This window comes from Nerophis ophidion, linkage group LG08 (assembly GCF_033978795.1).
Source record: "Nerophis ophidion isolate RoL-2023_Sa linkage group LG08, RoL_Noph_v1.0, whole genome shotgun sequence".
Taxonomy (NCBI): Eukaryota; Metazoa; Chordata; class Actinopteri; order Syngnathiformes; family Syngnathidae; genus Nerophis; species Nerophis ophidion.
The window spans coordinates 62,111,582-62,183,670 of record NC_084618.1 but is presented as its reverse complement, the minus strand read 5'-3'; the positions used below and the strand labels follow the sequence as shown (position 1 = coordinate 62,183,670).

General features: G+C 40.4%; 2 protein-coding genes across 3 annotated transcripts in view; one reads left to right on the top strand and one right to left on the bottom strand.

Annotated features, from left to right (window-relative positions):
- Positions 1-6,602, bottom strand: part of LOC133558130 (retinol dehydrogenase 13-like) — an 18,915-nt gene extending 12,313 nt beyond the window's left edge. The window contains exons 1-2 of one of the 2 annotated variants that reach the window (XM_061909273.1): positions 6,417-6,602; positions 2,833-2,951 (exon numbers count right to left, since the gene is read on the bottom strand). In XM_061909273.1, coding sequence (XP_061765257.1) covers positions 2,833-2,951; positions 6,417-6,481 — 184 coding nt within the window. In that variant the 5' untranslated portion in view covers positions 6,482-6,602. Of the gene's footprint in view, positions 1-2,832; positions 2,952-6,412 lie in introns of both variants that reach the window. The other variant, XM_061909274.1, reaches the window with a different exon arrangement.
- Positions 6,603-15,374: 8,772 nt separating this feature from the next.
- Positions 15,375-59,207, top strand: sbk1 (SH3 domain binding kinase 1). Its single transcript, XM_061909272.1, has 4 exons — positions 15,375-15,967; positions 45,478-45,722; positions 46,551-46,753; positions 50,288-59,207. The coding sequence occupies exons 1-4, from the start codon at positions 15,930-15,932 to the stop codon at positions 51,110-51,112; spliced, it is 1,311 nt and encodes a 436-aa protein (XP_061765256.1). The 5' UTR covers positions 15,375-15,929; the 3' UTR covers positions 51,113-59,207.
- Positions 59,208-72,089: the final 12,882 nt, after the last annotated feature.

Here is a 72,089-nt window from a genome sequence, read left to right as displayed (position 1 = left end):
CTAAGCAGAGAAGCACAGACTTCCCTACCCCCAGCTACTTCATCCACCTCTTCCCAGGGGATCCCGAGGTATTCCCAGGCCAGCTGAGAGACATAGTCTCTCCACCGTGTCCTGGGTCTTTCCCGTGGTCTCCTACTGGTCGACTGTGCCCTAAAAACCTTCCTAGGGAAGCGTTCGGGGCGCATCCTGACCAGATGCCCGAACCACCTCATCTAGCTCCTCTTGATGTGGAGGAGCAACGGCTTTACTCTGAGTTCCTCCCGAACGACAGAACTACTATCTCTAAAGAAGAGCGCCGCCAACCGACGCAGGAAACTGGAGCTGAAAATCCTGGTCAAATGAAGCTAGCAGGATTACATCATCCACAAAAAGCAGCGACCTAATCCTACAGCCACCAAACCGGATCCCCTCAATGCCCTGACTGCGGCGAAACATTTTGTCCATACAAGTTGTAAACAGAATCGGTGACAAGGGGCAGCCCTGGCGGAGTCCAATCCTCACTGCAAACGAATCCGACTTACTGCCGGCAATGTAGACCAAGCTTAGACACTGATCATACATGGAGCGTACCACTGCAAATAGGCAGTCCGATACCCCATACTCTTTGAGCACTCTATGCAGAACTTCCTGAGGGAAACGGTCAAATGCCAAAGTCCACAAACACAAGTAGACTGGTTGGGCAAACTCCCATGCACCCTCAAGGATCCTGCCGAGAGTATAAAGTTGGTCCAAAGTTCCACAACCAGGAAGAAAACCACAAAGCTCCTCCTGAATCTGAGGTTCGACTATCCGACGTAGCATACTCTTCAGCACACCTAAATAAACCTTACTGGGAAGCCTGAGGAGTGTGACTTCACAATAATTGGAACACACCCTCCACTTCCCCTTTTTAGATAGAGCAACCACCACCCCAGTCTGTCAATTCAGAGGCACAGTTCCTGATGTCCACGCAACGTTGCAGTCTTGTCAACCATAACAGCCCCACAGCTTCTGGCACCAAAGGAACTTCAGGCGGCTCTCATCCACCCCCAGGGTCCAGCCACTAAGGAGCTTCTTAACTACCACAGTAACCTCAGCCCTAGAAATAGAAGAACCCAATGTGGAGTCTGCAGGCAATGCTTCCTCATTGTAAAATGTGTAAGTGGGATTGAGGAGGTCTTCAAAGTTTTCCTTCCACCGACCCACAACATCCCCAGTCGACATCAGCAGAACACCAGCCCCATTATACACGGTGTTGACAGTGCACTGTTTCCCTCTCCTGAGGCGGCGGATGATTGTCCAGAATCGCTTCGAAGCCGCCCGAAAGTCGTTTTCCATAGCTTCTCAGAACTCCCCCAATGTCAAGAGTTTTTGCATCTGCAACTGCCAAAGCCGCACACCGCTTGGCCTGCTGGTACTTGTGTGATGCCTCTGAAGTCCCATGACCCAAAAGGACCTGATGGACTCTTTCTTCAGCTGCAAGATCCCTCACGTTGGAGTCCACCAGCGGGTTTTGGGATTATGGCCACGGCTCCTTTACCACCTTGCGGCCACAGCTCCAATCGGCTTCCTTGACAACAGAGGCACGGAACATGGTCCACTCGGACACAATATCCAGCGCCTCCCTCGTAACATCATCAAAATTCTTCCGGATGTATGACTTGAAACTCTCTCTGATGGGAGACTCTGCCAGAGGTTCCCTGCAGACCTTCACTATACGTTTGGTACTGCCAGGTCTGTCCGGCATCCTCCCCCACCATCGTAGCCGACACACCACCAGGTGGTGATCGGTTGAAAGCTCCACCCCTGCCTTCACCAGAATGTCCAAAACATGAGACCGCAAATCGAATGATACATTCACAAAGTCGATCATCGAACTGCGGCCTAGGGTGTCCTGGTGCCAAGTGCACATATGGACACCCTTATGGTTGAACATTGTGTTTGTTATGGACAATCGGAGAAAAGCTACCTTTTCGTCTCCCGGGTCAAACTCCAATGTGCAGGCTCTGTGCCGCGGGGCAACAAGCATTGCCACTCAAAAACTGTAAGCCATGATGATCAAAATGATAACAACTAAAGGTTTGACATATCTCACTTTGCATGTAATAAGTTAGTATCCCAGATTAACTTCACGTTTTAAGTTATTTTCTGACATGAATGGACTATTACACCATATTCTAACTTTATGAGTTTCCCCTGTTTAATACAATGACTGAGAGAAAATCTGGTTGCAGGAAAACATGCAACTTTTCTCTGAGTACAATTGAACATTCACCTACAGAAAATGCAAACCTCTGACCACAAACTTAGTCGATGTTCGGAGACATTTGCCTGAACTTGAACAAGTATTACCCACCTCAGAGCCAGTCAGGATCTGTTTCTCATCATGCTCATCTAAATGAGAAGGCATTCATTTAAATTTAACAAATAATAGCGCTAACATGATAGGAGTTTTTAGTACCATTTGTATTCAGATGACATACTAGCATTACTGCTGCTGGAATGAGATTGGAGCAGTTCAAAAATGCCACTTTCATTTGTAATTATTGCATGCTGTGTGTTCAAATGTTTCAGCATATTGCTCTTATGTCCTCCTCTTGATGAAGTATGAGCATTTTAATTAATACAAGTAGCGCTATTGTAGTCTTTTCTTGTAAAACGTGTTTGTTCTGTATGGGCACCGCCATTTATGATCTAACGTCATCCCCACACGGAAGAATCTTGGAATCAAGGAATTGAAACACTGAAAACTGGTTCTGACTAAGAACCGGTATTCAATTCCCATCCCTACACATTCTTACCAAATTAATAGTAATTGTGCTATCTTTTACATTGACATCATTTTTTACCCACCTCTCTTGGCCAATTCCCGTGCCGTCTCTTTGCCAATGCCTGTGTTGGCTCCAGTTATCACCACCGTCTTCCCGTTTAACTTAGCTTTGCTATGACAGCGGCCCCCTGTCACATGGTTCCTGAGCAAAGGATCAAACCCGAGGACTTAGGGGGGAGTCATGTACTAAAACAATGTCAGTCATTACACAACAAACAGCAGATACTATATTTTGTCAACCTATATAACACTGATTTTGAATGCAAAATGGGTTACCATTTGGTAAATGTGTTCTTGTCGGGCAAGGGTGTCCAAAGTTTTTCTACCGAGGGTTACTGAAAGGTCAATAGTTGCACGAGCCAGAACCAATCCAAATTTAAGTAGATTGTCTAACAGGTTTGCAAGTCAGAGTTTGATGATGTATGTTGGATTTTGCTTAGTTTTTACGGAAGATGCCTTTACTGACATAAGCCTTTCATTTTTCCAGGCTTGGGGCCGGCACATCTCCAAAGGCTGGGTGTTAGGGCCCTGACCGGGAATCAAACCTGCACCATGAACTATTAAACAACCAGTGCAATTCAACATTATATAAATGTTTATTTTTTTTTTTTTTAATTGCCGGCATCTCAATTTTATGGTAGAAGTAACAAAGCTTTGTATAATTAGTATTATCGATAACGTTTCAAAACATTAGGATTCAATTTAATGTGGATACACACACATAGAAAATACAGGGTAACAAAGGTGATCTAACATCAAATACAGAAGTGCAGTAATTTGTGTTTATGTATGTATGTACGGAATAAATAATTTGAGTATTTAGAGATAAACGAAGTACATGTAATGATAGCGCCTACCCAGCAGGCACAAGACATTAATTTTACATACATGTCCTTTAAAACTGACTTTGAAACAATGTTGCAAAACAGTTGTATTTGTAAACTGAGACAACGATGGAGCACGGTGGAACACAATACACACAATTGTGCGCCTCACAATACAAAGGTCCTGGGTTCGATCCTGGGCTCTGGATCTTTCTGTGTGGAGTTTGTATGTTCTCCCTGTGACTGCGTGGGTTCCCTCCGGGTACTCCGGCTTCCTCCCACCTCCAAAGACATGCACCTGGGGATAGGTTGATTGGCAACACTAAATTGGCCCTGGTGTGTGAATGTTTGAGTGAATAAATGTTGTCTGTCTGTGTTGGCCCTGCGATGAGGTGGCGACTTGTCCAAGGTGTACACCGCCTTCCACCCGAATGCAGCGACCCCGAATGGGACAAGTGGTAGAAAATGGATAGATGGACGGACAACGTTGGTTGAGAAATGATCAAATTCAATGGTCAAATCAATGTAACAACCTGACATTGACTAAACGTGGTCAAAAACCATGTTGTTTTAATGTTGTAGCTGTGTTGAAAAATATTGGTTGGAAAATGACCAAAATTCAAAGGTCAAATCAACTTCAGAACCCAACATTGTTTAAAAGTTGTCAAACAGCATGTTAGGTTTGAGTTGCTCAACGTCAGGACCTAATTCAACAAGTTCTCAACGTTGTTTTGATGTCTTGTGCCTGCTGGGATAATATATTAATATACACACGTTATTATGTTAAATCAGTGGTTCTCAAAAGGGGGTACGTGAGATTTTTTTTGAATATTCTAAAAATAGTAACAATTCAAAAATCCTTTACAAATATGATAATTGAATAATATTTCAACAAAATATGAATGTAAGTTCATAAACTGTGAAAAGAAATGCAACAATGCAATATTCAGAGTTAATTTTTGTGGACATGTTCCATAAATATTGATGTCAAAGATTTCTTTTTTTGTGAAGAAATGTTTAGAATTAAGTTCATGAATCCAGATGAATCTCTATTACAATCCCCAAAGAGGGCACTTTAAGTTGATGATAACTTCTATGTGTAGAAATCTTTATTTATAATTGAATCACTTGTTTATTTTTCAACAAGGTTTTAGTTATTTTTATATCTTTTTTTTAGCAAATAGTTCAAGAACGACCACTACAAATGAGCAATATTTTGCACTGTTATACAATTTAATAAATCAGAAACTGATGACATAGTGCTGTATTTTACTTCTTTATCTCTTTTTTTCAACCACAAGTGCTTTGCTCTGATTAGGGGGTACTTGAATTAATTTCTGTGTGGAGTTTGTATGTTCTCCCTGTGACTGCGTGGGTTCCCTCCGGGTACTCCGGCTTCATCCCACCTCCAAAGATTGGCAATACTAAATTGGCCCTGGTGTGTGAATGTGTGTGTGAGTAAATGTTGTCTGTCTATCTGTGTTGGCCCTGCGATGAGGTGGCGACTTGTCCAAGGTGTACGCCGCCTTCCACCCGAATGCAGCTGAGATAGGTTTTAGCGACCCCGAATGGGACAAGTGGTAGAAAATGGATAGATGGACGGACAACGTTGGTTGAGAAATGATCAAATTCAATGGTCAAATCAATGTAACAACCTGACATTGACTAAACGTGGTCAAAAACCATGTTGTTTTAATGTTGTAGCTGTGTTGAAAAATATTGGTTGGAAAATGACCAAAATTCAAAGGTCAAATCAACTTCAGAACCCAACATTGTTTAAAAGTTGTCAAACAGCATGTTAGGGTTTGAGTTGCTCAACGTCAGGACCTAATTCAACAAGTTCTCAACGTTGTTTTGATGTCTTGTGCCTGCTGGGATAGTATATCAATATACACACGTTATTATGTTAAATCAGTGGTTCTCAAAAGGGGGTACGTGAGATTTTTTTTTAAATATTCTAAAAATAGCAACAAGTCAAAAATCCTTTACAAATATGATAATTGAATAATATTTCAACAAGATATGAATGTAAGTTCATAAACTGTGAAAAGAAATGCAACAATGCAATACAATATTCAGTGTTGACAGCTAGATTTTTTGTGGACATGTTCCATAAATATTGATGTCAAAGATTTCTTTTTTGTGAAGAAATGTTTAGAATTAAGTTCATGAATCCAGATGGATCTCTATTACAATCCCCAAAGAGGGCACTTTAAGTTGATGATAACTTCTATGTGTAGAAATCTTTATTTATAATTGAATAACTTGTTTATTTCTGAACAAGGTTTTAGTTATTTTTATATCTTTTTTTTCGCAAATAGTTCAAGAACGACCACTACAAATGAGCAATATTTTCGCACTGTTCGACAATTTAATAAATCAGAAACTGATGACATAGTGCTGTATTTTACTTCTTTATCTCTTTTTTTCAACCACAAGTGCTTTGCTCTGATTAGGGGGTACTTGAATTAAAAACATGTTAACAAAGGGTACATCACTGAAAAAAGATTGAGAACCACTGTGTTAAATTATGCTTTTTCTTTTTTTTTTTTGCAATTGGAGCTTTTCAGTTTATTTACCACGCCGCAAATGTTGCATTATTAGGTTCAGGGTTAAATCATGTATGAAGATAATTGCGTAAAAAACGAATTATATGTTATTATAGTATAACAGGCTATACAAGGCAAACATAAACAAACATGACTGACAGTAAGCCAACATAAACAGTAGTACAGTATATTTTGTTCATAGTGCAATAGTCGTGTCGAACGTGACTTACTCACTTTATTAAGACAGCGCACCCAATAGCCGTTCCGAAGACCGAAACAGGTAAAACATACTTGTTCATAATTCATTAATTAAGCGAAATAAAGCTGCTTCGGTTGTGTTTCTGCAGTTGATTCGACAATTGTTGCAGAGCAGCGCAAGGTTACGTTCGCGCACTGATGATGTCATTACAACGCTAAGCATCATGGGAAATGTAGTCACTAGTGAGTTCCCTCTAAAACAGTGGTCCTTAAAGGCCTACTGAAACCCACTACTACCCACCACGCAGTCTGATAGTTTATATATCAATGATGAAATATTATCATTGAAACACATGCCAATACGGCCTTTTTAGTTTACTAAATTGCAATTTTAAATTTCCCGGGAGTTTCGTCTTGAAAACATCGTGTAATGATGACGTGTACGCAAGACGTCACGGGTTTTTAGGAAGTATGAGCGCTACGCACACACACAGATAAATGTCGTCTGCTTTAACGGCATAATTACACGGTATTTTGGAGAACTGTGTTGCTGAATCTTTTGCAATTTGTTAAATTAATATTGGAGAAGTCACAGTAGCAAGATGGAGTTAGGAAGCTTTAGCCTTTAGCCACACAAACACACGGTGATTCCGTGTTTAAAATTCACAGAGTTGAAACTTTCCTATGGATCACAGCGATCATGGATCCCGACCACTTGTCAACCAGCAGGTTTCGGTGAGAAAATTGTGGTTAAAAAGTCGCTTCTTACCAGAGATCAGCTGAGCTTGCGCCTCCCATACAGCTGCCGTCGACTTCCCCGAGACACTGCTCGTCAACACCCGGCTGTGGACGTACACTTTCGACTATCAGGTACTATTAATCTCACTAAAAAACTAGCAACACAATAGAAAGATAAGGAATTTCCCAGAATTATCCTAGTAAATGTCTCTAAAAACATATGAATCCGTCCCGATGCAATAGCGTTAGTTTTTTTTTTTAACTTTTTCTTTTCTTGTTTTTATCTAGTCCATCGCTATCAATATCCTCAAACACAAATCTTTCACCCTCGCTCAAATTAATGGGGAAATTGTCGTTTTCTCGGTCCGAATGGCACTTTTTGTCGGAGGCTCCCATTATAAACAATGTGAATATGTGAGGAGCCCTCAATGGGTGACGTCATCGTCTGCGACTTCCGGTAAAAGCAGGGCTTTTCTCCAGTTGCGAACTTTATCGTGGATGTTCTCTACTAAATCCTTTCAGCAAAAATATGGCAATATCGCGAAATGATCAAGTATGACACATAGAATGGACCTGCTATCCCCGTTTGAATAAGAAAATCTCATTTCAGTGGGCCTTTAACCTTGTTGGAGGTACCGAACCCCACCAGTTTCATATGAGCATTCACCGAACCCTTCTTTAGTGAAAAATATTTTTGTTTTTTTCAAATTAAAGACAAAGTTATATGTGTTTTTTACTGGTGCACACAATGAATCGTGCATGAACATCAGCTTGTTCAAAGAACAAAACCAACACAGTGCATGAACTTACAACTAATTACACACCTGCAAATCAGATGGAACATTAGAGGAAACATTGTTTGGGGGGGGTAAACATAATACGCCGATAGGGAGAAGTTTTTATTCACACGATGAGTCGAGTTTGTCTTCACCTCCGCCGAACCCCTGAGGCTGACTCACCGAACCCAGGTTAAGAACCACTGCTCTAAAAGCCTGTCAATATGATAACGCTGATGATTACTGCAAACGTTGTGCAATACACCTTAAATCCCATCCGAACTTACATTTTGACGCTGTCCTGTTGTTGTTTGACAGCCAGCAAGGACACAGGAAGTCGTTTCAGGAGAAAAGACTTGGGAACAAGAAAGAAACAAGGCCATCCTCTTGCAACTTGAGGTGGAAACTTGAGGTGACACATAAAAATAAGAAAAGTAGGCCATGTGTCTGGTGTGTGGGAAAGAGGAGATGAAAGAGTGGATAGAGCAAAAGCAGCCTTCTGCATCTGTTAATTGCAAAAAGGCGCCCCCTCCCCCACTCTCCAGTGTGCTCGACCCTTGGTGCTCTCTACTGTCAGCACGAGTGCTTGACCTCCACTGTGATTAATAACAGTTATGTTACAGTACAGAGCCATTATAAAAACATCCTGGCCTATCTATTATCTACGTTTGTTCTCTTTATCCTCTCTGCTTGACCTGAAAACCTTTTTTCTTCCAAGTGAACTGAACAAAAGAAAAAAAAGAACACACACACACAATAAAGAAAGGATGCAAATAGAAGCATTGTTAATCTAATTGCTGTTGATTTGAATGCTTTTGAAATCTCTATGTAACGTGTATAATACAGTTGTGTTTTTAGTTTGTTTGAGAAGAAAACAATTAGATACATTATTGTCTAATTGTGGGCTTCACGGTGGCAGAGGGGTTAGTGCGTCTGCCTCACAATACGAAGGTCCTGCAGTCCTGGGTTCAAATCCAGGCTCGGGATCTTTCTGTGTGGTACTCCGGCTTCCTCCCACTTCCAAAGACATGCACCTGGGGATAGGTTGATTGGCAACAATAAAACTGGCCCTAGTGTGTGAATGTGAGTGTGAATGTTGTCTGTCTATTTGTGTTGGCCCTGCAATGAGGTGGCGACTTGTCCAGGGTGTACCCCGCCTTCCGCCCGATTGTAGCTGAGATAGGCGCCAGCGCCCCCCGCTACCCCGAACGGGAATAAGCGGCAGAAAATGGATGGATGGATGGTGTATAGAAATTTATTATTGCTAAACACAAATAATATACTTTTATATATTGAATGAATGAAAACACAAAAAGTATCAGTAACACTAATATTGTATATATTTTTATTAGTATATACCATGCATTTCAGTATTTATTTATACTTCTAAAAAAATGTATATTTTTTTTAATTTTAGGAATATATTTGTAATAAATACATGTTTTCATTTTTCTAAAAACATATTTTATAAAAAAAAATTACCTGACAACCTAAATACATACAACTTCATACTCACTGCATTGCTGTATGATTATAACTGTAGTATTGCAGTTTTTATTATTTATCAAATTTTATTTTTAAGGAAACAAATATAAATCTCAAATACTAAAACAGCATCAATCTGTTTTTGAAATAAAAACGTATTTTATACATGTATATAATTCTATAGTGTATTAATATTAATTTTGTATGCCTATTATTATTTATGGGATGAACACAATAAATGTCTTTAAGAGTAAAATATATTGTTTGTCCTTGAATGTCTTGAAATGTGCCTTATATAAATGTATTTTATAAAAAAAATATAATATTAATTATTGTTATTATTTTATTACTGTATAATACATTTCTGTTTTATTAATACTGAAATGGATTGCTAACAGTGATAAAAATGCCCGTGTGCCAACTTTTTTTGCAATGTGTTACTGCCATTAAATTCTAAGTTAATGATTATTTGCAAAAAAAAATAAGTTTCTCAGTTTGAACATTAAATATCTTGTCTTCGCAGTCTATTCAATTGAATATAAGTTGAAAAGGATTTACAAATCATTGTATTCAGTTTTTATTTACGATTTACACAACGCACCAACTATGCTGGTTTTGGGTTTTTTACATATAAATATATCCATCCATCCATTTCCTACCGCTTATTCCCTTTTTGGGGTCACGGGGCGCCTATCTCAGCTACAATCGGGCGGAAGGCGGTGTACACCCTGGAAAGTCGCCACCTCATCGCAGGGCCAACACAGATAGACGGACAACATTCGCACTCACATTCACACACTAGGGCCAATTTAGTGTTGCCAATCAACCTATCCCCAGGTGCATGTCTTTGGAAGTGGGAGGAAGCCGGAGTACCCGGAGGGAACCCACGCATTCAAGGGGAGAACATGCAAACCCCACACAGAAAGATCCTCAGCCTGGAATTGAACCCAGGACTGCAGGACCTTCGTATTGTGAGGCAGACGCACTAACCCCTCTGCCACCGTGAAGCCGTAAATATATATATATATATATATATATATATATATATATATATATATATATATATATATATATATATATATATATATATATATATATATATATACAGTTATGAAAGCTCATTAATCACAAAGATTATTATCAAGGCCTAGGTCAGGCTGATTACACAAATCAATTCTAATTATATATATTGCAAAAGAAAGGACTCATAGAAACATACATTTACATACATTCACACAGTGCCAAAGTAAATACATTCTAACTAAATAAATAATAATAATAATAATAATAATGTATATGTTTCTGAAATAAACTGTCAATATATTCAAGTGTAAATAATAATATGGCTTTATCACTCAACATAATTTTTGCGCTTAAGAAACTTCTTTATGACTATCTCCATATTTATTTTGTTTTTTGATGTTGTCATTACTGCCACAAGTGGTGGAAAAGTGTATTCCAACTGAGTACCACAGCTGATAAACAGGTATTGTTTTTGCGGCTCATTAAGGGGCGCTCGCGACCAAATATGGGCAGCGGCCCTATGGTTAAGAAACACTGATGTCCAATATCGGTCTATAAAACGATGGTAATGATGATCGTAAGGATGCTTATGATGGTTTTCTCAGGCCATTCTTGTCATGTCAGCTGACAGCTGTCCTATCACATCAACATAGCAAACACTGCTGGCAGGAACAACGCTGTTGTTCCTCCTGCACAATTAGGAAGAAGATGAATTACTTGCCTAATAAGGACAGTTGGCAAAGTCACCGTGTGAAGTACTCAAGCTGTTGAATTATGCAAGAGTGGAGCAGCTTGTTCCTTTTCAGCTTAAATCCAAAGTACACAGTATCCATGTACATATCAATAGTGTTGATACCAAGGGTAGTACAGCCTGACCAGATCGATATTTTGTTATATTTAAAAAAAAAATGAAAAAAATAACATTATTTAAAAACATTTTTTTAATTTTGTTTTTCATATAAATACCACATTCTGTCCAATTAGCGAATCTTCACTACATAAAAAAAAGAAGAAAAAAAAGTGGTTTCCATTGTAACTGCACCCCAGGACTGCTTCCCAAATGTCCATAAAAAGTGATACATGTCTGCTGCTTGATTGAAAACATAGCAAAATGCCACAGGTAAGAAGCACGATAAGATGAATGTGCAGTAAATGATGGAATGTCCTTGTGGTGAAGTACACACAAAACCTCATTTAAATAAGGCGGTCTGCAAAATACTATGTACATTTATATAATAAAATGATAAATGATAAAATGATAAATGGGTTGTACTTGTATAGTGATTTTCTACCTTCAAGGTACTCAAAGCGCTTTGACACTATTTCCACATTTACCCATTCACACACTGATGGAGGGAGCTGCCATGCAAGGCGCTAACCAGCACCCATCAGGAGCAAGGGTGAAGTGTCTTGCTCAGGACACAACGGACGTGACGAGGTTGGTACTAGGTGGGGATTGAACCAGGGACCCTCGAGTTGCGCACGGCCACTCTTCCACTGCGCCGCACCATCCGTATATAAATATATATATATATATATATATATATATATATATATATATATATTTATATATATATATATATATATATATATATATATATATATATATATATATATATATATATATATATATATATAAGGTGGCAGAGGTCTACCTGACAATACGGAGGTCCTGGGTTCGATCCTGCGCTCGGGATCTTTCTGTGTGGAGTTTGCATGTTCTCCCCGTGACTGCGTGGGTTCACTCCGGGTACTCTGGCTTCCTCCGGCCTCCAAAGACATGCACCTGGGGATAAGTTGATTGGCAACACTAAATTGGCCCTAGTGTGTGAGAGTGTGACTGTTGTCTGCCTATCTGTGTTGGTCCTGCGATGAGGTGGCGAGTTGTCCAGGGAGTACACCGCCTTCCGCCCGAATGCAGCTGAGATAGGCTCCATTACCCCCTGCGACCCCGAACAGGACAAGCGGTAAAACATGTAAATGGTCTGCACCAATTTTCAATTGAAAACGCAGATCACAGTAGATCACACGGAACACACCCAACGGTTTTCCTGATACCAATATGTTGGTGCCTGAACGGGTGCCAAAATGCATATTGATACTTTTTGATCATTTTCAAAATAAAGAGGACCACAAAAAAAATGTTTGGCTTCATTTTAACAAAAAAAAATATTGCACTCAAAGAAAAAATTTAGAAGATTAAAATAAAAATGGAAAGGGCTTTTCTTGTTGCACTCAAAGAATAATTGACAGTTGTATATGTTACCTAGAGCCTGGCATAATCTAGGATTAGGTTAGAATATAACAGAAAGATTTATTGGCATTATGCTTCAGGATTTATGGTTGCCACCCTTGGTTTGTGCTTCAAGAAAAATACAATCATTCGTTAAAAAAAGAAATAAAAAATATTAAAAACAATACTATGACTGAAATTACACTACACATATAATACATGTAGCAGGTAAAACACACATTGTTAAGGATAAAACACAAATTCTACGAATTGGTTACAAGCGGAAGAAGATAGATGGATGGGTGGATGGTTACAAAATTCAGTAATTTCTTTTGCATTAGTTTATGTTGCATCGGTGGTTTGAACTCCCCTAAGATTTGGCATCAAGCCAAACAGCTGTGTGTGAGTCTACATACGTGTATGTGCATGAAAGAGGAGCTGGTTAACTTTATTACCTGATGATCAGACTGCTTGTTATTTAATTGTTTAGCTGAGTCCAAAGCAAAGGTGTTAATACTTTATTCATGACCCCTTTGGCGCGGCATGATTTATAGCTGCGAGGCACTTTCCGTGTTTAAAGCGTCATCTTCAGCGATAGTTTTGAAGCCCAAATACCTTCGTTTTGCGCGTCACTCACCCACTTCATCAACCAGTAGAATTGCTTTTATGTGCCATTTTTCCTCTCCCTGCATTTTCCCCTTGGGTGGTCTGCTGAGTGTGTGTGCGCGGACACACACACACAAACTGTTTTGTTCGTCACGGCCGCACGGCTGAATGCCGATGAAAAATGGTATCAGTACTTTTCAAGGGCAGTATAGTACTGTCTTAAAATTGATTATTACCGTTGTACTTTATAGGTACCGATATGCTGTACGGTTTATTTTATTTTTTTCTTTTGTAGGTGTATGTAGAAATGTCTGGTTGCATCAGCTCTGTTTTTTTAATGTCTTTAATGTCCTTTGCGATATTTGATATTTCCCTCTTACACGCATGCTTATGTGTGCTATTGCTATGAGGTTTTACGCCCTTGGCCTCAGTCTGGACCCCCTCTCCAAGGCCCAGGTTTAGACTGAATTTTTTTTTCTCGCCACCCAAGCGTTTACCTGTTTCTCACCTATTTTGTAAGGGTCGTCGGAAGTTGGCAGACCCGTCAGCGAGCCTTTTCTGTCTCCCTGTAATGTTTGTCTGCTCTTGAATGGGATTGTGCTGAAAATCTTAATTTCCCCTCGGGGATTAATAAAGTAGTTCTGATTCTGATTCTGATTCACAACCCGAGTTTGCAAGTGCTGTTCAGTGCATGTTATTTTAATATTAATAGGATCTTGAACTTTTTTCTTCTATTTTTACAGTTTTTTTCCAACAATATGCTGCAGGCCAACAAACTTGAGCTGCAGACTGCAAATGGACCGCACTTTGAACACCCTGATTCCTATTTCGCGGAAATGTGTCATGCACAGAACCAATCAATGGTGATAAGAACAAGGGGTTGTCAAACATGGACTTGGACTTGAATTGTTTACGCAAAGGATGATTGGCACGAGCCAGGCGTGAATGTAAGTATATTTTATTTTACTATTAACACGAACAAACTACAAAAAGGCAAACATAGGGCGCGCACAATGGCGGAGAACAAATACTTGGCTACAAAAAACAAATGACTAGCAAAAAGGCTGCAAACTATAAACGTGAAACAAAAACACTTGCGCTGTGGCATGAACAACAAAACTTACGTGGCGTGGAAAAAAAAACAGCATAGCATGGCGTGAAGCAGATGGGGAATACGGAGGTATGTAGGTAGGTACATCGGTAGGTAAGGTACAAAGATGCCAGGCCGAAGAACAGAAACCAAATGGCTTAAATAACAGTGACATAATTAGTGATGGAACAGGTGCGTGACATGACAGCTGAAACTAATGAGTTGGCATGGTAATGAAAACCAACCAGGAAGTGCAAAACAGAAACTGAGTGTCCAAAAAACAAAACTTAACATGACCAAAACAAAACATGATTTTCTTGGCGTGACAGGGGTTACTGTAAAACGTATTGGTGTCTGCATTTTGGTATCCAATTTACACCAACACTTTTAGTATTGCCCATCCACTGGCCAACAGCGATATCTTAGTTGCTTTGTTGGGTCTGCTCCTGGCAATGTTCCCTCCACCACAGCAGACGATGGCATGGAACACCACAGAGGCCACCACAGTGTATATGTTTCTTTTACTTTTTAGTCATAGCTGTATGTAGAAGTGTATGGTTGCAACAGCTCTGCTCTTTTAATGTCTTCAATGTCCTTTTTGTTTTTTCATGTTTAATGTTTCCCTCTTACACAAATGTAAGAGTGATGTGTGCTATGGCTAGGAGTTGTTTTTTCCCTTGGCCTCAGTCTGGACCACCTCTCCAGGGGCCAAACCTTAGACCGATTCCCCCCCACCTTCCATTGTTTACCTGTATCTCCCCTTTTTTGTAAGGGGCGCCGGAAGTTGGCAGACCCGTCAGCGATCCTGTTCTGTCTCCATGTAATGTTTGTCTGATCTTGAATTGAATTGTGCTGAACATTTTTATTTCCCCTTGGCGATTAATAAAGTATTTCTGATTCTGATTGTGATCCCTATTATAAGAGTTGTGGTGGTGGAATGAAAAGGGGGTTGCAGGCACTAGGACCCTGGGTATGAGAGTGGTGCAGACCGTGAACAATGAAGAGGCTGAGTAGTGGTGGGACCAGCACAGGAGCAACATCTGAGCCCCAAACCACCACCCCCTCCTTCTCGGCCACATTTGAGCCTCACACCCCCCTCTCATCCCCTGGACATACACACTCAGACTCACAGCTGAGTGGGAGTGGAATTTATGCGTCTTATACAGATTCTGCAGGCTTCTCTGTGTTTGTGAATGACTGGGTCGGACTGTGTGTGAGTGTGTGTGAGTATGTTTGTGTGGGGGTATTGAAGTGGGTCGTACAGGACAACTGGAGGAGCGAAAGCCAAACCTAGCAGAGGGGAGATGATCCAAGCTTGCACACCTCAGCACCCAGCATGATGCTTTCTCTGCATCCGCCTCCAGTTCAAGCACAAAGCATCTCAAGGAACAACAGGATGGGAGGCGACTGAGGCATCTTCTGCATACCATCACTCCACTCCGCCAGCTGTCCATCATGCAAGGCTTGGGGCTTTTTCAAGGACCTGCGTGGGATTTTTAGACCTTTTTAGTTTTTTTTTTACATTGTTATATCCTTCCAGTCGATACCTGTGTGCTTCAGGTTCGAGCAGACTTCGGAGGACCAGCGGTGTGGGGAGAATGCAGGACCATGGAGGAGAGAGACAGGTCGCCGGCAGGTGAGAGCAAATCCTCAGAAAGGATCCTCATAGATTAAGTTAAGGTAGTCCTTATGTGTTTGAAGGCTAAATATTAATTGCACGTGAAAACAATCATTCATGTTGTTTTGTCCTGTTTTGCACGATACTTTGATTTGTGCTCTACAAGCGTTTCATAGTTAAATAAACAGCAAAAATGGACTCGTTACTAAATAAATATTATTATTACAAATCACTCTTTTTTACGAGTTGATTTTTACCCACATAAGAGAGTATTGCCTTACATGTTATTAAAACACTCTAATTCTGATGAGAGTCCATTAAAACTTCTTAACAATGGTTCTAAAAGCATTTAAAAAAAAGAAAATCACAGTCTTATATGGCTTGATTATATGCATTTTATTCTTACACTTTTTCATTGAAATAGTGCAAGCGCGTGTAGATAGAGAAATATGTCTGTGCCATATAAAAATAACAGGTTGTTCGCCAACATGTCACCATCTGGGAGGAAACAGCTGTTTAATCTAAAATAATAATGAGCCATGTCAATCAAAATCACAGACGGCCGGGGTGTACAATAATAATCAGCAATTTTCTCACTGCCTAATTTTTTTCACTGCCTAATTTAACGCCTAAAACAAGGGTGTCTAATTGTTTTTCCACTGAGAACAGAAAACTGACAAATCCAAGCAGGGCTCTTTAATTTTCTCCATTTTCAAAATCAGTACAATATGGTTTATACCTTTGTGTTGCAAGCTATAGCATTTCAGCTTTTTCTTGTTAAATTAAAGCTGTCTACCCTTTTTTCTCCATTTTTTTAAAGTTTTTTTTTTTGTAATAGTATTTCTACATATGTGCTGCATGCCACAAATGACCCCCAGCCCACAATTTGATCTAAGGACCTAAGGATATTTTGGGCTAATCACTCTTTCTATTTTCAATGTATTTATTTATTTAATTTTGAATGTAACACAATTTGAATTTAAAACATAATATAGGTAAAATTTGCTAGAGAAGGAATGAAATTGTAAAAATTTAAATTTCAGAGTATTTTTAATTAAATCACAAAAATCATCGTCTCATCTTAGGGACTAAAAATGATAATGATAAAAAAATATATAAATGAAAAAAATAAATAATAATATTATTAGTAATACATTTTAAGCAAATACTTTTTGAAATGCATTTTATTTTCATTTTTAGTTTGTTTTTCTTTGTTCAAAACTGAGTAGAGTGGCATAATGTCAAGTAAAGAGTAAAAATAAAAGCAATATGTAAGTATTTTGGTATGCATATTTTCAACATTTTTTTAAAGAATGACTCATCTTAAATATAATGAAGTATTACTTTTAATAAATATTTACATCTGTTCAGGGGCAACATTTTTTGACATGTCATTTATCTGACACTGTATCTTCACCGACTTCAGGGCCTAAAATAGGCAATTGTATATTACGGAAAATGTTTTTTTTTAATCATTCCTTAAAAAAAGCTAAAATTTCCCCCCCAAAATTTTTTAAATATTTTTTTATATACATTATTTATCTGACACTGTACATCTGCCCCAGTTAAACACCTATGGAACTAAAATACGCAAATTTATTTTTTCCTAAATATTTTTTATATTTACTTTTTAAAAAGTTATATTTCACAGTAATTTTGGGAAATCTAACATTTGAAAAATATTTTTTGATATCATATTTTCATCCTTTACAATCATGTAAAAAAAAAAATTGTACATCATATATCTGACACTGTATCTTGACACACCTCAAATAAGCAAATGTATTTTCTGACAAATATTTTATCATTGACTCTTTAAAATAATATTTTTTGCAGTAATGTTGGTGAGGTTAACATTTTTAAACTCCTTTTTTTTTTAAATAAATAAAATGTACTTTCTACATTATTTATCTGACACTAAATATCTGTCTGATCTTAGGGGTCTCCAAATAATCAAGTACTTCTTGAAATATATATTTTTTCATTTCCTATTCATCACTTTAATTATTTTATTATTTTATTAGAATCTCTTTTATGATCATATTTTTACAGCAGTTTTTAGAGTATGTTTAAAGGTTTTTATTGACAACTTTTAAAATGCTGTAATGCAGGGGTGTCAAACTCATTTTCACTGAGGGCCACATCGCATTATACCATGAATTGATTAACGTGGATCCCGACTTAAACAATTTGAAAAACTTTTTGGGGTGTTACCATTTAGTGGTCAAGTGTACGGAATATGTACTGTACTGTGCAATCTACTTATAGAAGTTTCAATCAAACAATGAATCAATCGCAGTAATGGCTGCTTTCAGAGGGCCACTTTTTAATATTAATTTACATTATGCATGCAGGTAATAATCTGTAATAAATCATGATTAATCAAAAGGCATTTGATTATTAGATTTTTTTTATGTATAACTTGCTTTAAAATCACAAGTAAAGGTGACAAGCAGATATTTATGTGTTTTTATCTCAAAAATAGTTTTGCAATACAGTGTATAATAATATAATTGGCATGCTCAGATAATATTCAAGTTTATAATACGCATTTTTTTCTTTCAAAATTGAAAGAACGAGTGCATTTAGTTAAAAAAAAAGAATTAAAATAAGTATTTTAATGAAACCCATTTTTTCCTGGCTTTCACGGGCCACATAGAATGATGCGGCGGGCCAGAACTGGCCCCCGGGCCTTGAGTTTGACCCCTGTGCTGTAATGTATTACATTGAGTTGGTTTGCCTTGATGTGGAGGTTGAAACGTCGCTTCCGACAGTTGCTTCATTAGCCGAGCCCTCCCCGCCCCTCCACCACCACCACCGCCACCCCCCTTGCAGACCCAATTTCCCCAGCTCTTATATGAACCCCCCAACCCCCTTACCATTGACATCAAAGCATGCGGCTCAAAAGGGGAGGGATGCTTTGCTCTCATTGGATTCCCCAACAAATTGCACACACACACACACACACGCACGCACGCACACACACACACACACACACGCACACACACACACACACACACACACACACACACACACACACACACACACACACACACACACTCACACACATCAAACCTCCATGTTGGAACTTGAAGCTGCTGGATAATCATGGTGGAGGTGCCTTGTGTTCCCCGGGCGTCTTATTGCTGTGAAATATCACCGCTTAAAAATGACATCACTACGCTGCTGATTATAATTGGTGTTTATAGTAGTCAGATGCGCTGCGGTCTAATTGCTGCTACTAATGAAACCTGATTAATTAAATTGCCGGTAATTTTTGCTTTTTAATATTCTTTTTTTTTTTTACCTCATATGGCCTCATCTGTGGTCACTAACCTTGGTTTTCCCATTTCCGCAGTGTTTATTTTTTTGAGGTATGCAGAAAAAAATGATGGATAACACATCAGGACACATCAGGGCCAGGGTATACTTTAGGCAGGTGATTTGTGTAGTTTTGTTGTCCTATTTGCTGGTGTAGACACCCAAGCTGTCAGGAGCAGTGATTTATTTTCATTCAGTCCACATAAAAAGCAGCTGACAGACAGACAAAGCTCACACTAATGCGGTTAAACACAACTGCCTTAGAACAAACCCCCTCCGTCTGACTGATTTACTCTAATGTCTGTAATTTAGAGGTGTTTTTTCATAATGTGTCATGTCAAATGTTCAATGAGAGGAAGTTAACCATCAGCAAAAGAGGCAAGCTGGGAAATCTGTTTACGCACCTCCACTCCGCCTCTGCCATTTTTCCCATTTTTATTTTCAGGAACAGCGCACACAGAGAGAGAAACGGCTGCTCTATAAAAAGGGTAAACAGTGTAAAGCTGCTGACTCTGATCCCCTGACCCACTTTAGATACACTGATGTTCTTGCTGAATATTAAAACACATTTGTTGCACATGAAAGTGTGCAGGGTCATCAGTAATGTCCCCGTTTTTAGGTTTTTAACTTCTTTTATTAAAAAAAAAAAAAAAAAAAAAAAACATCAACATTTATTTTGGTCCCATATTTTTAAACCATTATAATAAGCGGAGGTGACAAAATAGTGTATTGAAATCAAGAACTTTTAGCAAGACCCCACTGCTTTGTGTGTCTGTAGCTTTAATGCAAATGAGCTTCGTTTGTCCACACCTCTCTCTGACGTTCCCAAGAAGCACTATTTGTATCTACTTTTTACATCCATCCATCCATTTTCTACCGCTTATTCCCTTTTTGGGGTCACGGGCGCCTATCTCAGCTACAATCGGGCGGAAGGCGCTGTACACCCTGGACAAGTCGCCACCTCATCGCAGGGCCAACACAGATAGACAGACAACATTCACACTCACATTCACACACTAGGGCCAATTTCGTGTTGCCAATCAACCTATCCCCAGGTGCATGTCTTTGGAAGTGGGAGGAAGCCGGAGTACCCGGAGGGAACCCACGCAGTCACGGGGAGAACATGCAAACCCCACACAGAAAGATCCCGAGCCTGGGATTGAACCCAGGCCTGCAGGACCTTCGTATTGTGAGGCAGACGCACTAACCCCTCTGCCACCGTGAAACCTACTTTTTACATAAATACTGTAATTCTGCACTTGTCCAACATAATACGGTCGTGGTCAAAAGTTTACATACACTTGTAAAGAACATAATGTTCATAATGTTCATAATGCTGTCTTGAGGTTCCAATAATTTCTCCAACTCAAATTTTTTTGTGATAGAGTGATTGGAGCACACACTTGTTGGTCACAAAAAAACATTAATGAAGTTTGGTTCTTTTATGAATTATGCAACTATGGAAAGGGAAATCCTTAACCTTATATGGTAAAATATCTATTGTCAACTCGTTAATTATTCCTCAGTTAATTTTTTTGTTTTTGTCATTACCAGCTCCACCACAAAACTTCTTTAAGGTTTATGAACGGAGGGTCTTTGATTTTGTCTGGGACGGCAAACCAGAAAAGATTAAAAGAAAGGTTTTGTACAATGAGTATGAATATGGGGGCCTAAAACTTCTCAACCTCGAAGCTATGTGTCTCTCTTTAAAAGCATCAATTGTTCCAAAGATGTACTTAAATACTGAGTGGTACACAAGTGTCCTGTTGGACAGAAAACATGTAATGTATCAAAGAAAATTGTATCCTTTTTTACAAGTGATCCCCTCCCATTATTCTTATGTAGAGAGTCTGCTGGGAAACATGGAGGGGTTCATAAAGGAAACAATCCACTCATGGTGGTGTTTTCAATTTCATGTGCGAAAAAAAAGAGATGATATTTTGCAGCAGATAATATGGATGAACTCTAATATTTTAATAGATGGAAAGCCTTTCTTTTGGAAAAATATGTTTGAAAGAGGAATAATTTTTGTCAATGATATGATCAATGAGAATGGTAAAATTATGAAGTATGATGAATTTAGAATTATGTATGGAGATGCTTGTTCAAGCTTTTCTTTTAATCAACTAACTGGAGTAATTAGGAAAAGATGGAAACAAATAATTAATTATGGAACTACTAAATTACTAGTTTGTAAACCTCTAATAAGAAATTCTAGTTGGCAAAAAGGAACTAAAATTAATAAAAAAATATATAATTTTTATTTAATAAAGAAATCTTTGAAGGCTGTCCCATATAACACATATGGAAAATGGGAGGACTTTTTTGACTGCCCGTTGCCGTGGGATGCCATATTCAAACTAATCTACAAAACTACTATCGATGTGCAAAACCGTTATTTTCAAATAAAAATTATTTATAACTTCTTACCAACGGGGAAAATGTTAAAACTATGGAATATGACTGAGTCAGATGATTGCCGCTTTTGCTGTCAGGAATCTGAATCCACCCTGCATTTGTTTTGGTATTGTCATATTGTGTCTTCCTTTTGGGTGGAAGTTGAAAAAACGTGTTCAAGGATTGGTTTGTTTATGAAGCTTGATATAGTTTCTGTTATTTTAGGAGAGTTTATTGACAAGCATGACTTAGTCAATTTAATTATAGTACTTGGTAAAAGGTTAATTTTTAAGGCCAAAAATAGATATTCACTTAGTATTACTTTCTTTAAAACATTTATTCAGTATTTTTTAACTTTAGAAAGATACATGATTGACAACGATAATGATGCCAAAAAACATGAAAAAAGATGGGAAATCCTTAAAGGCTTATTATGAAAATGTAATAATGTTTATAGATATGCAACAACAGCAACATACTGTATATGCTATCTGTTGTTGTGTTCCCTTTTTTTTGAGTGTACAAAATGAAGGTGTGTGTTGAATCTGACTTGGACATAATATGGACTATACACAAATGCTTTTTATGAAAATGTAATTTTGTTTATAACTTATATGCAATCTGTTGTTTCCCTAATTTTTGTTGTTGTACATGGATGAGGGTGTGTGTTGCTGAGGCCCACTTTGACATTGTCTGGACTGGACCTGGTTTTAAAAACCTTTTAGACAAGTCTAATTCCATTAACAACCTGGTCTGATGAAGATAAGGTTATTTTTTATTTATTTTTTTAATAAAATAAAATGAGATTAAAAAAAAGGAAAACAATGACATTTTTTTTGGATCAAAAAGAAAGTAAAATCATATAAAAGAATTACATAAAAAATAGTAATTAATGATAGTGTTAGTGGACCGGCGACACACACAATCATGTGTGTTTCAGGGACTATGTCCCTTGCAGACTGTGTTATATATGTTGTGGGAACCAGCATTTTGGTAGCAGAAAGAAACAACCCTTTTTTGTGTGAGTGGGTGTGGCTGGGTGTGAATGGGGGAGGGAGGGGTTTTCTTTGGGGGGTTGATGCATTGATGGAAAGTGTATTTTGTGTGTTTTTGTGTTGATTTAATATAATAAAAAAAAAAAAAAAGAAAAAAAAAAAAGAACATAATGTTCATAATGTTCATAATGCTGTCTTGAGGTTCCAATAATTTCTCCAACTCAAATTTTTTTGTGATAGAGTGATTGGAGCACACACTTGTTGGTCACAAAAAAACATTCATGAAGTTTGGTTCTTTTATGAATTTATTATGGGTCTACTGAAAATATGACCAAATCTGCTGGGTCAAAAGTATACATTCAGCAATGTTAACATTAGGTTACTTGTCTTTTGGCAAGTTTCACTGCAATAAGGCGCATTTGGTAGCCATCCACAAACTTCTGGCAAGCTTCTGGTTGAATTTTTGACCACTCTTCTTGACAAAATTGGTGCAGTTCAGCAAAATTTGTTGGTTTTATGACATGGACTTGTTTCTTCAGCATTGTCCGGTATAGCTCGGTTGGTAGAGTGGCCGTGCCAGCAACTTGAGGGTTGCAGGTTCAATCCCTGCTTCTGCCATCCTAGTCACTGTTGTTGTGTCCTTGGGCAAGACACTTTACCCACCTGCTCCCAGTGCCCCCCACACTGGTTTAAAAATGTAACTTAGATATTGGTTTTCACTATATAAAGCGCTTTGAGTCACTAGAGAAAAGAGCTGTATAAATATAATTAACTGCACTTCACCTCACACACATTTAAGTCAGGACTTTGGGGAGGCCATTCCAAAACCTTAATTCTAGCCTGATTTAGCCATTTCTTTACCACTTTTTATGTGTTTTTGGGGTCATTGTCCTGTTGGGACACACAATTGCGCCCAAGACCCAACCTCCGGGTTGATGATTTTAGGTTGTCTTGAAGAATTTGGAGGTAATCCTTTTTCACTGTCCCAAGTCTGTAAAGCACCAGTTCCATTAGCAGCAAAACAGGCCAATGGGCATAATACTACCACCACCATGCTTGACGATAGGTATAGTGTTCCTGGGATTAAAGGCATCACTTTTTCTCCTCCAAACATATTGCTGGTTATTGTGGCCAAACAGTTCAATTTTTGTTTCATCTGACATCACATGGCCAAAGATAAGACCTTCTGGAGGAAAGTTCTGTGGTCAGATGAAACAAAAATTCAGCTGTTTGGCCACAATACCCAGCAATATGTTTGGAGGGGAAATCCCTCTCTCACAAAAAAATAAGAGTTGTAGAACTGATTGGAAACCGAAGACAGCCATGACATTATGTCCTTGACCACGACTGTATATGCCACATATCACAAACAGCAACATAACATTAAAGAGTTGGACAGGAGGACACACACATTAGCAGCGGCAGAATTTCTTTTTTTTACTTAAATTTCTAACTATATCAAGGACTTTTGTGAAGTTTGAAAAAAATTAATAAAAGTAAATAAAGAGGCTGTTTACAACTTGATCACATTTACATTTTTCACAGCCATCCTTGTCTCTGTTGTGTCCTGAGCAACACACTTCACCCTTGCTCCTGATGGGTCGTGGTTAGGGCCTTGCATGGCAGCACCCACCATCGGTGTGTGAATGTGTGTGTGTGAATGGGTGAATGTGGAAATAGTGTCAAAGCGCTTTGAGTAGTACCTTGAAGGTAGAAGAGCGCTACACAGGTATAACCCATTTCCCATATAACCCAGGGGTGTCAAAAGTACGGCCCGCGAACCGTTTTTTTTACCTCTTGCGGGATGAGTTTAAAGGGGAACATTATCACAATTTCAGAAGGGTTAAAACCAATAAAAATCAGTTCCCAGTGGCTTATTTTATTTTTCGAAGTTTTTTTCAAAATTTTACCCATCATGGAATATCCTGAAAAAAGGCTTTAAAGTGCATGATTTTCGCTATCTGTAAATCCACCCGTCCATTTTCCTGTGACGTCACATAGTGAGGCCAATACAAACAAACATGGCGTATAGAACAGCAAGATATAGCGACATTAGCTCGGATTCAGACTCGGATTTCAGCGGTTTAAGCGATTCAACAGATTACGCATGTATTGAAACAGATGGTTGGGGTATGGAGGCAGATAGCGAAAACAAAATCAAAGAATAAAACTGAAGCTATTGAGCGAATAGCTATTGAAGCTATTTCGGCGATCGCCTTCTAACCAACGATTGCATCTTTTGACCACTGGAGCAACTTAAATCCGTCGATTGGTAAGTGTTTGTTTGGCATTAGATGTGGGTGGGGGGAAAGGCTGGATGCAAATATAGCTACAAATGTACATACAGCTAGCCAAAATAGCATGTTAGCATCGATTAGCTGGCAGTCATGCCGTGACCAAATATGTCTGATTAGCACATAAGTCATTAACATCAACAAAACTCACCTTTGTGATTTCGTTGACTTTATCGTTGGAAATGCATCTGCTTTGAGTGTCGCAGGATATCCACACATCTCTATCGTAGCATCGCTATCATCGGTAAAATGTGCAGAACAAACGAGGGACTTTCGCATCTTTTGACACTGGTGCAACTTGAATCCATCGATTGGTATGTGTTTGTTTGGCATTAAATGTGGGTGGAGGGAAAGGCTGGATGCAAATATAGCTACAAATGAGGCATAACGATGCAAGATGTACATACAGCTAGCCCAAATAGCATGTTAGCATCGATTAGCATGCCGTGTTAATCGATGCACACTCCACGTAAGTCAACTTGAATCCATCCCTGATCGCTTTGTTACACCCTCCGACAACACACCGACGAGGCATGATGTCTCCAAGGTACGGAAAACAGTCGAAAAAACGTAAAATAGCAGAGCTGATTTGACTTGTGTGTGTTATGTGTATGAGAAAATGGCGGATTACTTCCCATTGTAACGTCACGGGTGAAAGGTCATCGCTCCGACAGCGAACAATTGAAAGGCGTTTAAATCATCAAATTCACCCTTTTAGAGTTCGGAAATCGGTTAAAAAAATATATATGGTCTTTTTTCTGCAACATCAAGGTATATATTGACGCTTACATAGGTCTGGTGATAATGTTACCCTTTAAGTATAAAAATGAGCCATAGTTTTTGAATGAAATAAACTGCTGTTCTAAATGTGTCCACTGGATGTCCCAATAGCAAATCTTTGTCTCTTTGGAGATGATGCTACAAATGAAAAAAAATAAACCACATAATGTTGTGCACCAGTAGAGGAAAATGAGCAAACTACATAAATAACATTCTGTAATTTGATTTTGTTACTATCTTTTTGTCTTGATAGATTAAACATTAGATGAACATTATCACATAATTTATTCAGAAAGTATAAATAACGACTAATAAAGTATAATACTATTAACCGCAACATGTAAGTGTAAAAAAACCCCAACAACATCATGATTTGTAAATTTTCAGAATGTGCCTGTCCTATTTTTAAACAAAGAAAACAATCTGAAGTTGTCTTTATTTTTAAGTTATCGTGCCGTGGTTTTACTAGTCCGGCCCTCTTGGGAGTAGATTTTTCTCCATGTGGCCCCCCATCTAAAATGTGTTCGACATCCCAGACATAATTAACTTCCACAATTACTTGGTTTATGCAAAATAAAAATTCCGAAAGATATTTTATTATTACTGACATTAAAAAAAAACTTTTTAATAATATTTAACAACAATGATTAATTATTTTCCACATTATTTATCTGACATGGTATCTCTTACCCAGCTCAGGGTCCACATATGATCAAACACTCCTTAAAATGTATTTATTTATTTCATTGTATTGTAATATTTATTTCATTACTGTTATTAGAATTTCGATTTTGCAGCAGTTTTTTGTAGGTTGGCTGACGCTTAATTGCCATTTTCATTAGGCCCGAATAAAATGATTGGTGTTTTGGGTGATTACTCACCCTGCTTTGTCAACACGTACGCACATACAAAAATCAGCCCAAGAAAAGCAACCAACAATTTGCAGTGATAGATTATACATTCAATGACAGCTAAGGCTAACTATCGAAATCACTGTTATTAGCCGGCAACACCCAAAGCTAAGGCGCGTGTTACGCAGTATTATGTCCTAGACGCCTGTGAGAGGGCGGGATATACTGCCTAAAATACATTGTAAAGTTAGTGCCCTCTTGGCATCTGTGAAAATGTTGCAAACAGTGCCTTTAATATAAAATAAATATAGCCGTGAAAGTTCAATAATAAGGTTGCATGAATCAAAATTAGGAACGTCGGAGAAATGCAAAATGCAATATGGTACCTGTTGAACCTGTTCACCTTCAAGCAGCCAACATTTTGGAACAAGCATGAGGTGATTGTAGAAATGTAAAACAAAATAAAATATATCCGTGCATAGGAGGAAGTTATGTGCAAGTTTCACTTTTGCATCTCACTCCACATAACTGAGGTGTTTTCAAGTTAGAAACACAGGTGTCATTAATTATTAAAGACAGGGGGAGACTTAACTCCTAGGACAGAGGTGTCGAACTTAAGGCCCGGGGTCCAGATCCGGGCCAGACACGTCATTTATTGTGGCCCGCGAAACCCTTGGAGTAATGTGGATACTTCATCTTTCTTACTAGAAACCCCATTTCCATATGAGTTGGGAAATTGTGTTAGATGTAAATATAAACAGAATACAATGATTTGCAAATCATTTTCAACCCATATTCAGTTGAATATGCTACAAAGACAACATATTTGATGTTCAACCTGATAAACATTTTTTTTTTGTTGCAAATAATCAATAACTTTAGAATTTGATGCCAGCAACACGTGACAAAGAAGTTGGGAAAGGTGGCAATAAATACTGATAAAGTTGAGGAATGCTCATCAAACACTTTTGGAACATCGCACAGGTGTGCAGGCTAATTGGGAACAGGTGGGTGCCATGATTGGGTATAAAAACAGCTTCCCAAAAAATGCTCAGTCTTTCACAAGAAAGGATGGGGCGAGGTACACGCCTTTGTCCAAAACTGCATGAGCAAATAGTCAAACAGTTTAAGAACAACGTTTCTCAAAGTGCAATTGCAAGAAATTTAGGGATTTCAACATCTACGGTCCATAATGTCATCAAAAGGTTCAGAGAATCTGGAGAAATCACTCCACGTAAGCGGCATAGCCGGAAACCAACAATGAATGACCGTGACCTTCGATCCCTCAGACGGCACTGTATCAAAAACCGACATCAATCTCTAAATGATATTACCACATGGGCTCAGGAACACTTCAGAAAACCACTGTCACTAAATACAGTTGGTTGCTACATCTGTAAGTGCAAGTTAAAGCTCTACTATGCAAAGTTAAACCCATTTATCAACAACATCCAGAAACGCTGCCGGCTTCTCTGGGCCTGAGATCATGTAAGATGGAATGATGCAAAGTGGAAAAGTGTTCTGTGGTCTGATGAATCCACATTTCAAAATTGTTTTTGGAAATATTTGACATCCTGTCATCCGGACCAAAGGGGAAGCGAACCATCCAGACTGTTATCGACGCAAGTTCAAAAGCCAGAATCTGTGATGATATGGGGGTGTATTAGTGCCCATGGCATGGGTAACTTACACATCTGTAAAGGCACCATTAATGCTGAAAGGTACATATAGGATTTGGAACAACATATGCTGCTATCTAAACGCCGTCTTTTTCATGAACGCCCCTGCTTATTTCAGCAAGACAATGCCAAGCCACATTCAGCACGTGTTACAACGGCGTGGTTTCGTAGTAAAAGAGTGTGGGTATTTTCCTGGCCCGCCTGCCGTCCAGACCTGTCTCCCATCGATAATGAGTGCCGCAATATGAAACGTAAAATACTACAGCGAAAACCCCAGACTGTTGAATGACTGAAGCTATACATAAAACAAAAATGGGAAAAAATTCCACTCTTAAAGCTTCAACAATTAGTTTCCTCAGTTCCCAAACGTTGACGGACTGTTGTTTAAAAAGAAGGTGATGTAACACAGTGGTGAACATGCCCTTTCCCAACTACTTTGGCACGTGTTGCTGCCATGAAGTTAATTATTATTTGCAAAAAAAAACAAAGTTTATGAGTTTGAACATCAAATATCTTGTGTTTGTAGTATATTCAACTGAATATGGGTTGAAAATTATTTGCAAATCATTGTAGTCCGTTTATATTTACATCTAACACAATTTCCCAAATCATATGGAAACGGGGTTTGTAAATGTTTTCATTGTTCCCATTTAGAAAAAAAAATGTATGTAATACAGGAAATTTCATATTTTTTAAACTTTGATATTATCTGCTCATGCAAAAAATATTCAAATGATATTAGTGTGAATCTTTGGGCACCTTGCCATTCGATTCCGATTCTTGGGGTAAGGATTTGCTTCATAATTCATATTCGATTCAACACAATTCTCGATTCAAACTGGTTCATTTACTGTTAATATCTGCTTACAAAAAGTCGGGGGGAGGTGTGGCGCAGTTGGGAGAGTGGCTGTGCCAGCAACCTGAGGGTTCCTGGTTCGATCCCCACCTTCTACCAAACTAGTCACGCCCGTTGTGTCCTTGAGCAAGACACTTCACCCTTGCTCCTGATGGGTCGTGGTTAGCGCCTTGCATGGCAGCTCCCTCCATCAGTGTGTGTGAATGTATGTGTGAATGGGTGAATGTGGAAATAGTGTCAAAGAGCTTTGAGTACCTTGAAGGTAGAAAAGCGCTATACAAGTATAACCCATCCATCCATCCATCCATCCATTTCCTACCGTTTACTCCCTTTTGAGGTCGCGGGGGGCGCTGGTGCCTATTTCAGCTACAATCAGGCAGAAGGAGGTGTACACCCTGGACAAGTCGCCACCTCATCGCAGCGCACAAGTCAATCAATCAATCAATGTTTACTTATATAGCCCTAAATCACTAGTATAACCCATTTACCATTTTTGGAATGTATTATTTGGTATAAACCTGTTTTTGGTTGCTGACATACACACGCACCAAGTAAGTAAAAAAAAAATTCTTTAAATATTTGGTTAAAAAAAAAAAAAGATTTTTGAAAATTATTAATCAATTTACAATCGCGATGAATAAGAATCACGATTCATATGCCGTGCGCAACCCGAGGGTCCTTAGTTCAATCCCCACCTAGTACAAACCTAGTCACGTCTGTTGTGTCCTGAGCAAGACACTTCACACTTGCTCCTGATGGGTGCTGGTTAGCGCCTTGCATGGCAGCTCCCTCCATCAGTGTGTGAATGTGTGTGTGAATGGGTAAATGTGGAAGTAGTGTCAAAGCGCTTTGAGTATCTTGAAGGTAGAAAAGCGCTATACAAGTACAACCCATTAATCATTCACATTTAATTCTTTAGCACCCGTAATTATTATATACCGTATTATAGTTTGTAAAAATAAAAATAAATACTTAAGTATCTGCTGGTCACCTTGACTTTAGATTTCAAAGCAAGTTATCCATCAATTCGGCCTGGCCGACCTGTCTGACAAGACTGTAAATGAGTTGGTCATGTATGATGTTTTTTTGTTATTTTTGTTCGTGATGTGTAATGTCTGCTGTTTGAATGTACAGCAGTGAAAAGGAATTTCCGCAACGGGGACCAATAACCTACCTACTCAGTGGTCTAGTGGTTAGAGTGTCCGGCCTGAGATTGGTAGGTCGGCTGAGTCATACCAAAGACTATAAAAATGGGACCCATTACCTCCCTGCTTGGCACTCAGCATTAAGGGTTGGAATTGGGGGTTAAATCACCATAAATGATTCCCGGGCGCGGCACCTCTGCTGCCAACTGCTCCCCCTCACCTCCCAGGGGGTGATCAAGGGTGATGGGTCAAATGCAGAAAATAATTTCGCCACATCTAGTATGTGTGTGACAATCATTGGTACTTTAACTTTAAATCTAAATCTAAATCTAAAATTAGTATGTACGCAAATCAAATAACCAAATGCATAGGCAATTGTGCAATAATATAATGAGGCGATTATACTTTTATCATTCTTACATTCGCAGCCATGACTGCGATGTGGGCCTCGATGAAAACAATTTCCACACCCCTGCCTTAGAACATGCAATGATAATAATATAATCATGATAATATTGATGTATTATCTTTACTATCAACAAAAATTATAATACGCGAATCAGCTCATCTCTACTTTACTCTCTTCAATTTGACATATTTATAATTATATTTAAGTAAATAATGATGAATTACATGATTATTTAAATTCATATCATTGCCATTTTTTACGCACTCTTTTAAAAAATAAAACATGTTTTAAAATGAACAAACAAAAAATCCTCATACCTATTAAAGATGGGACGTAAATATTGCACTAACATTTTGACATCAAAATAACCTCATCCAAGGTTAGCATATTTGCTAACGGGAAATTGATAGCTTTATTTGTGTTACGTCTGTTTGGCATTGTGATGCCGGGTTCGATTCCCTCGAAGATGCGTCGAAATTGAACACAGCAAAGGTAAGATATTTACAATTTATTTATATAACAAAAAGAGCTATATACCAAAAATGCTAGAGCTAGTAGAATAAAACAAACAAAGGACGCTAGCATAAAAGCTAGGATATATAACAATGAGAAATAAACTGGCACGTAGGCACATAAAACAGTAAAACAAAAACTTCAGCATGAGAAGTGGAATGAACAATGAATGGCTAGCGTGAAAAGCTTAGCGAGAATATACATACGAAATAGAGTGCAGGCGTAACTTGTTGCGTGAAAAGCGAATCATGAACCCAGGCTGAACAAACAAAAGAGGACGGCTTATAAAGTGACGGTGATTATCTATAGCAGGTGTGCGGGGCGTGAGCAGCAGGTGAACTGATGTGTAACCATAGTGATGGACAAAAACAGGAAATAAACGGGTCAGACTGAAAATGAAAAAACAAATATGTGAAGATCTGAGCAACAGATCGCAACAATTTGACGATGTGCTGCAAAGCCATGATGTCATGCGACATCATGTCCATGAAATCCTGGTAAATCAATTAATTCCAAGGTGGAGCAACAAGTAGCAACAAGTAGCGGTTGATGGATTTTTTCCCATATTAATTAAAGTACCACTGATAGTCACACACACACTAGGTGTGGTGAAATTACCCTCTGCATTTAACTCATCCCCTTGTTCCACTCCCTGGGAGGTGAGGGGAATCATTTTGGTGATTTAACCCCCAAATCCAACCCTAGATGCTGAGTGCCAAGCAGGGAGGTAATGGATCCCATTTTTATAATCTTTGGTATGACTCGGTCGGGGTTTGAACTCACGACTTACCAATTTGGTGCTCATATACAGACTTGATATATCACGATTCAAACAACCTTGAAAAAAATCCACTTTGGAAACTTCGTGTGATGTAGCGCAGTGTAACATCACTGCAAGATACAACCACAAAAAGTATTTACCCCAAATCTCCCAAGGTTTTGGCTCACTTTTATGCTTAGATTGCGAGCAAAAAAAATGTGGGTTAGGAGCCTCCCAAACCAGCAGTCGGAGTGGCAAATACCGCAGGGAATTCTGTAAAATTTGACCTAAACATACAGTAAGGACGATATTCATATGACCGCATTTCTAGGTGGATCTCGCGTGAGAGGAAGGTGGTGGTGGTGGTGGGGGGTTATTAATATTGCTGAAAACAATGGAAAGCGCCACTCTTTGGTCAAAGTTGGAATTTCCACAAAACACACGTTAAGATATGCAACACAACACAACCCATCCATCTATTTCCTACCGCTTGTCCCTACCGGGGTTGCTGGGATTGCCGGAGCCTACATCAACTGCATTCGGGTGGAAGGCGTGGTACACCCTGGACAAGCCGCCACCTCATCGCAGGGCCAACACTGACAGACGGACAACATTCACACACTAGGGCCAATTTAGTGTTGCCAATCAACCTATCCCCAGGTGCATGTCTTAACACATCACAATTTGTCACGTTTCATGTGTCAGGTAAACTATGACAAATGGGGCCACATAAATCCCCTTCCTACTGTATGTTGTCTGACTCGCTAGCATTAGCCGGTAAATTTGTTTTTCCAAACATGATAAGGAAGAAAATGAGTGTCGAAAGAAGAAGCTGATGGTATTCACTGAATTAAAGAAATAAATCATCAACAACATGACTGAGGTGTGCCGTGGAAATGTAGGCGACTTAGCGAAGCAGTTGGGGCTTTATTCTCTAGTTTGCACTTCCATCCGTCCAGCCATTTTCTACCGCTTGTCCCATTCAGGCTCGTAGGGGGTGCTGGAGCCTATCTCAGCTGCATTCGGGCGGAAGGCGGGGTTCGCCCTCGACAAGTTGCCACCTCATCATAGGGCCAACACAGATAGACAGACAACATTCACACTCACATTCACACACTAGGGCCAATTTAGTGTTGCCAATCAACCTATCCCCAGGTGCATGTCTTAACACATCCCAATTTGTCACGTTTCATGTGTCAGGTAAACTATGACAAATGGGGCCACATGAATCCCCTTCCTACTGTATGGTGTCTGACTCGCTAGCATTAGACAGTAAATTTGTTTTTCCAAACATGGTAAGGAAGAAAATGAGTGTCGAAAGAAGAAGCTGATGGTATTCACTGAATTAAAGAAATAAATCATCAACAACATGACTGAGGTGTGCCGTGGAAATGTAGGCGACTTAGCGAAGCAGTTGGGGCTTTATTCTGTAGTTCGCACTTCCATCCGTCCAGCCATTTCTTACCGCTTGTCCCGTTCAGGCTCGTAGGGGGTGCTGGAGCCTATCTCAGCTGCATTCGGGCGGAAGACGGTGTACACCCTGGACAAGTCGCCACCTCATCACAGGGCCAACACAGATAGACAGACAACATTCACACTTACATTCACACACTGGGGCCAATTTAGTGTTGCCAATCAACCTATCCCCAGGTGCACGTCGTAACACAACCCAATTTGTCATGTTTCATGTGTCAGGGAAAACTGTGACGAATGGGGCCATATGAATCCTATTCCTACTGTATGGTGTCTGACTCTCTAGCATTAACAAGTAGCTCTGTTTTTCCAAAAATGGTAAGGTATAAAATGAGTGTCCAGAAGAAGAAGCTGACGGTATTCATTGAATTAAAGAAACAAATCATCAAAAACATGACTGAGGTCTCTAATTTACGCTTAAAGTGTTTTTCTACATGCTTGCAGTTACGCACGTCTCTCTTATTCGTATTCACCAGCCTGCGGACACGCCCACCCTGAGTAAATTAAGGAAAAGCGCTTGAATCGGGGGTCATTACAAATGAGGTGGACTTTGCCATGGCACCTTTTTTTTAGTTGAGTGGAAGCTGAAAAAGTTTATTTTTCTTACTCAAAAGCAGGCTATGTAAAACATTTTTTTCTCCCCAAGATGGTGCCGGTGTAGTGGCTGCTGGTTGCAGGAGTTCTGTGCTCTTGTGTGTCCTCCTTTGTGTTCTTCATGCTTCCCTCTGGTTTTCATGTGTTTTTCACCTATCGGTGGCACTTTCATAACTTCTACTTTCAAGACTTTGGCCTTCTCGGTGCTATTTCGTGAACTTTTGGATCTGCTGGCTGTCCGCCTTGTCGGAGTTCAAGTTCAGGGACCGGTGGAGATTGTGAGGAAGACACTGCGTTGTGCGTCAGGATGGACGTGCTTTTCGGAGCCCTGGCTGGATGAGCATGTATCGGACACTTCGGTCTTTCCGGATGGATTCCTGTACACCTGCGCGGACTGGACATTGGCTGAGAGCTTGTGGGCAGCCTATGACGGATTTGGCTCTCTGGCTTATGATGAATAAAGTCTATCCTATACTATTAATCAAGTTTCAATTCATTTCAATTGGGCGGTATAGCGGTATAGCTCGGTTGGTAGAGTGGCTGTGCCAGCAACATGATGGTTCCAGGTTCAATCCCCGCTTCCGCCATCCTAGTCACTGCCGTTGTGTCCTTGGGCAAGACACTTTACCCACACGCTCCCAGTGCCACCCACACTGGTTTAAATGTGACTTAGATATCGGGTTTCACTATGTAAAGCACTTTGAGTCACTAGAGAAAAGCACTATATAAATATAATTAACTTCACTAACTAACGATGGGGAATGGTCGTCGTAAGTACGGTAAAATACCAAAGACTATAAAAATGGGACCCATTACCTCCCTGCTGGCACTCAACATCAAAGGTTTGGGGGTTAAATCACCAAATGATTCCCGAGCGCGGCCACCGCTGCTGCTCACTGCTCCCCTCACCTCCCAAGGGACATAACAAGGGGATGGGTGAAATGCAGAGAGTAATTTCACCACATTTAGTGTGTGTGTGATTTAAAAAAAAAAAACGAATCTTACGAAAAATGTCTGGGACAAAAACCGAGGTACCCGTATTGGTGATGAAGTTCCTTGACAATGGCGGCACACGCAAGGATGTCATTATTTTATCAAGTGCACTTTTCAGGAACGGAAATTACAGACCGAAGATTTGATTCCATGCTGACGGAGGATACTAACACGCCTGACATATAACAAGCCGCATTAAATCGCTCACAGATCTTGAAGCCAGACGAGTGGGACTGGATTTAATAACCCACAGATGTCGACGTGTGCCTGGAGCTCATCTGCATGAGGAGCGGCGGCCTTGTCTTCGGCCACCTGAGAGGACAGGAAGTGGGTCCAAAGATCAGCGAGGCGTGTTTGCGACGGTCAAGAGCGAACGCCGGATCACAGCTGCTCCGTGGAACACAAGGGGAGCCTTTATGGACATTTTGAACGCTCTTTCTACCTCGGAGGCAGTGTGTGGATCACACCTACAGCTGCAGAACATTTCAGCGCTCTCATTAATCCCATTTCAAAGAGGAAACGGGATGATGGGTCTTGCTATTAGTGGGGGGAGTCAGTAATGTGATTATAGTCCATGCTGGAAAGAGTAAACAAGTGCCCTGCTGCAGGCTGTGTCTACCAGTCCGCCCTATTTGAATATTTCAACCACACAACTTGGGCCTAAAACTTGTCTGGAAAGGGATCAAGTTTTGTGTATTTGTTGCCTCCCTGAAGGAAGTGGGCACACTAAGCAAGAGTAGGCAATAGAATTCTTACATAATCATCTCCAGCCTTAAACGACAACGTCTGATCTACAGGTGCAACACACGCTTTCTATTTTCCGCAAGCGATGTTTATTTTCCTCCTGGACCAAGAACAAGCTTTGCAAATTGTCACTTCCTACTTCACTTGGCCGATGTGACTGTATTCGCCAAGCTCTGCCCACACAATATCCAGATAAACACGTCTTGTACCACCTTCTAAGGACTATAAATAGTTTGCATACAATAACATGTAGATTCTCGTTATCATTATTAGGTGCAACAATAATATCATAACAAGATAACTGCAGTGGAACCTGAGGGTTCCTGGTTCAATCCCCATCTTCTACCATCCTAGTCACGTCCGTTGTGTCCTTGAGCAAGACACTTCACCTTTGCTCCTGATGAGACCTGGTTAACGCCTTGGATGTCAGCTCCAGCCATCAGTGTGTGAATGGGTGAATGTGGAAATAGTGTCAAAGCACTTTGAGTTCCTTAAAAATTTGGAAACGCGCTATACAAGTATTACCCATTTACCATTTATCATTTACAAACTTGATTGGTTCTTGAATAGGGAGCGCAAATCAAAAAAGTTTGTATAGTGAGGCAAATTTCTCCATATGGAACAATGCAAATATGAATATTGGGTTACAGCCTCGACAAAAGTCTTTATTTTAGTGAAGGTTTGTGAAGTGAAGTGAATTATATTTATATAGCGCTTTTCTCTAGTGACTCAAAGCGCTTTACATAGTGAAACCCAATATCTAAGTTCCATTTAAACCAGTGTGGGTGGCACTGGGAGCAGGTGGGTAAAGTGTCTTGCCTGAAGACACAACGGCAGTGACTAGGATGGCGAAAGCGGGAATCGAACCTGGAACCCTCAAGTTGCTGGCACGGCCACTCTACCAAACGAGTTATACCGCCCCACATTCTAAACTAGGTAGTACGGTATACCGGTATTAGTATAGTACCGCGATACTAATGAATCATATTCGGTACTATACTGCCTCTCAAAAGAACCGGTCCACATCCCCCACAAAACCCATCGTCGTCACGTCCTGTCATTGCTGGTTTACGAGTAGAGGAGCATGTTCGGCAACGCACAAGCACGGAGTACTTACAAGCAGACACAGTGTGTAGACAGAAATGGGAGAACGGACACATTTTGGCTTAAAAACTAACGATAAAGGTGAAGTTATAACACTGAAACGCCCTCAGGGAGAGGTGCTTTGAGACATGGCTAGCTTGCGGGTAACGTCCAGCCCTAGTCTGCAGTGTTTTAGCTACTTCTAACTGCTTTAAAGAACCAGTTAGTGAAATAAATAATAATAATACAGAAATGACTATGAATATTATTACACTACAAATGGACCAATACAAATATCAATAGAAATAACACTATTGATAAAAAAATATTACCTCTATTAACAACAGTACAATTGTTTCAAATGCAACAATACATTTATGTAATGATAAATTGAAATACAAAAAAAAGCAGATAAATGGAGGGGAAGAAAATAAGCAAACTGTATTAACCTTGTAGATTGTTATAGTTACAATCGGTTAAGCTCTGTGGGTGTGCCATCTATTAACCAGTGTCCCCTGGGGCAACAACGTTAATATATGTTTGATGAAACGTGATTATATGCATGAGTGTATGTATGTACTGCATGTACTTGTATGTATGTACAGTATGTGTATATGTATGTTTGTACTATGAATGTATATGTACAGTATGTATATAGGATATTTGTACAGTGAATGTGTATGTACAGTATCATTACCTTATAAAATTCGAGGTTCAGACGCATGTTCGTCAAACTAAAAATAATAATAACTGCTATAGCAGCCGCAACATTAATACGGCCACAACGACAACTCTTGCTGACCTACTGCCCTCGGTAATGGCACCATTCCCAAAGTATGTGGGCTCTATTGATAACCTCACTAACAACTTTAACGACGCCCTGCGCAAAACCATTGATAACATAGCACCGCTAAAGTTAAAAAAGGCTCCAAAAAAGCACACCCCGTGGTTTACAGAAGAAACTAGAGCTCAGAAATTATTATGTAGAAAGCTGGAACGCAAATGGCGCACGACTAAACCAGAGGTGCACCATCAAGCATGGAGTGATGGTTTAATAACTTATAAACGCATGCTTACCTTAGCTAAAGCTAAATATTACTCAAATCTCATCCACCGTAATAAAAACGATCCTAAATTTTTGTTTAGTACGGTAGCATCGCTAACCCAACAATGGACTCCTTCCAGTAGCTCCACCCACTCAGCTGATGACTTCATGCAATTCTTTAGTAAGAAAATTGAAGTCATTAGAAAGGAGATTAAAGACAATGCGTCCCAGCTACAACGGGGTTCTATTAACACTGATACGATGGTATATACGGCGGATACTGCCCTCCAAAATAGTTTCTCTCGTTTTGAGGAAATAACATTAGAGGAATTGTTACAACGTGTAAATGGAATAAAACAGACAACATGTTTACTTGACCCACTTCCTGGGAAACTGATCAAGGAGCTTTTTGTATTATTAGGTCCATCAGTGCTAAATATTATAAACTTATCACTCTCCTCGGGCACTGTTCCCCTAGCATTCAAAAAAGCGGTTATTCATCCTCTTCTTAAAAGACCTAACCTCGATCCTGACCTCATGGTAAACTACCGACCGGTGTCTCACCTTCCCTTTATTTCAAAAATCCTTGAAAAAATTGTTGCGGAGCAGTTAAATGAACACTTAGCGTCTAACAAGCTATGTGAAACCTTTCAATCCGGTTTCAGGGCAAATCACTCCACGGAGACAGCCCTCGCAAAAATGACTAATGATCTATTGCTAACGATGGATTCTGATGCGTCATCTATGTTGCTGCTCCTCGATCTTAGCGCTACTTTCGATACCGTCGATCATAATATTTTATTAGAACGTATCAAAACACGAATTGGTATGTCAGACTTAGCCCTGTCTTGGTTTAACTCTTATCTTACTGATAGGATGCAGTGTGTCTCCCATAACAATGTGACCTCGGACTACGTTAAGGTAACGTGTGGAGTTCCCCAGGGTTCGGTCCTTGGCCCTGCACTCTTCAGCATCTACATGCTACCGCTAGGTGACATCATACGCAAATACGGTATTAGCTTTCACTGTTATGCTGATGACACCCAACTCTACATGCCCCTAAAGCTGACCAACACGCCGGATTGTAGTCAGCTGGAGGCGTGTCTTAATGAAATTAAACAATGGATGTCCGCTAACTTTTTGCAACTCAACGCCAAAAAAACGGAAATGCTGATTATCGGTCCTGCTAGACACCGAACTCTATTTAATAATACAACTCTAACATTTGACAACCAAACAATTAAACAAGGTGACACGGTAAAGAATCTGGGTATTATCTTCGACCCAACTCTCTCCTTTGAGGCACACATTAAAAGCGTTACTAAAACGGCCTTTTTTTCATCTCCGTAATATCGCTAAAATACGCTCCATTCTGTCCACTAAAGACGCTGAGATCATTATCCATGCGTTTGTTACGTCTCGCCTCGACTACTGTAACGTATTATTTTCGGGTCTCCCCATGTCTAGCATTAAAAGATTACAGTTGGTACAAAATGCGGCTGCTAGACTTTTGACAAGAACAAGAAAGTTTTATCATATTACGCCTGTACTGGCTCACCTGCACTGGCTTCCTGTGCACTTAAGATGTGACTTTAAGGTTTTACTACTTACGTATAAAATACTACACGGTCTAGCTCCCTCCTATCTTGCCGATTGTATTGCACCATATGTCCCGGCAAGAAATCTGCGTTCAAAGGACTCCGGCTTATTAGTGATTCCCAAAGCCCAAAAAAAGTCTGCGGGCTATAGAGCGTTTTCCGTTCGGGCTCCAGTACTCTGGAATGCCCTCCCGGTAACAGTTCGAGATGCCACCTCAGTAGAAGCATTTAAGTCTCACCTTAAAACTCATTTGTATACTCTAGCCTTTAAATAGACTCCCTTTTTAGACCAGTTGATCTGCCGTTTCTTTTCTTTTTCTTCTATGTCCCACTCTCCCTTGTGGAGGGGGTCCGGTCCGATCCGGTGGCCATGTACTGCTTGCCTGTGTATCGGCTGGGGACATCTCTGCGATGCTGATCCGCCTGGGATGGTTTCCTGCTGGCTCCGCTGTGAACGGGACTCTCGCTGCTGTGTTGGATCCGCTTTGGACTGGACTCTCGCGACTGTGTTGGATCCATTGTGGATTGAACTTTCACAGTATCATGTTAGACCCGCTCGACATCCATTGCTTTCCTCCTCTCCAAGGTTCTCATAGTCATCATTGTCACCGACGTCCCACTGGGTCATTATTGTCACCGATGTCCCACTGGGTGTGAGTTTTCCTTGCCCTTATGTGGGCCTACCGAGGATGTCGTAGTGGTTTGTGCAGCCCTTTGAGACACTAGTGATTTAGGGCTATATAAGTAAACATTGATTGATTGATTGAGAGTATGTGTATGTGTATGTTTGTACTGTGAATGTATATGTACAGTATGTATATATGATATTTGTACAGTGAATGTACTGTAAATGTACAGTATGTGTATGTGTATGTTTGTACTGTGAATGTCTATGTAAAGTATGTGTATATGTATGTTTGTACAGTGAATGTATATCAGTGACGTGCGGTGAACTAAACACCAGGTGAAGCATACACACTTTTTTTTTCTTCTTTTTTATTTTTATTTTTTACTTAAATTCATATGTGCAGCCCTAGTCATTGTTGATTTAGGTTGCACATTAGAGTTGCAGGAAAAAAAGGGAGTTGTTCGCTTTCATAAAACCGTTATCATAATGATATTATGATATGATAAATGGGTCCAAAAGCTATTTAATAAAGTTGTTATTAAATACTTTTTGGTCCCATTTGCTTTGAACAAAATAAATCAATTATTGTGAGTGGATCTTACCTTTATGCATTTGTATCTGAAGCCGCAATAGCTATGCTCCATGAAAACGTACTTTGTATGATCGCATTCATTTTGTCTTAAAGTCCAGTTTAGAGAAGTATTTAATCTTGGATACAGTATATAATCCTCCATATTGGCAGAAACATTCATTTAATTCAATTGCATTCCAAGAAATTAAACAATATTTTTGCATCTGACAAAAAAACACCCACAAACGCGTGCTTACTCTAATAAAAATGCCATGTTTTTATAATTACAGTTAAAAAAAAAGAAAAAAAAAAAAGGCTGGCTTCTGTTGGAGAGACCTGTGTCTGCTAGCTTGAGCACCCCCACTTATCCCAGGGTGGTGAGTCAGAGTACTGCTGAGGCATTTAACTGCAAGTTGACAATGTATTGCCCCCTACCTTGAGGCAGATGTACTTGCTGCCTCAAGACCTGCCTTTTCCACGTGGCAATAAGCATGCGCCCCGTCGCACGCACGTCCACAGTGTAGCCGTGGATGCACCGCCTGTGTCTGCCTCACTTCTCATCTGCTGCATTGTTTTGATCAGGAAACATGGAATTTCCACGATTTTGACCATGACAATTATCAAAATATACAGGAACTACACCACAATCATATAAAAAGCATAAACCAAAAGAGAAATATTAAAACTTATTTTATTTTATTACTTTGTTTTGGAACATCTCATTGTCAAGCCACCTGGTGGCAGGTGAGGCACTGCCTCACTTGCCTCCCCTGACAGCACGTCACTGATGTATACGTACAGTATGTGTATATGTATGTTTGTACAGTGAATGTATACCTACAGTATGCCCTGTTTAGACTGCAGTATTGTCCAATTAAGTACACTTAGTATGTATGTCTAGCTTGTGTGCTGTTGTGTGCTTAGCTGTTGTGTGGCTACTAGCTCCTAGTAGAGCTAGTAGCCTATAGCCTACCATGTTTACTAGGGCTGCAAATCTTTGGGTGTCCCACGATTCGATTAAATATCGATTCTTGGGGTCACGATTCGATAATATATTGATTTTTTCGATTCGATTCTCGATTCAAAAATGATATTTTTCCGATTCAAAATGATTCTGTATTCATTCAATACATAGGATTTCAGCAGGATCTACCTCAGTCTGCTGACATGCAAGCAGAGTAGTAGATTTAAAAAAAAAAAAGCTTTTATAATTGTAAAGGACAATGTTTTATCAACTGATTACAATAATGTAAATTTGTTTTGACTATTAAACGAACCAAAAATAGGACTTATTTTATCTTTGTGAAAACATTGGACACAATGTGTTGTCAAGCTTATGAGATGCGATGCAAGTGTAAGCCACTGTGACACAACTGTTCTTTTTTTAATTTTCATAAATGTCTAATGATAATGTCAATGAGGGATTTTCAATCACTGCTATGCTGAAATTATAACTAAAATTGATACCGTTGTTGATAATATTCATTTTTGTTTCACTACTTTCGGATTGTTCTGTTTTGTGTTTGTGTCTTCTCAATTGCTCTGTTTATTGCAGTTCTGAGTGTTGCTGGGTCAGGTTTGGTTTTGGAATTGGATTGCATTGTTATGGTATTGCTGTGTAGTGGTTTGTTGGATTGATAAAAAAAAAAAAAATCAAAAAAATCAATTTAAAAAAAATGAGAATCGATTCTGAATCGCACAACGTATTCGAATCGATTTTTCCCCATACCCCTAATGTTTACCTTTTGTAAATTACTTCACTAGAATGCAAAAAAAGACCAACCTAGAGTGCTTATCAGAGCACATTTAGAAGTTAACGGTCTGACCAGCTTTGCACAAGTAAACACGCTGCAGGACTGCTTGTATCGGAGCTTATATCATCATATCTCATTGGTTTGAATGAGATAGGAGTGCCGTGGTTGATTGGATGCTTGATTATTTTTATATGGTTTCATTTCATAGCCGGTATATTCTTACCTTGCAATGTGCCACGGATATCAACATGTATTGGCGTTTGCTTCCCGGAAAACATATGGCCTGCTTTACCGGTATATGCACACCTGCTCCTATCGATTTTACCATTACTCTGTGCCAGTAAGTGCTGCAAGGCCAATCATTCATGCTCGTGTCTGCACGTGAACACTGGCCAAAGTGATCTGGAGGGACACAGGAAGTCTAATACATGTACTGAAAGGCCTCTCCCTTCGCATATATACTCTCCTGCAAAATTGATTTTATGTTAATGAGCGTCTGTTAAAACACAAAATTTAGTCTTCCTTTGGGATGTGCAATGAAAACTACATCATGTGGACATTAGCTAGGAAAAAAGGCATTTTAACAGTTGGAGGCTTTTATCCAGCAAGAATCTTTATAGGATAGGATAGGGTAGGTTAGACTTTATTTATCCCTGTGGTTGTCGTGTGGATTTTACACACAGTAAAAAAAAGTACAATGTGATTAAAAAAACAATGATAACCTTAAAATTAGGAATATTAATAAATTACCACCTATGTACATACACACATATTGCACACTAAATGATGGCAGCATGTACAAATAATAAAACAGAAACACTATATATGTTAAAAATATTTTGCACACCAAGAAACAAAACAAATTATAATATTTACATTAGGGTGTTGTAAAGTCTGCGATGATGCGATGACTTGTCCAGGGTGCACGCCGCCTTCCGCCCGATTGTATCTGAGATAGGCACCAGCGACCCCGCGACCCCAAAGGGAATAAGCGGTAGAAATGGATGGATGGATGGTGTTGTAAAGTCTTATGGCTGCGAGTTAAAGTTATTACTATTATCATTATTTGGTATCTTGAAAACTAGCTAATGATAATTATGTAAATCTTGAGAACCTAAAAGAAAGACATGTGTCATTCATAAACATCTACTAATAATATTAAATATAGATATTAATATTATCACTCTTAGTGATAATTTACTTGATAATATTAGTACTAAAACAACACAATCTACTATACATAATATTCAATATTTATTATTAGAAATGTAATATCATTTATAATGAATAAAAAAACCTACATGCCTCAATAACAGTTAATATATAAAATAAACTGAAGAAAATACTGTACACTTCCTGTCTCAGACTCTTTGTAATGTAATGTAATGTAATGTTATTTGAGATGGTAGTGCTTTGTGGCTGTTGACATGACCCCAGGACGCAGAAGCGGTAGACAAAGTTAGGATAGGATGGTACTGTAATTTAACTAGGTATGAGTCAGTAGAAAAAGTTGGAATCAACATCTTACTTTGGCATACACAAATTATTGAACCAACAATGAAAGAGGAAACAAGTTGGAACTAAACAGAACTACGGGTAATTAACAATAAGGAACATGTGCGCAGGCAGGACAAGGGTCAGAACGTAAGGGTGCCGCAAAACTCAAAGACCAATTGAATATAATTGAATCCCTTCCCAACGTTGATTTTCCATTAAAACGGACTTTGAAACAATGTTGCAAAATAGTTGTATTGGTAAATTCAGACAACGTTGGTGTCTAACGTTGGGTCCATGTTGTTGGTTGGGAAATGACAAAAAATTCAATGGTCAAATCAAAATCAGAACCCAACATTGATTAAACATCGTCAAAAGGATGTTGTTCCAAGGTTTGGTTTGAGTTGGTCAATGTCAGGACAAGTTCTCAACGTTGTTTTAAAGTATTGTGCCTGATGGGCTTCTTGTCATTGCCATCGTGGTTAACAGCAAAATGACTTACAATCCATCAGAGCCTCACTATCACGTTTAAGGAGAAATAAAAACAGTCTCACATTAATTTTGCCTCACCTTAACTACAATGATTTACTTGACTTAGACATTAGACTTACACAAACTATTGATCCACAAGGGAATTTGTTCCACAGTCGCTCAGTTACAAATGATGGAACAGGTAAGGATGGAAAGGATAATGCACGTATAAAGTAGACTGAAAATGTACTATTGTAGCAATATGAAGTACAACATATATGTAATATCCATCCATCCATCCATTTCCTACCGCTTGTCCCGTTAGGGGTCGCGTGGGTTGCATCTCAGCTGCATAATATACTATATACAGAATATAATATATATTGATGTATTATATTATTATATTACATTACATTGTTATATAATATATACAATATATAAACAAATCCCAATTAGCATGTACAATATAACAGTATATGTAACAGCTGCAGCAAAAAAAAAAAAAAAAAAAAAGGGCAGCATAAACTATCCACTTTAATACAAATTTAGATTTTGAAGTTACACATATCAGGAAGGACTTCCTGCTTTTGTAAATTAAGTTTGTATATTTATTATAAAATTCAACAAACAGCTGCCATAGCAACAGCGTCATATTTAAACTACCCCATTAGATAAGAAAATAAGTGAATCATATTTGTGAAGTGAATTATATTTATATAGCGATTTTCTCTAGTGACTCGAAGCGCTTTTACATAGTGAAACCCAATATATGTTATATTTAAACCAGTGTGGGTGTCACTAGGACCAGGTGGGTAAAGTGTCTTGCCCAAGGACACAACGGCAGTGACTAGGATGGCGGAAGGAAGCGGGGATCGAACCTGCAAGCCTCAAGTTGCTGACACGGCCACTTTACTAACCGAGCTATAATCCTCAATTTAATAAGACATGAAAAAAGTAGACCTACTGGAGATTTGTCAAGTGAGGACATTTTTGCAACTGAATCTCCACTTTGCATTCACTATAAACCACCAAAATAAGCTTTTCAATGAGCTCATACCTGTTTTTTCCTTCCCTCGACAGTCTGCCGCACAGCGTTAAGGCCAGCCTGTCCCTTTCTCCAACTGGGCCAGGACGGGTGGGCAGCGGCGGTGGCTCTCCCACGTCCAAAACGGCCCCCTGCAGTGGAGGTGTGCCCGTGGAGGACATGCAAGCCCTGGCCATCACCTCACTCTCTGCAGCCGATGTAGCCAAACAGTTTGAGCATATCCGCGAGCTGGGGAAGGGCACCTATGGCAAGGTGGACCTGGTGGCTCACAGAACGCAGGGTGAGCACATACGGCAAGAATTTGTCATACTAATTAAAACATTCCGAACAGAGATTCTCAAACTGCTACGCCAAATATTTGATTGATTATTTCAGTGCCGTGTTTTACTTTCCTATTGTCATGTTTTGTGGTCACGTTCTGTTTGGTTTTGGACTCATTGTGCACTCTTGTTTGTTTTGTCACCATGACAACTCATTAGTTTCACCTGTTATGTGTTCACGACTCACGCACCTGTCAATCACTGCACCACTATTTAAGCCTGTAGTTGCCAGGCAGTCAGGCTGGCGACATCACCTTCTACACACCCTTGTTATCCAAGCTGATTATCCATGCTGCGCTTTTTCATACTCTTTTCTCGTTCAAAGTAAGTTTTTGTTATTCATCCCATAGTTTACAAGTTTTGTTTTATGTCCATAGTTTACATTATAGTAATAGTTTTTTGTTTTCTTAGCCAAGTTTTGTACCTCCGCTGTGAGCGCCTTTCATTTGTTCCTTTTTTCGAGTTAAGATTAAAAGATGTCATTACCTTCACATCGTGTCCGATCTAGTCGCTTTGCACCACGGGAAAACAAACCGCACCAAAGTCCAAGTCTCGACACCTATATTCAAACACAGTGTTACTGTTCAAACTGTGTAATGTTACAGTGGTCAATCATATAAAATGTACTTGTAAGATTGTTTCTACTGAATGCATATGCCTACTACGCGACTATATTTTAATGTTGGTTACTAGAGAGCCAAGTGTTTTTCGAGGTGGTGCTCGGTGAAAAAAGTTTGAGAACCACTGATTTAGAATATTGACGTAGTCCTTTGTGTTTGCCCCGTCAGGTACCAAGATGGCGCTGAAATTTGTCACAAAAAACAAGACAAAGCTGAAGAGTTTCCTGCGGGAATTCAGTCTAACGGGCTCGCTTAGTTCCAGCCCGTTTATCATCAAAGTCCTGGACGTGCTTTTCGAGACGGAGGACAGCTATGTATTTGGACAAGAGTATGCCCCCGCCGGGGACCTTTTCGACATCATTCCCCCACAGGTAATATCATCATCCCTGTCCCCACCAATCATTGTCTTGCCTGCGACAAAGCTGCTCCAATCACGTTGGAGACAGTACACTTTTAACAAGATCTCCTGGGGCTGCAGCCTTTTTCTCGGTTCTGTTGCTGTGTGAGCGCTCCTCACTTCGCTTTACAACTATTTCACTTGATGTGCTGGAAGAAGACTTCAAGGTTTTCTCATTAAAACGAGTACCGTGAAACATGGACCAAAAATAACTATTTCACCTTTCGGAAAATAAATCTTTTTATCAAGTAAATTTTATTCATTGATTGTTTTTAAGCCTCTGAGGCATGTAACATTTAATAGCAGTTAAGTAACGCCATGATGACAAAGTCTTTTGGAAGGTAAACACTCAGAAAGCTGTATGTAAAACATCGTTGTTGTATTCTTGTATTTAAATTATATTTTGCTCAAATCTCTCAGTTCTGAGAAAAATTAGCTGACATGTCATATTTTGAATTGTATTTTATTTAAACCCTTTCACTGCCCTTTTGATCTAATTATGTCATTTTTCTATTTTGAAACATTTGCACAAAATTAGTTAACCTACTGTATTTTCCGGACCATAAAGCGCACTTAAAATACCTTTTTTCCCCCCTCAAACTCGTCAGTGCACCTTATAACCCGGTGCGCCTATATTTCGGAATAATTCTGGTTCTCCTTACCGACCTTCGAAGCAATTTTATTCAGTACATGGTTTAATGATAAGTGTGCCCAGTAGATGGCAGTCAAACATAAGAGATACGTCTAGACTGCAATATGACTCAAGTAAACAACACCAACATTTTATATGTTCCATTGAAAATATAGAACATTACACATGGCGCGCAAAAAAAATTATCAAAATGTTTTAGTACGACGTTGGAAAGCTATGAAACCGCACCGCTAGATGGATTGTCTGCGCTTTAAACATATGAGTATTATTATGGTGTGTGTATAAGGTAAGACATTATTTGGCGTTTTGTTTTGCAATATTATGCCAAAGCAACTTTTCTTACCTTCTGGTACCTGCTGATCTGTATTTAGGGTGTGCATAAATCCTGAAAAATTGCGCGAGTCCGTCTTTGCAGTCCGTGTCGACAACGCAGTCGATAAGCTTCTTCTTTTTCTCTATCTTCTTGTTATGGGACATTCATCCTCCGCTGTTACCATTTCTAATACAAAAATGTGTAAACTTCTTACTTATATCTGTCAGTAAACTCGCCGTCAAAGCACTAAAACATACCGGTGTAGTGGATTTACATTATTCCCCCAGGGAACTTTAGTTATTAGAGAGTTCCGGTCAAATGTTTTTTCACGGGACACATTTGTTGTTTCCGGATGAGGAGATGCTGCTCCGTTATTGATTTAAGTAGAGTCTGAGAGTCATCAAAACAGTTATCGCCAACTTTTGACACTTCTTCCACTACCGTCCTTGCACGCTACACCGCTACAACCAAGATGATGGGGAGAAGACGCTGCCGAAGGTGAGCCACATAAATAAGACCGCCCACAAAACGGCGTATCCTGAAGCGACTGTCAGAAAGCGGCTTCAATATGATCTGTAAAACATAATCTATGCAACAGTTTGACCAAAGAACCACCATTACATGTTATGTAGACCACAAGTGTTTTACATTCAGAAAATAAATTTAAATAATATGACACCTTTAATGTGCCCTATAATTGGTCCGCATTATAAGTCATCGAGCCTGGTCCTCCCGTGAGTTCATCTTCCTCAGTGTCGAAGTTGAGGGGAGTCGGGGTTGCCTCAGCCGGACTTTTCTAAGCCTAGTTTACACTTTGCCCTTTCATCTTATAGTTCTGCGTTGTCTTCTTCGGCGGATTGTGGAGGTGGGTTTTCGTTCCGTTTTTCTTTTTCGGCTTTAGGGCTGTGCTTTGCGCAATTTGTCGTTTCTTTTCCATGAAGAGGGTGAGTCCATAAAGCGCTAACTGACTTGACGATCTAGTGAGTGCGTTTGATGTAAGGTGAATTATTTAATTGGTCCACTGTGACCCGTTCGGCAATTTAATTGGTCTGATGTGAATATTGTGAACTCAGAAAATCCATAAATTATCCGCAGCATTGTATAAAGCGCAGGGTTCAAGCTTCAAAGCGTGGGAAAAAAGTAATGCTTTGTTGTCCGGAAATAAAGGTAGTTGCCATCTATCAAATGAAATGATCTACAATACTTTATAATATGGTGGTATGGGACTCAACTCCTTTTTGTACTCTAAAAAGTTAAAGTTAAAGTACCAATGATTGTCACACACACACACTAGGTGTGGTGAAATTTGTCCTCTGCATTTGACCCATCCCCTTGTTAATCACCTGGGAAGTGACGGGAGCAGTAGGCAGCAGCGGTGCCGTGCCCAGGAATCATTAATGGTGATTTAACCCCCAATTCCAACCGTTGATGCTGAGTGCCAAGCAGGGATGCAATGGGTCCCATTTTTTTATAGTCTATGGTATGACTCGGCCGGGGTTTGAACTCACAACCTATTGATCTCAGGGCGGACACTCTAACCACTAGGCCACTGAGTAGGTAAAAATGTGGGGTCCCTTGCTCTATCCTTTCAATCAATCAATGTTTACTTATATAGCCCTAAATCACTAGTGTCTCAAAGGGCTGCACAAACCACCACGACATCCTCGGTAGGCCCACATAAGGGCAAGGAAAACTCACACCCAGTGGGACATTGGTGACAATAATGACCCAGTGGGACGTCGGTGACAATGATGACTATGAGAACCTTAGAGAGGAGGAAAGCAATGGATGTCGAGCGGGTCTAACATGATACTGTGAAAGTTCAATCCACAATGGATACAACACAGTCGCGAGAGTCCAGTCCAAAGAGGATCCAAGACACAGCAGCGAGAGTCCCGTTCACAGCGGAGCCAGCAGGAAACCATCCCAAGCGTAGGCGGACCAGCAGCGCAGAGATGTCCCCAGCCGATACACAGGCGAGCAGTACATGGCCACCGGATCGGACCGGACCCCCTCCACACGGGAGAGTGGGACATAGTTCCGACCTCATTTACCCGCCCCTTAAAGGGATAGTACATAAGTTCTGACTATCACTGCAATAGAGAGCAGTTGATTGTTTAAAGCGGTGGTCCTCAACCACCGGACCGCAGAATAATTTTTTATTAATTTTTATTAAAAAAAATAAATAAAAATAAAAATAAATTTTTATTTTTATTTTTTATTAAACCAACATAAAAAACACAACATACACTTACAATTAGTGCACCAACCACAAAAACCTCCCTTTTTCATGACAAAAACATGAAAGAAAAAAAAAAAGGATCTCCCCCCCACCCATGGGCCGGGACAAATTATTAAGCGTCCGCGGATACAAAAAGGTTGGGGACCACTGGTTTAAAGAGCTTTTTAAGTGGCTTGAAATGTTTGACTCTAACAGTCATTAAGATGCGGCTTAAGATGCTGTTTTAATCTAATAAATGTTATGATTTCTTAATTGCCATGTATTCTTTATCTGAGCGATCAATCCGTGTTCTTCTTCCCAGGTGGGTCTGCCAGAGGAAATGGTGAAACGCTGCATGCAACAACTTGGTTTGGCCCTGGATTTCATGCACAGTAAAAACTTGGTGCACCGCGACGTCAAACCAGAAAACGTGCTGCTGTTTGACCGAGAGTGTCGCCGCATCAAGCTGGCCGACTTCGGCATGACCCGCCGAGTGGGCTCCCGCGTGAAAAGGGTGAGCGGCACCATTCCCTACACGGCGCCCGAGGTGTGCCGCGCCAGCCGCACCGAGGGCTTCCTGGTGACCACCAGTCTAGACGTGTGGGCTTTCGGCGTACTGGTCTTCTGTATGCTGACGGGCAACTTCCCCTGGGAGGCGGCACTCCCGGCCGACACGTTCTATGAGGAGTTCAGGCGTTGGCAGAAAGCGGGGTGCCCGGTGGGGACGTACCCGTCGCAGTGGCGCCGCTTTACCGACGACGCCCTGCGCATGTTTCAGAGGCTCCTCGCTGCCGAGCCAGAAAAGCGTTGCGGTGTCAAAGACGTCTTCTGTTTTGTCAAATACGAGCTGGTGAGCGAGCTCCGGCGCAGAGCGTCCTACCGCGCCAAAAGAGGTGAAAGGTCGAGCTCGGGGGTGTGCACCGGCAACTGCACATCATCATCTTCTTCCTCCTCGCACGCCACCCACAGACAACCGGAGCCTTCCACGCCTCCTGGAAGCGCCCGCCTTCGCCCGGCACCTCTCAAACGGAGCGTTCTCTCCGATCCGTTGTCACCCAGAGAGGAGTCTGGACAGCACCAGTCTCCGGGCCGGGACAAGAACAAAAGCCAGATGGTCATGGCGACCGCCATTGAAATCTGTGTGTGACCACACTTGATGGCTTTTCACAGGGAAAGCAAGGTGTGAAGGGACTCCTGGTAATGAAATCTGTGTGGGACCATACTTGATGGCCTTCCACAGTAATGGCAAGGTGTGAAGGGACTCCTGGTAATAAAGAGAAGCTCCGGATCAGTCATCATCAAGCAGGTTGGACCTGGACCGTCTATTTTAGGGCCATGGCCAAAGACGGATGAAGATCTTCGGCAGACTTGGCAGCACATTCCTGACAAGCGTTTTAGCAGTCGACACAACATGGTGGTGCTAAGATCACATGATACATTACCACGACTCCTCCTCACAGGGGTGTCCAAAGTGCGGCCCGGGGTCCAATTTTTCTTTTTCTATTGCCACTGGACAGATTGTAAAATTAAAAAATTAATTCATTGCATATGCTCTTAGTAGTGCTGTTACAAGATTATTATTTTTTTTTAAATTTACAGTTTGGATTAATGATGATTAATCACATGTTTTACCCGCAGGCATAATTTCAATGAACTTACAAATGCATATTCATTTAAAAAAAGACCACAACATTTAGACACAAATGTATTGTTTCAAAAGATAATGGTATTATTCCTCTTCTATACATACATGGGTAATGGAGGTAGGAATATTTCAGAAGCTCAAGATTAGATCGGATTTCCGTTCTTGGGGTGATGATTCGGTTCAGAATCGAGTCTCAATTCAACACTTCGACTTACACAATTTTTATTGATCCACAATGGAAATTGTTCCACACAGTAGCTCGGTTACAAAGTATGGAAAGGGTAAGGATGGAAAGAACAATGCAGGTATAAAGTAGACTAAAGATGTACCATAGTAACATACCGCATTTCCTTGAATTGCCGCCGGGGCGCTAATTAATTTAAAACCTCCTCTCACCCCTGTGCTTACCAAAGGCATGCGGTAAAGGTAAGCATGCGCTAATTATTTTAAAACCTCTTCTCACTCCGGCACTTACCAAAGGTATGCAGTAAAAATTTGAGTGTGATGTAAGCTTAGACCTTAAATCCTACTTAATAGCTCTTAATCTTCTTCCCTTTATGCAATTTCAAATTACCGGTATTGAAATCAGCCTCCTCCATTTTGAAAATGATGACAGGGGAAGTGTCACTCGTGATGTCACGATTTTGACCAGGCGGTAATACTAAGCATGCGCTAATTATTTTGACCCGGCAGTAATTCAAGGAAGGCGCATACTATATGCCCTGCGGCAATTCAAGGAAATACGGTATATGTAATACATACATATTATATATACAGTATATAATATATACTAATAAATTATATCATATTTGTATTTAATATATACAATATATAACAAATCTCAATTACCATGTACAATATTACAGTATACCTATCAGCTGCAGCAAAAAAACTAAGACAAAACACAATTCTTGATTCCAACATATTCTCACAATGTATTATTTGGCATAGTAATTATGATAAAAAACTTTTCAAACGAGGTTACAGGTTACAGAACTTCCTTTTGGTTGCTGACGTACAAGCACAGCGTATAAGTATTTTTTTAAATTTATTTAAAAAACAAAAAATTACATCAATATTTGAAAATTTAGAATCGATTTGGAATCAGAATAAATAAGGGTAACACTTTAGTATGGGGAACATATTCTAAGTAACAAATACTTAATTTAGAGTTATTTGGACATTAGGGGAACATATTCTAACGAACAAAGACTTAATTTAGAGTTATTTGGTTAGGGTTCGGGTTGAGGTTAGGGTTAGGGTTAGAGGGTAACACTTTCGTATGGGGAACATATTCACCATTAATTAGTGGCTTATTAACATACAAATTAGGAACATATTGGCTCTTAATTAGTCATTATTAAGTACTTATCAATGTTCCCCATACTAAAGTGTTATCTAAATAATATTATTTTATAGCATCCCCAATGATTAATGCAATATAAACACATGATTTGCCTGCTCAGTGGCCTTGTGGTTAGAGTGTCCGCCCTGAGATCGGTAGGTCGGGAGTTCAAACCCCGGCCGAGTCATACCAAAGACTAGAAAAAATGGAACCCATTACCTCCCTTGCTTGGCGCTCAGCATCTAGGGTTGGAATTTTGGGTTAAATCATCAAAATGATTCCTGTGTGTGGCCACCGCCGCTGCTCACTGCTCCCCTCATCTCCCAGGGGGTGGAACAAGGGGATGGGTCCAATGCAAAGAGTAATTTCACCACACCTAGTGTGTGTGTGACTGTCAGCGGTTCTTTGATTGAAGTTTTTTTTATTTCTGACAGCCCAAGTTATTACGTATTAGAGTAATTCTCTTTGTCACCTATAACACAAAGCTAACGTGGATGTTTTGTCCAGCTTGGTTAGATAGTACACCAGTTTTCTTTGAGCATCTTTAATGTACACAATCCATCAATGTGGGTCCCCCCCAGCCGTTCAGCCAATTGACGGGACCTGGCTGGACAAAATTTTGGACACCCCTGATCAAAGACATCCAGCACGTTCCCAACAAAAAAAGTAGCAGATCGTAAGGGAGATGTTGTCATGTAGACTAAAAGACTCACCTCAGGACCCTCCAGTGGATCACTTCCTGTTTTGTTAGAATCCATTCCAGTAAATCTATTGTGTTGGACTGCTGGGACTGTACATTGTTACAGCACAATGTACAATGTTCTACTTGTGAGTGTGTGCGTTTCCAACACTGAAAAAGCACAAGATGTTTCTAAAGGGTACTCAATATTGTAGATAGATTTGGTATTTAAAAAAAAAAAAAAAAGTGCTCTATACTATCAGGTAGTTCAACGATGTAGCTGTATCTCTTTTGCTAAAATCAGGGGTTTAGGTCACTTGTCAGGTCACTGCATTGTATGTAGCAACTCAACATGACATGGCAGAATGTACAGTATAGAGAATATTATTACAGCCTACGATGATGTTTCAGCTGCTCCGTTTCTTCTACTTTGCTCTGTTTAGCTGAATTAGTGGTCATGACGTGGCCAAATTGGTTGGTTGACAGTCAGAATGAATCACTGTAGTATTTAATGTTGGCGATTATGTTGTAAAAGGTTCAGTGGTGCACTTTGTTACAATTTCTGGCACCACTGATCGGTACAGTTGAGGAGGCTTTTTAACTAAACAATTTTTACCCTTTAAACGTGTACCGTAAATGGAAAGCTGTGGTATATATTCTCATCAGCTAGTTAACTAGTTGTTAGTCTTGATGCTAGCAATAAATTCCAGTTGTTTGTCACAGTCTCTTTGGGGTTGGTTCTCACATTAATCACGTGGCCTAAATATGTTTTTCCTGTTCATGTTCCTGGCTTGTTTTGTGTCTTTCTGCGCTGTAGAGCACACCAGTATTTAAACCGCAAATTTTAGACAAAATAAATATTGACATATATTAGCCGCACCGGACTACAAACATATATACTGGTACAAATTTATTTTGTAAATGTTTATGAATTAGTTTAAAATGGGCTTCACGGTGGCAGAGGGGTTAGTGCGTCTGCCTCACAATACGAAGGTCCTGCAGTCCTGGGTTCAAATCCAGGCTCTGGATCTTTCTGTGTGGAGTTTGCATGTTCTCCCCGTGAATGCGTGGGTTCCCTCCGGGTACTCCGGCTTCCTCCCACTTCCAAAGACATGCACCTGGGGATAGGTTGATTGGCAACACTAAATTGGCCCTAGTGTGTGAATGTGAGTGTGAATGTTGTCTGTCTATCTGTGTTGGCCCTGCGATGAGGTGGCGACTTGTCCAGGGTGTACCCCGCCTTCCGCCCGATTGTAGCTGAGATAGGCGCCAGCGCCCCCCGCGACCCCGAAAGGGAATAAGCGGTAGAAAATGAATGGATGGATGGATAGTTTAAAATGGCGCCTGTCAGTAGGCAGTAAAACAGCTCATCAGACAAAAGAGAAGTCATCGTCAGGGACCCACTAGCTGCGTAGGGTAGCTCTCCAATCAGCTAAACAGACTCAATAACTCCACGGTGACGTTTTGGTGAATTTATGTAACTAAAACTATCCAAAAAGAATGACATTGTAATTTGATAATACTAACAATAATGAATGAAGAATCCTTTCAAGCAAAGACTCTATGAATGAATACTCCTCTTATTACTTCGGCATAGTTTGGTTGGTAGAGCGGCCGTGCCAGCAACTTGAGGGTTGCAGGTTCAATTCCCGCTTCCGCCATCCTAGTCACTGCCGTTGTGTCCTTGGGAAATACACTTTACCCACCTGCTCCCAGTGCCACCCACATTGGTTTAAATGTAACTTGGATATTGGGTTTCACTATGTAAAGCGCTTTGAGTCACTACAGAAAAGCGCTATATAAATGTAATTCACTTCACTTCACTTCACTTCTTAAGGTTTCCTATTATGTAAAACCAACTTCTCTTCAATCAATCAATCAATCAAAGTTTATTTATATAGCCCTAAATCACAAGCGTCTCAAAGGGCTGCACAAGCCACAACGACATCCTCAGATCCCACATCAGGGCAAGAAAAAAACTCAACCCTATGGGATTCAATGAGAAACCTCTGAGGAGACACATTTCAACATGTTCAAAAATGAAGTAGGAAGAAGCAGAGCTCGTTTAATCATACCCCTTTTGTGCGTTTCACAGCGTTGACTCTCACTTTTGTTCAGTTTGTGAACTGTAGAAATTGCTATAAAGATGGAAAAGGGGTACGAATGAATAAGCTTTGATTATCCCTACTTTTTTTTTCAACATGTTTTAAAGAATATTGTAACTATGTACAGTACAAGCCAAAAGTTTGGACACACCTTCTATTTCAATTATATTATGCCTATTTACATTGTAGATTGTCACTGAAGGCATCACAACTATGAATGAACGCATGTGGAGTTATGTACTAAAAGGGGAACATCATCACCAGACCTATGTAAGCGTCAATATATACCTTGATGTTGCAGAAAAAAGACCATATATTTTTTTAACCGATTTCCGAACTCTAGATGGGTGAATTTTGGCGAATTAAACGCCTTTCTATTATTTGCTCTCGGAGCGATGACGTCAAAACGTGACATCACCTAAGTAGTCAACCGCCATTTTCTCCACCACATTACACGCGGCAAGTCAAATCAGCTCTGTTATTTTCCGTTTTTTCGACTGTTTTCCGGTACCTTGGAGACATCAGGCCTCGTCGGTGTGTTGTCGGAGGGTGTAACAACACGATCAGGGACGGATTCAAGTTGATTTACGTGGAGTGTGCATCGATTAACACGGCATGCTAATCGATGCTAACATGCTATTTAGGCTAGCTGTATGTACATATTGCATCGTTATGAGTCATTTGTAGCTATATTTACATCTAGCCTTTCCCTCCATTCACATTTAATGCCAAACAAACACTTACCAATCGACAGATTTAAGTTGCTCCAGTGTCACAAGATGCGAAAGTCCCGATCGTTTGGTCTGCACATTTTACCGGCGATGCTACGACAGACATGGCACAGAGAAACGTGTGGATATCCTGCGACACTCAAAGCAGATGCGTTTCCAACGATAAAGTCAAAGAAATCACAAAGGTGAGTTTTGTTGGTGTTATTGACTTATGTGCTAATCAGACATATTTGGTCGCGGTATGACTGCCGGCTAATCGATGTTAACATGCTATTTAGGCTAGCTGTATGTACATTTGTAGTTGTATTTGCATCCAGCGTTTCCCTCCACCCACATTAAATGCCAAACAAACACTTACCAATCGGCGGATTTAAGTTGCTCCAGTGTCAATGCGAAAGTCCCGATCGTTTGGTCCGCACATTTTACCGGCGATACTAAGGCAAACATGGCCGAATAGCATCAATAGCTATTCGCTCAATAGCTTCAGTTTCTTCTTCAATTTCATTTTGTCTATCTGCCTCCATACTCCAACCATCCGTTTCAATACATGCGTAATCTGTTGAATCGCTTAAGCCGCTGAAATCCGAGTCTGAATCCGAGCTATAGTCGCTATATCTTGCTGTGGTATCCGCCATGTTGTTTGTATTGGAATCAATGGATGACGTCACAGGAAAATGGACAGTGGCTTCGCAGATAGCGAAAATCAGGCACTTTAAAGCTTTTTTAGGGATATTCCGGGACGGGTAAAATTTTGAAAATAATTTCAAAAAATAAAATAATCCACTTGGAACTGATTTTTATTGGTTTTAACCCTTCTGAAATTGTGATAATGTTCCCCTTTAACAAAAAAAGGTGAAATAACTGTTTTATATTCTAGTTTCTTCAAAATAGCCACCCTTTGCTCTGATTACTTTTTCGCACACTCTTGGCATTCTCTTGATGAGCTACAAGAGGTAGTCACCTGAAATGGTTTTCACTTGACAGGTGAGCTTGGAGCTCATCGAGAGAATGCCAAGAGTGTGCACAGCAGTAATCTGAGCAAAGTGTGGCTATTTTGAAGACACTAGGATATAAAACATGTTTTCAGTTATTTCACCTTTTATGTTAGGTACATCTGCAATGAGGTGGCGACTTGTCCAGGGTGTACAACGCTTTCCGCCCGATTGTAGCTGAGATAAGCACCCGCGCCCCCCGCGACCCCCAAAGGTAATAAGCGGTAGAAAATAGATGGATGGATGTTAAGCACATAACTCTATATATGTTCATTCATAATTGTGTTGCCTTCAGTGACAATCTACAATGTAAATAATCATGAAAATAAAATATTAAATGAGGTGTGTCCAAACTTTTGGCCTGTACTGTAGGTTTGAAATAAATCCAAACCACAGCCATAACACAAACAATTGAAGTAATAGATTTAGTACCTTTAAAATATAAAAATTGCCATTAAAATAATATTGTGACAACCAACCCCACAGTGTGTGTGTAAACCATCCCCGTGAAGGTGTGTCTCTGATGGAAGTTGATTCATCCCTTTGTTACAGAAAAGGGATAATCATTTCAAGATAACACCTTATGCTTCAATTTCATGCAGGAATGAATATTGATCGTGAGCAATTCACTCCACAGTAAAGAAGTGTGACAACCAACCCCGTTCTCCCATCACATCTTGGCACCCTGGTAAGAAGACAAGGTGCACTTTTGATCGGTTGACACTGAAGCCTCACTTTGAGAATTGGACTAACACTAAAGATGCAAATTCTCAAACAGTGTACCAAGTTTTGGCAACCTCCCGTTGGGGCGGCAAACTGGAGGTGAGAGTCACCACTCAATGCACCTTGCCGACCGAGTAGACAATTTCACGAACAACACAAGAACAGATATTGTTGTCAAATAAAGCGTACGTTGAGTGTAATTACTGAAATAACTGATTTGTACACAATTTTGGCACCTAAAGGGCAGGGCTCGACAGACTTGCCTCTGTTAAGTAGTTTGCTTCAACAACCAGAATGGAGATGAAAGAAAAAAACTGAAGATGTCCAATAATATCGCGCTACCGATATTGTGCTTTAAAATATTATATCGGAAATGATCGGTATCGGTTTCAAAATTATCGGTATCAGTTTTAAAAAATGACTTTTTAAAACGCCGCTGTGTATACGGACGTAGGGAGAAGAACAGAGCGCCAATAAACCTTGAAGGCACCACCTCTACGTGCCGGCCAGTCAGATGATATTTAGGGCTTTTCACACACACAAGTGAATGCAACGCATACTTGATCACCAGCCACACAGATCACACTGAGGGTGGCCGTATAAACAATTTGAACATTGTTACAAATGTGCGCCACACTGTGAACCCACACTAAACAAGAATGACAAACACATTCCGGGAGAACATCCGCACGTATCACAACATAGACACAACAGAACAAATACCCAGAACCCCTTGCAGCACTAACTCTTCCGGGACGCTACAATATACACCTTCCGCTACCACCCCACCTCAACCCCGCCCACCTCAACCTTCTCATGCTCTCTCAGGGAAAGCATGTCCCAAATTCCAAGCTGCTGTTAAGAAGCATGTTTTAAAAAATAATGCACTTTGTGACTTCAATAATAAATATGGCAGTGCCAGGTTGGCATTTTTTTTTCCATAACTTGAGTTGATTTATTTTGGAAAACCTTGCTACATTGTTTAAAAAATCCTGCGGGGCATCACACCAAAATTAGGAATAATAATGGCTCTTAATTTGTCATTATTATTAAGGGGGGAGGAGGGGGGTTGCCCACATATGCGGTCCTCTCCAAGGTTTCTCATAGTCATCATTGTCACTGTCACCGACGTCCCACTGGGGTGAATTTTCCTTGCCCTTATGTGGGCTCTACCGAGGATGTCGTTGTGGTTTGTGTTGTGGTTTGTGCAGCCCTTTGAGACACTAGTGATTTAGGGCTATATAAATAAACATTGATTGATTGAGTTCCACGTCTGTATATATCGGTATCGGTTGATTTCGAAGATATAATTAAGAGTATAGTTAAGATCTGAAGTGAAGTGAATTATATTTATATAGCGCTTTTCTCTAGTGACTCAAAGCGCTTTACATAGTGGAACCCAATATCTAAGTTACATTTAAACCAGCCTTGCCCAAGGACACAACGACAGGGACTAGGATGGCGGAAGCGGGAATCGAACCTGCAACCCTCAAGTCGCTGACACGGCCACTCTACCAACCGAGCTATGCCGCCCCAGTGATATCATTAAGACTTGGACAATATCGGAATATCGGATATCGGCAAAAAAGCCATTATCGGACATCTCTAAAAACAACCAAATGATCTGATATGTACTCCTCCAATTTTGCAATGTGCAGTCATCAGAGCTTCCCGGCGGTCTAGAACAAGCTTCTAAACGTGTGCTAATATCGAATTTTAAAGCTACACATGCACATAAGAAGCTATGCTGAATTTAAACCAGCCTACAGTTCTTCCCTCAGCAGATCCCAGGTGTTTGTCGTCTAAAAAAATGACCTGCATGTCAACAATTGTTGTCCCATTGATTGGAGCTTCAGCCTCCAAACAGTCACGCTTAATTACAAGAAGCACCGCGTCGATTTTACAGCCAGCGCTCGTTAGCATCAGTGTTCATGTTTTTTTTTTTTTTCATTTCATGTTTGTGTGTGCACGTAGTGCTGTTTTCACCATCCTCAGTCCCCCTCTTCTTTTTCTCGCCCCGACATCCCATCAGCCCTGTTGCTATGGCGACCGTGTCACACTGCTCCCCGAGTTGGGCTTCGGTCCTCTTCCAGACTAATTGCGTCCAAATTAAACAACTTGTCACGCTGGCGTCTCCCGTTAAGCCTTTTATCACATTTACTCAACATATTTAAGTTAACAAGATTGTCAGAAATGATAGTATATTATTTTGGTTCGAGCAAACAGAGAGCTAATTATTGGACTTTTCAGGGGCAAAAAAAAAAGCACAAGTTCTGCTTTTCCCATGACATTTGCTGGAATAGATGCCATGCTTCAATTAACTTGCCTGATACTTCCTGGAGCTGAGTAAATAAATGAAAAATGAAATAAAATACTGTTGCAAAAAGCAATGAGGTGAAGAATATCACTCCGTTTGTACAATTATTGGCCTCCTTTCAGATAAATACCTGCTTTGAATAAACTGCTGGTCCTCTCTACAGTGGACTAACCACACACACCCTTCCACTAACTTACGCGATACAGTAACAAAAAAATGTGCCTTTATTTGTACAACTTATGTTCAGATAAATGCCTCCTTCAAATAAACCGCTGCTCTGCTCTGCAATGGAGTAACGACACACACTCTTCCATCTCCTGCCACCTACAGTCACAAAAGCAGCATCTTTGTCTCCTCATTTGTACAAAAATGTCCCTCTTCTCAAATTAAAACCCTACTTTAAATAAACACTTGGTACTTTTTGTAGTTCATTGAACAAACAATGCTGACCAATATCGGAAAAAACTAGTTGGTACAAAAACAGTACCAGTGAAGGCAACACCCCAATTGTTTAAACAACGGCCCTCTTCTCAAATTAACACCTTATTTGAATAAACTCATGGTACTTTTTGTAGTTCCTTAAATAAACAACACTGACCAATATTTAAAGAAAACATGGCAACGAAAGCACACCCAGTGAAGGTAATACCCCATTTGTTTAACCAACGGCCCTCTTCTCAAATTAACACCTTTTTTGAATAAACTCATGGTAATATTTGTAGTTGCTTTAATAAACAACACTGACTAATATTTAAAGACAAAATGGTAACAAAAGCAGGTCCAGTGAAGGAAACAACCCATTTGTTTAAACAATGGCCCTCTTATAAAAATGAACACCTATTTTGGATAAACACATGGTACTTCTTTCTGTAGTTCATTAAATAAACAACACTGACCAATATTTGAAAAAAAAAAACATGGTAACAAAAGCAGGACCAGTGAAGGTAACATCCCATTTGTTTTGATTGATTGATTGAAACTTTTATATGCAGATTGCACAATTCAGTACATATTCCGTACAATCGACCACTAAATGGTAACACCCGAATAAGTTTTTCAACTTGTTTAAGTCGGGGTCCACGTTAAACAATGGCCCTCTTCTCAAATTAACACCTTATTTGAATAAACTCATGGTACTTTTTGTAATTCCTTAAACAAACAACCCTGACTAATGTTTAAAGAAAAATATGGTAACAAAAGCAGGTCCAGTGAAGGTAACACCTCATTTGATTAAACAATGGCCCTCTTCTCAAATTAACACCTTCTTTGAATAAACGCATGGTACTTTCTGTGGTTCATTTAATAAACAACACTGACCAATATTTGAAGAAAACATGGAATCAAAAGCAGGTCCGTTGAAGGAAACACCCCATTTGTTTAAACAATGGCCCTCTTCTCAGATTAATCCTTCTTCAAATAAACACCTGGTATTTTCTGTACTTCATCACATAAACAACGCTGGCCAGTATTTTACAAAATCATAGTTACAAAAGCAGGACCATTAAGGGTAAGAAAAATTTGTAAATAATAATAACAATTTCAAATAAACAACTTATAGTAGAACTGCAGGTATAAAAATAATTGCTTTCAGGATGCTGACCCATCTGTAGGAATGAAGACCCTGCCCTAAATTGATGCTTCTTGAAGATCAACACTTGGGACTTTCGGCAGTTGAGTAAATAATCCCAGCCATTTGAACATACAACGCCATTTGCACAAATCAAGTCCTCTTCTCAAATAAACGCCTAGTACTTTATGCAGTTGAGTAGCAAACTCTTCAAGTCTGTAGTCGAGGAACTCCTGACATAAAAACCTCCTGACATAAAAACTTGACTTTTGAAGACACCATTCCGATGCAAACACTTTCTCTCGGCTAGATCATCGTCTTTAAATGAACCGTCTATGATCCCTGAAGTTAAGTATAAAAACACCTTCTAGTACTTAATGGTAGCAAAACAAAAACAAGTAGGATAATTTGTACAAATATAAACCTTTATTTAAGTGACTGCTTCCATCAAATAAATGCCTGGTTATTGGTGCAGCCGGCAAAAGCTTATCTTAAAACGGTTTTACAAACTGAGCCAATACATGTGAATTTTTTCTTCACAAAAATGCCCCATCTCTAATAAATATCGCCTCTATCCATCTGTACTTGATCGATTACACACATCGTGGCACCCATTAAGAATATGCAGTTAGAAAACCATTACCTTTGAGGCTGCAAGCCCATCTAAACAGACAACTTCAATAAATTGACTCTGGTCAAGAGTGGGAACATTTTAGATGCCAAATAGTTTACAAATACACTGCTTATACTTGATAAGTTGTTGTCACAGCTTCCTATTTTACATAACCTTCTAATTCCGATACTTCCTTGGATGAAGCAATTAGACTTTATGTTTACGTGGTTTTAGTCTTTGTGGGATAATCTGCATTTGAAGAAAAGGTCAGGGTTAGAAAACGGGAATTCTGTGTTTCAACTACATTATATAAGAGAAATGAATCCTGTGTAGCGGTCTTTGCAGGGCGTCATGACTCAATGTGTTGCAACATAATTAAACATGATTCACAGCGGTGCAAAAAAAAGATGTAGTGTAAGCGTGCATATGTGAGTGGTAAACATCATTAGGCTTGCAAAGACAGCTATGGACTGTTCAACAACGAGGTGTCAAATCTAAGCGGGAAGACTTCCACTTCTTCCAGTATTCTGCCAACAGGAATTGTTGTAGAATTTTGTAAATACGGTGTCTTTAATTTGAAAGAAAGATGTTAATATATGTTGAAATAAAAGATAATTATGCACCACATTTAATGGCTTCTGGAGTGTTTGTTCGCTGCGTTGACTTTGTACGCTCGCCACGCCGCCTTACATTTCAAGGGAAGGTCATCTTGTGATTTCCTGAGGCTTTAGGACGACACGCCGGCGAATGTCCCGACTTCTTTCATACGCTGGCTTCTAATTAACTGGCCTTCAGATAGGAGGTTATCTGTCAGCCTCTGACACAAAAAGAGCTCGAGGGTGATTTGGAATGAAGAAAATGAGGAAATGCTGCTGTCGTCGAGTTGTTTGCGAATCCTAACAGAGCTGGTAAGATGTGCCGTCGATCCACCATCTGATGACAGCTAATCACTTCAGACAGCAAGAGAAAGAGAAGGTCAGCCATGACACATAGGAAGCTTGTAGTATGGCAGGGATTTTTAACTGAAGGCCTGGGAGACATAATTGTTTGCCCAAAACTTGGGAGACAAACATTTTTTCGCAAATTCCTAAAAAGACTTCAGTGCTCCTGTTGTAAAGAGGAACTTGGACCATTGTAAACACCTTGGCATTGTATTGATATTTTAACCTGGCAAGCAAACACAGAAAACTGAAGTCAAAACTTATTTACATTACCAAGGCATTTGTCAAAGCACCTCTTTAAGTCCTCTCCTTGTGGACACTTACTTTGTGATTTAAAAGGATTTGCTGTAGCTAGTTTACTTCAGATTCAGTCAGTAGCCATTTGTTCAACGTCTTTAGTGATACTAAGTCTCATCCTAAGACGTTAGGATGAGACAATCAGAGATTACAAAGAGAAACATAGCCAGGGCTTGTAATCTCGCAAGAAAGATGTCCAGGCATCGAGTAATTTTCTCTGGCCCCCTGCCTGGGAGAGGCAATGATGAGAGATATAGCAGAATAGTCTCTCTTAACAAGTGGCTGGATAGCTTCTGTAGACAACAGGGATTTGCGTTTATTGATAATTGGCCCTCTTTCTCGGGCAAACCTGGCTTGCTGAGGAGAGACGGCCTTCACCCTAACCAGGAAGGCGCTATCCTCTTGTCTCGGAACATAGATTTCGCATTGAGCCACATTTGACTAACTGCACTAGAGCAAGCCCGGTCACAGGCAATTACAGAGCCTGCTAGCCTGAGTTCGGAGTCAGTTAAGTCAGTTAATTTAGAACTAGCCAGCGCCAGGATGGATGATCCCTGTACACATAGCAATTTTCTTAGAATAATACACAACTCACATAATGGTTTTTCTGCTATGACTATGACTACGTCAGAGTTAGACATGCGTTCTACTGAGGTGGCAAATTATGATGCGTTCAGTTTATCGCAGCACCAAGTAGACAATCTGAAAATTCCCGTCATATCAATTCCTAGATATGGTCGTAATTATTTTAAGTACACTGCGCATAATAAACGCAACATTATTAATATTGCTACTGCGGATAATTTTATCAACAACTCCTTAAAACAGCCCACTACCTATAGTATAGGCTTTCTAAACATCAGATCTTTGTCTCCCAAAACGTTATTAGTTAATGAGGTCATTAGAGACAACAACCTTAACGTCATCGGTCTTAGCGAAACCTGGCTTAAACCAGACGACTTTTTTGCGATAAATGAGGCATCCCCTCCTAACTATACGAATGCGCATATTGCCCGTCCCCTTAAAAGGGGAGTGGGGGTCGCACTAATATACAACGAAAACTTTAACTTTAGTCCTAACTTAAATAATAAATATAAATCGTTTGAGGTACTTTCTATGAAGTCTGCCACACCGCTGCCTCTGTGCCTGGCTGTTATCTACCGCCCCCCAGGGCCCTATTCGGACTTTATTAGTGAATTCTCAGAGTTTGTTGCTGATCTAGTGACGCACGCCGATAATATAATTATAATGGGGTACTTTAATATCCATATGAATACCCCATTGGACCCACCGTGCGTGGCGCTCCAGACCATAATTGATAGCTGTGGTCTTACACAAATAATAAATGAACCGACGCATCGCAACAGTAATACGATAGACCTAATGCTTGTCAGAGGTATTACCGTTTCCAAAGTTATGATACTCCCGTATACTAAAGTAATGTCCGATCATTACCTTATAAAATTCGAAGTTCATACTCATGTTCGGCAAGCTAATAATAATAATAACTGCTATAGCAGCCGCAACATTAATACGGCCACAACGACGACTCTTGCTGGCCTACTGCCCTCAGTAATGGCACCATTCCCAAAGTATGTGGGCTCTATTGATAACCTCATTAACAACTTTAACAACGCCCTGCGCGAAACCATTGATAGTATAGCACCGCTGAAGTTAAAAAAGGCTCCAAAAAGGCGTACGCCATGGTTTACTGAAGAAACTAGAGCTCAGAAATTATTATGTAGAAAGCTGGAACGCAAATGGCGCACGACTAAACTTGAGGTGCACCATCAAGCATGGAGTGATAGTTTAATAACTTATAAACGCATGCTTACCTTAGCTAAAACTAATTATTATTCAAATCTCATCCGCATTAATAAAAACGATCCTAAATTTTTGTTTAGTACAGTAGCATCGCTAACCCAACAAGGGACTCCTTCCAGTAGCTCCACCCATTCGGCAGATGACTTTATGAAGTTCTTTAATAAGAAAATTGAACTTATTAGAAATGAGATTAAAGACAATGCGTCCCAGCTACAACTGGGTTATAGTAACACAAATACGACTGTATATACGGCGGATACTGCAAATATCCAAAATATTTTCTCTCGTTTTGATGAAATAACATTAGAAGAATTGTTACAACGTGTAAATGGAATAAAACAAACAACATGTTTACTTGACCCACTTCCTGGGAAACTTATCAAGGAGCTTTTTGTATTATTAGGTCCATCAGTGCTAAATATTGTAAACTTATCACTTTCCTCGGGCACTGTTGCCCTAGCATTCAAAAAAGCGGTTATTCATCCTCTCCTTAAAAGACTTAACCTCGATCCTGACCTCATGGTAAACTACCGACCGGTGTCTCACCTTCCCTCTATTTCGAAAATCCTCGAAAAAATTGTTGCAGAGCAGCTAAATGAACACTTAGCGTTTAACAATCTATGTGAAACCTTTCAATCCGGTTTCAGGGCAAATCACTCTACTGAGACAGCCCTCGCAAAATTGACTAATGATCTATTGCTAACGATGGATTCTGATGCGTCATCTATGTTGCTGCTCCTCGATCTTAGCGCTGCTTTCGATACCGTCGATCATAATATTTTATTAGAGCGTATCAAAACACGAATTGGTATGTCAGACTCAGCCCTGTCTTGGTTTAACTCTTATCTTACTGACAGGGTGCAGTGCGTCTCCCATAACAGTATGACCTCGGACTATGTTAAGGTAACGTGTGGAGTTCCCCAGGGTTCGGTCCTTGGCCCTGCACTCTTCAGCATCTACATGCTGCCGCTGGGTGACGTCATACGCAAATACGGTATTAGCTTTCACTGTTATGCTGATGACACCCAACTCTACATGCCCCTAAAGCTGACCAACCCGCCGAACTGTAGTCAGTTGGAAGCGTGTCTTAATGAAATTAAACAATGGATGTCCGCTAAATTTTTGCAACTTAACGCCAAAAAAACGGAAATGCTGATTATCGGTCCTGCTAGACACCGACCTCTATTTAATAATACAACTTTAACATTTGACAACCAAATAATAAAACAAGGTGACTTGGTAAAAAATCTGGGTATTATCTTCGACCCAGATCTCTCCTTTGAGTCACACATTAAAAGCGTTACTAAAACGGGCATCTTTCATCTCCGTAATATCGCAAAAATTCGCTCCATTTTGTCCACTAAAGACGCCGAGATCATTATCCATGCGTTTGTTACGTCTCGTCTCGATTACTGTAACGTATTATTTTCGGGTCTCCCCATGTCTAGCATTAAAAGATTACAGTTGGTACAAAATACGGCTGCTAGACTTTTGACAAGAACAAGAAATTTTTTGATCATCCATCCATCCATTTTCTACCGCTTATTCCCTAGTGGGGTCGCGGGGGGCGCTGGCGCCTATCTCAGCTACAATCGGGTGGAAGGCGGGTACACCCTGGACTATTACGCCTATACTGGCTCACCTGCACTGGCTTCCTGTGCACTTAAGATGTGACTTTAAGGTTTTACTACTTACGTATAAAATACTACATGGTCTAGCTCCATCCTATCTTGCCGATTGTATTGTACCATATGTCCCGGCAAGAAATCTGCGTTCAAAAGACTCCGGCTTATTAGTGATTCCTAGAGCCCAAAAAAAGTCTGCGGGCTATAGAGCGTTTTCTGTTCGGGCTCCAGTACTCTGGAATGCCCTCCCGGTAACAGTTCGAGATGCTATCTTAGTAGAAGCATTTAAGTCTCACCTTAAAACTCATCTGTATACTCTAGCCTTTAAATAGACCTCCTTGTTAGACCAGTTGATCTGCCGCTTCTTCTTTTTTTCTCTTATGTCCCCCCCTCCCTTGTGGAGGGGGTCCGGTCCGATGACCATGGATGAAGTACTGGCTGTCCAGAGTCGAGACCCAGGATGGACCGCTCGTCGGGACCCAGGATGGACCGCTCGCCTGTGTATCGGTTGGGGACATCTCTACGCTGCTGATCCGCCTCCGCTTGGGATGGTTTCCTGTGGACGGGACTCTCGCTGCTGTCTTGGATCCGCTTTGAACTGAACTCTCGCGGCTGTGTTGGAGCCACTATGGATTGAACTTTCACAGTATCATGTTAGACCCGGTCGACATCCATTGCTTTCGGTCCCCTAGAGGGGGGGGGGGGGGTTGCCCACATCTGAGGTCCTCTCCAAGGTTTCTCATAGTCAGCATTGTCACTGGCGTCCCACCGGATGTGAATTCTCCCTGCCCACTGGGTGTGAGTTTTCCTTGCCCTTTTGTGGGTTCTTCTGAGGATGTCGTAGTCGTAATAATTTGTGCAGTCCTTTGAGACATTTGTGATTTGGGGCTATATAAATAAACATTGATTGATTGATTGATACTAGCGGTGTTCCTCAGGGTTCCATTTTAGGTCCTCTCTTTTTCATAATTTAGGCTGTTCAACTCGTGCCCCCAAGTTCAGTTCAAAAACCTTGAGAGATACTCATATTTTTTTAAAAGGTCATTAAAAACACTAGAGATGTTACGGGTCAAACACCTTTCGCCTCTCACTCTCATTCCACAAACCGCACAGCTGAGTTCCTCTTCTACTGCAGCCGCGCCTCGCCAGTCACTTTGCAATCAACTCACCTGACGCTGATGATGCTCCTGCCTTCATAGGCCAGCATGTCCTGTGTTCTAGTGCCAGAACGTAGCTACTTGTACTTGTAAAATAAGCCTCTCACGTCTCTCGCTTCTTTACTCATGTACTTCCTCGCTCTTTGTGTTTTCCCCTCCGTTGTGCTCACTGTGACTTATCTTGTGTCGTTATCCAGCAACCCTTCGTCATCCCCTGGTTTCGAGCTGTGTGTCTTGTCTCCCTGGATCACTTCTGGACTCTCTGTTGCCTTCCTGGATCTTGACCTCACGCTTGACTTTGGACCACGATGCCTCGCTCCAGACTCCTTGCCCTCCTGCCTGTCCCTGGACCACCGGGCCTGCCTTGCGCTTTCTGGACTTCCACACCGATCTCAACACGCACCTTCAACACCACCAAGTAACACTCCTCACATACTTGCTATACATAGTTACACCGTATACATTTGGGTTAATCCCACTCTTCATATATATATATATATATATATATATATATATGCATATTTCAATAAACAAGCTGCAAGTAGTATTCAATTGCTACCGTAACTCAAAGAAAATATCAAAATGTTGACTATAGAGGACGCTGTTTCCTCAAATCCATACATCTATCATCTTGCGCTTATCTGAAGTCCGGTTGCGGGGGCAGAAGCCGAAGCAGAGAAGCCCAGACTTCCCTCTCCCCAGCTACTTTGTCCAGCCCTTCCTGAGGGATATCGATGAGTTCCCAGGCAAGCTGGGAGACAAAGTCTCTCCACCATGTCCTGGGTCTTTCCCGTAGTCTCCTACCACACCCTTAACACCTCCCCAGGAAGGCGTTCGGGGGGCATTCTGACCTAATGCCTGAACCATCTCATCTGGCTCCTCCGGAATATAGAATACAAAATAACACTAAAAGTGAAGGGAAAAAAATCAGCTCTCTGATCTTTAGCTTTCTGGAAGTATGTCAAATAGCCCTGCTTTATAGGATCGGAAACTGTGTTTGCCATTAATGAATGGAAGTAATAAAAATGACAAATTAATTGTCATTAATTCTTCGTGTTTTCGTGCATGGCTGATGGCCACTGGAAATCAAGCAGAAAAGGTGTCGTTGTTTCCACTTTAGTGATGGATTTGGAGCACAGGAGGCAGCTTTTCAGACGCTTAATCAAATCGATTCTGCAGGACTAAAGATAACTGGCTGATAAGCAGTGATGGCCAAGCTACTTGGAAAATGTAGTAAGCTAAGCTACAAGTTACTCTCGGTTAAATGTAGCTAAGCTACAGGGGAAGCTATCCCCAGAGAATTGTAGCAAGCTACACCACAAGCTACACAGCAAAGGTAGCTTGCTACCCTGAAGCGAAATTTATCGGCATTTATATCTTATGGTTCCACATGTCTGATATCAATGTTAATGTAATTGAGAGTGTACAAATGGACCCTATTTGGGTCCACATGATGCTACCTATATCCCAGTTTATCCTTCCTCTTTCTCTCTGGTGGTGTCCTCATTTGTCAGTTGTTTCCGCAACTGCACGTGCGTACGATCTCGGCTTGATCCCCAGCCCAGTGATGACCACAAAACTCACTTGGGAATATTGCTCCAGGTCCGTTCACTCTCTGCTCCAGATCTGTGATGCGCCGATCTTTCTCCTTGTTCTGGATCTGCAGCACCTTGACTTACGAGGAGCTGCCTCGACTGTGTTGGGACAGTTGACACATCTCCGGCCAAGAAGCCAAGAGAGTTCTTGATCTCCTCGATCTCGTCCATTGGAGGGCTTCTTTTGGGGGGCATGGTAAAAGCGAGATCAATTAGTCCATACTTGCCAACCCTCCCGGATTTTCCGGGAGACTCCCGAAATTCAGCGCCTCTCCCGAAAACCTCCCGGGATAAATTTTCTCCCGAAAATCTCCCGAAATTCAGGCGGAGCTGGAGGCCACGCCCCCTCCAGCTCCATGTGGACCCGAGTGATGTGTCGACAGCCTGTTTTCAGGGCCGCTTTCCCACAATATAAACAGAGTGCCTGCCCAATGACATTATAACTGTAGAATGGTCAAGGGCAAGTTATTGGTTTCTTATGTGGGTGAAATATTTAGGTAGTCTCATTAAAGTCCTCCCAGTGCGGCAACAACACACAACAACAGCAGTCACGTTTTCGTCTACCGTAAAGCAGTTCGTCTGTCACGACGTGGATTTGAACCCAAGATTCTCCCAAAGCAAGATCCCAGACTCTGTTTGGCAGCATGCCAGGACACGCCCCCGCAAGTGCCTCACACCTCACGCCCACACTTCGCCGCAGCTGTCGACTGTCAGCAATCATCGCACCTGGAAGACAGCTTAAGAACCAGTCACTCCTTGGAATCTGCGTCGGAACGTTGTTAACTCTTGTAATAAGCATATACGTCTCTGGCTTCCCTCTCGTTGTCCTTGCCTCCTTTTGTCTTGTGCCTTTTGCCTCGTTGACTTGTCCCTTGTCCTCCTTGATGTTGCCTCCCTCGATCCTCGATCACTCGCCTGGACTTGGACCTTGTTTGCTTGCCGCCTGCCCTCAACCTCCTGCCTGTCCCCGGATCTTCCTTGTGCCTATCGCTCCTTGACCAGACGAAGGTTTCATTCAGCACGCATGTACAACATCCTCTTGTTTCATTCTCACATAGTTAACTTCACACTTAATCCTGCAACCAACACTTAGAGTAGCATACACATCCCACACAATCATCAAAGGTTACAATAAACCTGGTAACCTTAAGTCTTTCGTGGTGTCGTCTCCTTACAGTCCCCACGTACATAACATTGTCTGCCGTAAATAGCAATGTTGTGACACTCTTAAACAGGACAATACTGCCATCTACTGTGCATGCATATGTGACAATAACATCTACGGCTTTTAGAGCAGTGGTTCTCAACCTTTTTCAGAGATGTACCCCTTGTGAACATTTTTTGAATTCAAGTACCCCCTAATCAGAGCAAAGCATTTTTGGTTGAAAAAAAAAAAGATACAGAAGTAAAATACGGCACTATGTTATCAGTTTCTGATACATCAAATTGTATATCAGTGCAAAATTTTGCTCATTTGTAGTGGTCTTTCTTGAACTATTTGAAAAAAAAGATATAAAAAACACTAAAAACTGGTTGAAAAATAAACAAGTGATTCAATTCTAAATAAAGATTTCTACACATACTACAATGAGGTACCGACTTGTCCAGGGTCTACCACGCCTTCCGCCCGAATGTAGCTGAGATAGGCACGAGCGCCCCCCGCGACCCCAAAGGGAATAAGTGGAATGGATAGCTGTAAATATACTCCTCCCCTCTTAACCACGCCCCTCCCCCAACCACGCCCTTCGCCCAACCCCGTCCACGCCCCCCACATCCCACCTCCCGACATCGGAGGTCTCAAGGTTGGCAAGTATGAATTAGTCAACTGCCGAGAGTTCGAACAGTTCGCACGGCCCCGCATCGCTAGCCCCCAGCTAGCTTGCAAGTGGTGGCTACCACATGCAAACAAGTCCAGTCCGTTATTCAAATCCAAATCCATCCATCCATCTATTTTCTACTGCTTGTCCC

Excerpts from the sequence above, each read along its gene's own strand:
- sbk1 (XM_061909272.1), top strand. The coding sequence starts at position 15,930 with ATGCAGGACCATGGAGGAGAGAGACAGGTCGCCGGCAG. Across the intron at positions 45,723-46,550 it reads GGTGGCTCACAGAACGCAGG|GTACCAAGATGGCGCTGAAA; the intron begins GTGAGCACATAC and ends TTGCCCCGTCAG. Across the intron at positions 46,754-50,287 it reads TCGACATCATTCCCCCACAG|GTGGGTCTGCCAGAGGAAAT; the intron begins GTAATATCATCA and ends TCTTCTTCCCAG.